Source organism: Neolamprologus brichardi, chromosome 9 (genome assembly GCF_056152115.1).
Source record: "Neolamprologus brichardi isolate AB-2024 chromosome 9, ASM5615211v1, whole genome shotgun sequence".
In the NCBI taxonomy this organism is placed as follows: Eukaryota; Metazoa; Chordata; class Actinopteri; order Cichliformes; family Cichlidae; genus Neolamprologus; species Neolamprologus brichardi.
This window is the reverse complement of record NC_142112.1, coordinates 17,874,100-17,946,188: the sequence shown is the minus strand read 5'-3', so window position 1 is coordinate 17,946,188 and position 72,089 is coordinate 17,874,100. Positions and strand designations below refer to the sequence as shown.

Sequence of the window (72,089 nt, the reverse complement as noted above, 5' to 3'; positions counted from 1 at the left end):
TTAGATTGAGAAAAGTTTATATAATTATTTATCCTTGTTGTACAAACAAGCCTGCATAACTTAATAAATATAGAATTTGAAAAATAACAAACCTAAAAAGAAATACTAGGTACGAGATGCATGAGGACCTATGATACGGTGATACTTTGGTAAACAACCATTTGACTAACGTGTGTCTCACCTGCTCTTGTTCCCTCTGTTCTGTCCTCATTCTCCATCTCCCTCTCTCCCCCTCTCTGTTCCTCTCTCTCTCTCTCTGTTCTTCTCTCCCCCTCTCTTTTCCTGTCTATCTCTCTCTCTGTTCCTCTCTCTCTCTCTCTGTTCCTCTCTCTCTCTCTCTGTTCCTCTCTCCCCCTCTCTGTTCCTGTCTCTCTCTCTCTCTGTTCCTCTCTCTCCCTCTCTGTTCCTGTCTCTCTCTCTCTGTTCCTCTCTCCCCCTCTCTGTTCCTGTCTCTCTCTCTCTCTCTCTGTTCCTCTCTCTCCCTCTCTGTTCCTGTCTCTCCCTCTCTGTTCCTCTCTCTCTCTCTCTGTTCCTGTCTCTCTCTCTCTTTTCCTCTCTTTTTCTGTTCCTCTCTCTCTCTCTCTGTTCCTCTCTCTCCCTCTCTGTTCCTCTCTCTCCCTCTCTGTTCCTGTCTCTCTTTCTCTGTTCCTCTCTCTCCCTCTCTGTTCCTCTCTCTCCCTCTCTGTTCCTGTCTCTCTCTCTCTGTTCCTCTCTCTCCCTCTCTGTTCCTCTCTCTCTCTCTCTGTTCCTGTCTCTCTCTCTCTGTTCCGCTCTCTCTCTCTCTGTTCCTCTCTTTTTCTGTTCCTCTCTCTCTCTCTCTGTTCCTCTCTCTCCCTCTCTGTTCCCCTCTCTCTCTCTCTCTGTTCCTGTCTCTCTCTCTCTGTTCCTCTCTTTTTCTGTTCCTCTCTCTCTCTCTCTGTTCCTCTCTCTCCCTCTCTGTTCCTCTCTCTCTCTCTCTGTTCCTCTCTGTTCCTCTCTCTCCCTCTCTGTTCCTGTCTCTCTTTCTCTGTTCCTCTCTCTCCCTCTCTGTTCCTCTCTCTCCCTCTCTGTTCCTGTCTCTCTTTCTCTGTTCCTCTCTCTCCCTCTCTGTTCCTCTCTCTCCCTCTCTGTTCCTGTCTCTCTCTCTCTGTTCCTCTCTCCCCCTCTCTGTTCCTCTCTCTCTCTCTCTGTTCTTCTCTCCCCCTCTCTTTTCCTGTCTATCTCTCTCTCTGTTCCTCTCTCTCTCTCTCTGTTCCTCTCTCTCCCTCTCTGTTCCTCTCTCTCCCTCTCTGTTCCTGTCTCTCTCTCTCTGTTCCTCTCTCTCCCTCTCTCTGTTCCTGTCTCTCTCTCTCTGTTCCTGTCTCTCTCTCTCTGTTCCTCTCTCTCTCTCTCTCTGTTCCTGTCTCTCTCTCTCTGTTCCTGTCTCTCTCTCTCTGTTCCTCTCTCTCCCTCTCTGTTCCTCTCTCTCCCTCTCTGTTCCTGTCTCTCTCTCTCTGTTCCTCTCTCTCTCTCTCTGTTCCTCTCTTTTCCTGTCTCTCTCTCTCTGTTCCTCTCTCCCCCTCTCTGTTCCTGTCTCTCTCTCTCTGTTCCTCTCTCTCCCTCTCTGTTCCTCTCTCTCTCTCTCTGTTCCTCTCTCCCCCTCTCTGTTCCTCTCTCTCTCTCTCTGTTCCTGTCTCTCTCTCTCTGTTCCTGTCTCTCTCTCTCTGTTCCTGTCTCTCTCTCTCTGTTCCTCTCTCTCTCTCTCTCTGTTCCTCTCTTTTCCTGTCTCTCTCTCTCTCTCTGTTCCTCTCTCTCCCTCTCTGTTCCTCTCTCTCTCTCTCTCTCTCTCTGTTCCTCTCTTTTCCTGTCTCTCTCTCTCTGTTCCTGTCTCTCTCCCTCTCTGTTCCTCTCTCTCCCTCTCTGTTCCTCTCTCTCCTTCTCTGTTCCTCTCTCTCTCTCTCTGTTCCTCTCTCTCTCTCTCTGTTCCTGTCTCTCTCTCCCTGTTCCTCTCTTTTCCTGTCTCTCTCTCTCTGTTCCTCTCTCTCCCTCTCTGTTCCTGTCTCTCTCTCTCTGTTCCTCTCTCTCTCTCTCTCTGTTCCTCTCTTTTCCTGTCTCTCTCTCTCTGTTCCTCTCTCCCCCTCTCTGTTCCTGTCTCTCTCTCTCTGTTCCTCTCTTTTCCTGTCTCTCTCTCTCTCTCTGTTCCTCTCTCTCCCTCTCTGTTCCTCTCTCCCCCTCTCTGTTCCTGTCTCTCTCTCTCTGTTCCTCTCTCCCTCTCTGTTCCTCTCTCTCTCTCTCTCTCTCTCTCTGTTCCTCTCTTTTCCTCTCTTTTCCTGTCTCTCTCTCTCTGTTCCTCTCTCCCCCTCTCTGTTCCTCTCTCTCTCTGTTCCTCTCTCCCCCTCTCTGTTCCTGTCTCTCTCTCTCTGTTCCTCTCTCTCCCTCTCTATTCCTCTCTCTCTCTCTCTCTGTTCCTCTCTCCCCCTCTCTGTTCCTCTCTCGCCCTCTCTGTTCCTCTCTCTCCCTCTCTGTTCCTCTCTCTCCCTCTGTGTTCCTCTCTCCCTCTCTCTCCCTCTCTGTTCCTCTCTCTCCCTCTCTGTTCCTCTCTCCCTCTCTCTCCCTCTCTGCTCCTCTCTCTCCCTCTTTGTGCTGACAATCAAGCCAAACACCACCAACATCAAATATACAGTTGAAACCAGATATTTACACACTCTTCAGATAAAAACACAAACACTTTTTTAATTGTAACATCAAATCAGACAATGTTTATTTTTTTTAGATTGATAAATATAAAAAAAATATTTGTTAACTTTAAAAGTAAAGAGAGAAACTATCTGTATTTCTTAATTGTAAATGGCACCAAATTGTATTCAAAACTGAGCCTCAATTCTTTTCCAGGTGTTTTGGTTGACATCTCTTGATTTTCCCATTTCAAAGAAACAGGCTCTGTGTTTTGCCTTATATGCACCCACAGGTGTGCCACCAGTTTACTCACATGGACTCTACTAACCAATCAGAAGCTTCTTCAGCTCAGAATGGAATCGTCTGGAGTTTTCTTATTAATTAACAATAAACTTAGTGTATATGTACTCCTAAATTTGATGAAAGTGATAAAAAATAGACAGCTCTGTCTCTCTTTATTCTGACATTTAACTAATTCAAAAGATATTTCAATATTTATTTATCCAAAACAAAACAAGTTTACTCTAAATTGATGTTGTACAGTAAAAAATAAATTCTTGTGTTTTCCATAAAGTGTATGTAAATATCTGGTTTAAACTGTGAATATACTGCTGTGTATTGAAATTCCTCCTATATACTGAACAACATACAAAGCATAATATATAAAATGAGTTTTTTCTTTGAAAGAAGCCCCTTATGTCCATTCTTGTATATCAGTACATTACTGAAACTGATTTATTTAGTCGTGGAGGGTAACAACTGAAAATATGAAATAAACACACATGTAAGCTAAGACTCTCTAAAGAAACAGCATTGTTGTTGTTCGGCTTTTCATTTCGCCATTTGTTGATTCACTTGAAAAGCAAGTAATGTAATATGAGTCAAGTGATCAGTTTGATATCAATCTTTCATGATTAACCATCATATTTACATTATTTGTACAGTACGAATGATTTGCTTTGGTACCTGGTCAAACTTCAGTTCTCCTCTGTCTGCCTGGCTGAGCTTCTCCAACAGCGCACTCGCAGGCAGCAGCTCCCCCCGCCCCCTCGCTCAGTGCTTAGTGCCTGAGCTAGGATCATACCAATATTAGGGGGGATTTACGAACAGTCGTAAATTCCCACAGTGTGCACTATGTGCTAGTTTTGTTTTATACAGTTGTCAGCCAGGCATCTAACTATGAAAAAATTACACTCCAAAAGACCCTGGGCTTCTGAAAAAACCACCCGGGCTTAAGCCCAGTAAGCCACCCCCACTGCTCTGCCACTGCTCGTCACACCAGAAAACATTTGTTCAATCTTCTGTTGTTCAACTTTGGTGAGTCTGTGTGAACTGTAGCTTCAGCTTCCTGTGTTTAGCTGACAGGAGTGGTACTTGGTGTGGTCTTCTGCTGCATCTTGTTGATGTGCATTCAAAGATGCTCTGCTGCACACCTCCGTTATAAAAAGTGGTTATTGTAGTTTCTGTTGCCTGTTGTAGTTTCAGAGAGCTTGGATCAGCTGGAGAAACTGTGTTCAACATGCACACACTTCTGAACCTGCACTGCTGCACTAAAATAAAGACAGTTACAATATCTACACAGTGCTAGTATATATAAGACAATGTGGGGATCTAAAGCTGACTTTGTGCTTCTAGCTCGAGACCAGCCTGTTTAATCAGAAGATGACTGACTTGGGTAATAATGAACAGTAGATGGCAGTAACACACCACTGATGCATCTAGCCTGCCAAACCCAAAGAAGAAGAACATGGCAGCAAGATTTCATAAAAATTCACTTTTCAACATTCCCATCAAATATTGTAGATCATGATTGTAAGAGGTCTGTCTGAACTTAATATACAGATTTCATGCTGTTGTTAACTGTGTGGTTTCTGATGGTTATGTTTAAGAGGTTTGTATTGAAAGTATTTTGTGATAGTTTATGGTGGGTCACGTGATTTGGGCAGTATTGATTGCTTATTTTAGGCACCTGTTCATGCAGTGTCAGTTGGAGCAGAGAGGATTGATGTGTGGCTTTGTATTTTGGGATTGCTGAGTTTTTGGTTCTTTTGTGTGCTTTGCTTGAGATTTATTTCCCTTAGTTTTCTTTTGTTGCCAAACATTTAAGTTCTTGGAGAGTCGCTATTTTGGAGAAGGCGTCACACAAGTATTCAGGTCCAGTCTCACCTTATGAGCAGCTTTTCATTTGTTTCTGAAGTTGCAGAAATTTGCCAACAAAAATCCATCTATGGAAGAATCTCTACATGGAGCATGTCATCAATGATGCAGAGGAATAAAGTCAGCAGATATGGATCCAGACACGGAGGTAGGCCCTGGCTGTTAAATGATTGCTGAAGTGAAGTTAGAAGCTTCATTTACTGGTGGATGTGCACAATAAGCTGCCCTGTTATTAATAGATGAGATTCTGCATACATGTTCAGTTTGGGGCTGTTTGTCTGCAGGAGGATTCTTTGATGCTGATTGCTGAGAGTTGAATGTGCGTTTGTAAAAAGAATATTTTAATAATTCACATCTGGGGTCTCATCTTTTTGTGTTACCTTTTATTTTTTTGAGCAGTCTATATTCACATGGGTTTTTAGGAGGGTTGTTTTTTTTTTTAAAGCCTACTTTTTTTTTTGTCAATTTCTTTCTTTCTCTCCACAGCACCTCACAAGGAAGGCACACACCCACATCAAGAGCTGCTCTATGGCCACAGACTCTGGTCAGGAGAAGAGATTTTCCAGTGCCTACTCTCCTGGGTTCAGTGGGTGAAGTGGAACAGATACATCCTAATGCAGTTTATGAACACATGACTGGTTATCATGTATTCAACTCTCACTGAGCCTGACATCAGTGTGGTTGTTGATGCTGCAAAACAGGATGGTTTAATCAGATGCTTCGAAGCCTCAGCAACAAACCACCTGCTCCAGCAGAGATACTTAAACTAGTTTTGTCTTTTTAGTCTGCGAAGCTGTAAAAATGGCAGACTGGAAGACTCGGATGGCTTTCATCAATCTGAATCTCTCAGAATCTCAACAGGTATGTACTCAGCATTGTTGCCCAGTGAGCAATGTTCAAGTGAAATCTGGTGGAAAATTTTAGGAATGCAGCCAAAATGCAGAGTGTTTGTATGATGCTATTCTGTATAAGAGTGAGCAATTTAGCCATTATTTAATTACTGTTTTGGTATCATTCAATGTTCTAAAGTGACTTGTGCCAAAACATAACAGTAAATATGCTGACCCATGTGGACCATATAGTTATAATCATTCCTTCTTTTCTCTCTCATCTTTTTTTTTTTTCTTTTCAGGTGAAGACTTGTTTTCAGAACTGAAGGAGGAAGTTTAGGAAAACCAGCACATGATGTAGAGAAATGTCAGCACTGTGGCTCGACAGGAGCAGGTCCTGCCTTACCTGAACACCTTTGTCAGTGATGGAGCTTCCTGGTTGAATCCAAACACTGGGTCAGTAAAAGAGGGTGGGGGAGTAAAGAAAGGCCACTTCCTCCCTTGTGTTGGTGTAGCTGAAGTTGTAGAAGTTAAATATTGCACAGTACTGTGTCAATATTTTCTCCTCTTGCCTTTGGTGCAGTTTATCCATCTAGATTATTTTGGTATGGACAACCCACTTTTGTAGTTTTCTCTGAGCTCTGTGTCTCTGAAAAGTAATTTTTCCATTCTAAAGAAATCCAGACTGTGTTACAGATCTACTGACCTTGTAGGAATTCTTTTCTTTCCTCTGAACTACATCTGCTAACGATATCAGTGTCCTGGAGGAAGCACGTAAAGGCTTTGAACAGGAAGCTTGACTTCATGACAGGCTTCATGCTTCTTTGTAGTTGGCAGGTGTAGACACTGCACCAGATTTCTGAGTTTTAACAAATTCATGCATTTCAATAATAATTGGGATTAGAAAAGGTGGCAGTTGAGAAACGGGCAGTGCTTCATTTAACAAAGTTAATATTTATAGCAGATCACTGGACTTTAAAATATTTATTAAAAACCCTGGACTAACCTCCAGCCTTAAAACACGTTTAGCATAAAAAGTTTAACAGGTGTAATTAAGACATGTGTGCACAAAGTCTTTCAAATACAGCCTCTGTCATGTCAAGAAACATGAACAGAACATTTAAAATGGCTGTCAGATAAAATCCACAGCAAACCTGATATGCTGCCAGTGCCAGCTAGCTTCCATGTTGGAAAAACACAATGATGTGGAAGTGCTTTAAATTTCTCTGGAAACCACCAGCATGTGGTTTCACAATCAGACCTCCACGCATCATATTTCTGCCATGTTGTTTTTGAGACCAGTATGGCAAAAATCCCCATCTTTGGCTCCAGAATGACCATTGACCAATAAATGGGGGCAGTAACAGCAGCTACAGCCATCTTTATGCTGTTAGCAAGGCTCTCCACTTTCTGTGTAAAAACTTGCACTGTGAAGTCCGGGGTTGTTTAAATTCAATGCAGCGCTGAAGACACTGGTGTTGCAATCATCATCTACATTATCTTTTACAATTATTGGAAGATGAAACAAAACACATTTTCTTTTCTTGATGTTATATACAAATCTTTGATGGTGTTCTCTGATTTTCCAGTCTGTTTTGGATAGACTAAAATGTATTTACAATAGCCAGAGTCGACTGAATTCAAATATTTCTAAAATCCAATGGATTAAATCTAAAGGGCCTAAAATTCACCCTGTTCCTTTATTTACTGAAAGAGATCAAATCTGAGACTCTGTTATGTTGAGCTACATAAAAGCAGAAATAGTAAAATTTAATACAAAAAAGCTGATATACATTACAATGTCTGTAATTAAAGGAGCATTAGCTCAACCCAAATCTTCACCTAAGTATGGAAGAAAATGGACAATACTTAATTAGTACAATAGACCCAAACTTCAAAATGAATTCAGCTTCATTCTAGTAACCTTGAAAAAAAATTCACCTGTTTGTAGGTCAGTGGACAGAAGTTTTTTATCTGGCTGTCTGAGAACAGCCCCCGGGTCCTTCCTTTGACCACCTTGGTCTTTCCTTCATTCTCACACGTAGTGCTTGTGGCAGTGTTGTTGTCATCCTGGTTTCTTGGGACAGCAAAACGCTGTTGTTCTTCTGAGACAGAGCTGGAAACAGCCTCAGAAGTATCAAAGGTTTTGTTGGTCATCTCCATTTGTAGAGCACTCTCTGCCCATGTAGGAGTTCTTCCAAGGGAAGACTCCCTTCAAGGCTGCTGCCAGAACTCCACAAGTCTGTGAGGACAGAAAGACGTACTGCTTTTGACTACATGTCAGTGTTGTTGTCATCCTGGTTTCTTGGGACAGCAAAATGCTGTTGTTCCTCTGAGACAGAGCTGGAAACGGCATCAGAAGTATCAAAGGTTTTGTTGGTCATCTCCATTTTTAGAGCACTCTCTGCCCATGTAGGAGTTCTTCCAAGGGAAGACTCCCTTCAAGGCTGCTGCCAGAACTCCACAAGTCTGTGAGGACAGAAAGACGTACTGCTTTTGACTACATGTCAATGTTTTTGACATTCTGGTTTCTTGGGACAGCAAAACCCTGTTCCTCCTTTGTGACAGAGCTGGAAACAGCTTCAGCAGTCTCAAAGATGTTGTTCCTCGTCTCCTTATTAAGAGCACTCTCCATCCATGTAGTGAGCTCTGCCATGGGGAGACTTCCTTCAAGGCTGCTGCCAGAACTCCACAAGTCTATATGGTCCACATGGCTCAGCTCATCTGTGGTGCCATGAGTGACTTTAGAAAAGCCAGTTATACCAGGGTAAACTGCTGAGTGGATTTTAAGGCTTAGAGTTGGTATAGGCAAGATTGCACAGGACTGAAAGAATCATTAATTTCCCCCCTCATCGATCTGCATTCATTTATTCATCATTTAGAAAACTGAAAAAAAGCATTTAGAAAGTCAAATAAATGAGCTCTACTAAAACTTTCCAGCTTATCTTTCTGAATATTCATCATTGTCTGCAATTTATCATTTTAACCACTGATGTCTGAAGAAAAGAAAGTGTAATCTCACAGATAATGACCTGTTTGTAGTATTGGGTGGCAGGTTCTCCATTTCGTTATACCAGTGATATCAAAGTGAGGCTGCAAGAGGTCGTTTACAAAATTGTAATCAGCTGTGTAAGATGGTAGCCTGGTATCACCTGCATATTAACTCACCTCCACATTTACTGTGGGAAATGGCCACTAATGTGTGAGTGGGTTTGTTTCGCAACTGCTGTGAGCCAGTGGCTGTGATTGGGCTGGGTTCACTGAAGGCAGGTGTATTTGATTGCACTCTAGTCTAGTCTACTTGTACTCCAGACTACAAGTACTGCTGTTAGTGATGGCCAAATGAAGCTTTCTGAAGTGTTGAAGCTTGTATTGGCCAAAAGTATGAAGAGCAGCTTGAATCTACAACTTGAAATGAACTGATTCATTATCATTGCCCAGTCACAGCTTCTGTTTAACATCATTTGATAATTCTGTCTGATATCAGGCTAACGTTGTGGTACTTTGAACCTGTATTTTTGTCTGTGACACAATGTTATGTCTGTTTCATTAATAAATTTGATGAATAAATTTGTTTAAACATGATTCATGGTGTGGTCTCTAGTGATGGGTAGATGAGGCCTCGTGAAGCGTTTCAGCACATTCCCCAAACTGTATCGCTCCATACTGACACCTGCTGGAAATATCATTGCAGGCAACTTACTCGAGACTCACAACAGACACTGATTCAATGACCTAGTCATACGTGTATACACTATAAGGTATTGTATTTTAAATGGAATCATTTTATATCTTTTATGTTTCAAATATTGTAGACATCTGGGGTGGCTGTAGCTCAGGTGGTAGAGCAGGTCATCTACTGATCGGAAGGTTGGTGGTTCAATTCCTGCTTCCCCTAGTCTGCATGCCAAATACCCTTGGGCAAGATACTAACCCCAAATTGCTCTCCGATGCATCCATCGGAGTATGAATGTGTGTGTGAATGTGTGAATGCACAAGTTGTGTAAAGCACTTTGAGTGCTCAGATGAGTAGAAAAGTGCTTTATAAGAACCAGTCTATTTATTTCTTTAAAATATTGTGAATGACATTAAGTGAAAATTAAAATGAAAGCATTGTGAATATAATATTACCCATTTAAATGTAATTGACTCAGAGTTTATTATAAGTTCATCCATTGTTTTTGCATTCAGTCTATTGCGGTTTTTTTTTTTTTTTTGGACACCATTTCCCCAGCTTTGGAAAACTCACAGCCACAGATGAAGCTGGGGTACACAAAAGCTGTAAAGCCAGGTGGAAAAGGTTCTGATAAGATGTCTTCCTATTCCCCCAGTATTCCCCAATACTAAGGGGTTGGCAGTCCTTTATAATAAAATTCAGGACTGCCTGGCCCAGAACATTCTTCCTAGATGCTCGATTTCAAAATAATAAAACACACAAAAAAAAAAGACTATGAAGCTGTTCAGTGTCAATATAGGCCTACCTGTGTTCATCTCCTCATTGTCATGTTTGGCTCTGTAATGCCTAAACACTGAGAAGGTGTTCTGATAGATTACAAAGACAGAAACTATTACCTTATTTCCAGATAAAAGATCAATGATCCCACACAGCAGAAACATTTCTTTTTCTTTCGGGCTCCATTTTGTTATGGAGAGGTGTTTTTTTTTTTTTTTTTTTTAATCTCTGCAGTAATTTTGTGGTTTTTTGGGGGCGACTCATTCCGTTGGCAGATGCGGATGCAGAACCTTTTAAACACAGCTTGGCGCGTTGGCAATGAGCGATACAGCGGCTGTATCGATCACGTGACTTTTTCTTAAAGCGACGCACGCACCGATACAGGCATCGCTAGGTGAGCTTGATACAAGCGTCAGCGTTGCTGGACCCATCACTAATTACATATAATGTATTTTTTTGGTCTGTTATGTTTACAAATGTCAAGTCACAAGTGAACAGAGACCACACCATGGCTGTGTCCCAATTTAGGGTCTGCACGCTTGAAGTACGCGCACTACGCGTACTATGTACGGTGGGTACGAGAAGTGCGGAAGTGAGAGGCTTGTGAAATGGGACGGTCTAGCCTTTGTCGCGCTGTTCAGGTTGCCTAGCAACCATGATACTAACCGCGAGAAACGTTACATACAGCTTTGACAGAAATGAAGGAGAAAAAATGTTTTGTTGGTCATTCATTTTTGTCATGACATCACTTTGATTAGTTGAGTATCCGAGGCTGAGACCACAAGACTGTAAAACATGATTCAAGGGCTTCATTTCTGTACCGAACACTTATTTCAAGAGTAGTTAGTAAACAACAATTAGCTAATGTTGTTCATGAGACTAAAATCATCTCACTGTGGTAATGTAAATATATGGCCAATATTATAGTTGTCAGATTATTGTGATCTCTCATTCATATACACACAGACACACACATATACACTTTACAACTAAGTTAACTGAAAGTACAAACATCACTAATGTCACACAACTTTGCCACATGTGGCCAACAGCATGTTCTTCGTTATTAAACATTCGCACATAAGTGGCGTCATATTCAGTACTTTTGACAGTTCACTCTTCGGCCGCTCCCTTCTGCCGTATTTTGCGGCAAAATTATCCACACCTACCGCCGCGCTATGAATTGTGGGATATATGGGACCACGCTTGATATTTGGGGAAATCGACGGCACATTTGGAGTATGCATTCAAAGTACACTTTGAATTGGGACAGCCGTCGTCGCGTGGCGGTGATGTAATCACACTTAAAATGCGTACTTCAAGCGTGCAGACCCTGAATTGGGACACAGCTCATGAATCATGTTTAAACAAGTTTATTCATCAAGTTTATTAATGAAACAGACATAACATTGTGTCACACAAAAAATACAGGTTCAAAGCACCACAACGTTAGCCTGATATCAGACAGAATTATCACATGATGTTAAACAGAAGCTGTGACTGGGCAATGATAATGAAGCAGTTCATTTCAAGTTGTAGATTCAAGCTGCTCTTCAACACTTCAGAAAGCTTCATTTGGCCATCACTAACAGCAGTACTTGTAGTCTGGAGTACAAGTAGACTAGACTAGAGTGCAATCAAATACACCTGCCTTCAGTGAACCCAGCCCAATCACAGCCACTGGCTCACAGCAGTTGCGAAACAAACCCACTCACACATTAGTGGCCATTTCCCACAGTAAATGTGGAGGTGAGTTAATATGCAGGTGATACCAGTCTACCATCTTACACAGCTGATTACAAATTTATAAACAACCTCTTGCAGCCTCACTTTGATATCACTGGTATAAAGAAATGGAGAACCTGCCGCCCAATACTACAAACAGGGGAGATTATACTAATTTTCGATAAATTGCAGACAACGATGAATATTCAGAAAGATAAGCTGGAAAGTTGTACTAGAGCTCATTTACTTTATTACTTTCTAAATACTTTTTTCAGTTTTCTAAATGATGAATCAATGAATGTGGATCAATGAGGGGAAAATGATTCTTTCAGTCCTGTGCAATCTTGCCTACACCAACTCTAAGCCTTAAAATCCACTCAGCAGTTTACCCTGGTATAATTGGCTTTTCTAAAGTGACTCATGGCAACACAGATGAGCTGAGCCACGTGGACCATATAGACTTGTGGAGTTCTGGCAGCGGCCTTGAAGGAAGTCTCCCCATGGCAGAGCTCACTGCATGGATGGAGAGTGCTCTTAATAAGGAGACCAGGAACAACATCTTTGAGACTGCTGAAGCTGTTTCCAGCTCTGTCATAGAGGAGGAACAGGGTTTTGCTGTCCCACAAAACCAGAATGTCAAAAACACCGACATGTAGTCAAAAGCAGTACGTCTTTCTGGCCTCACAGACTTGTGGAGTTCTGGCAGCAGCCTTGAAGGGAGTCTTCCCTTGGAAGAACTCCTACATGGGCAGAGAGTGCTCTACAAATGGAGATGACCAACAAAACCTTTGATACTTCTGAGGCTGTTTCCAGCTCTGTCTCAGAAGAACAACAGCGTTTTGCTGTCCCAAGAAACCAGGATGACAACAACACTGCCACAAGCACTACGTGTGAGAATGAAGGAAAGACCAAGGTGGTCAAAGGAAGGACCCGGGGGCTGTTCTCAGACAGCCAGATAAAAAACTTCTGTCCACTGACCTACAAACAGGTAAATTTTTTTCAAGGTTACTAGAATGAAGCTGAATTCATTTTGAAGTTTGGGTCTATTGTACTAATTAAGTATTGTCCATTTTCTTCCATACTTGGGTGAAGATTTGGGTTGAGCTAATGCTCCTTTAATTACAGACATTGTAATGTATATCAGCTTTTTTGTATTAAATTTTACTATTCCTGCTTTTATGTAGCTCAACATAACAGAGTCTCAGATTTGATCTCTTTCAGTAAATAAAAGTCAGGGTAAATTTTATGTCCTTTATTTTTAATCCATTGGATTTTAGAAATATTTGAATTCAGTCAACTCTGGCTATTGTAAATACATTTTAGTCAATCCAAAACACAAACTGGAAAATCAGAGATTTGTATATAACATTAAGCGATGAAAATGTGTTTTGTTTCTACACAGAAAGTGGAGAGCCTTGCTAACAGCATGTTAGCAAGGCTGTAGCTGCTGTTACTGCCCCTTTTATTTGTGAATTCTCATTCTGGAGCCTCAAGATGAGGATTTTTGCCATACTGGTCTCAAAAACAACATGGCAGAAATATGATGCATGGAGGTCTGATTGTGAAACCACATGCTGGTGGTTTCCAGAGAAATTTAAAGCACTTCCACATCATCTGTGTTTTTCCAACATGGAAGCTAGCTGGCACTGGCAGCATATCAGGTTTGCTGTGGATTTTAACTGACGGCCATTTTAAATGTTCTGTTCATCTTTCTTGACATGACAGAGGCTGTATTTGAAAGACTTTGTGCACACATGTCTTAATTACACCTGTTAAACTTTTTATGCTAAACGTGTTTTAAGGCTGGAGGTTAGTCCAGGGTTTTTAATAAATATTTTAAAGTCCAGTGATCTGCTATAAATATTAACTTTGTTAAATGAAGCACTGCCTGTTTCTCAACTGCCACCTTTTCTAATCCCAATTATTATTGAAATGCATGAATTTGTTAAAACTCAGAAATCTGGTGCAGTGTCTACACCTGCCAACTACAAAGAAGCATGAAGCCTGTCATGAAGTCAAGCTTCCTGTTCAAAGCCTTTACGTGCTTCCTCCAGGACACTGATATCGTTAGCAGATGTAGTTCAGAGGAAAGAAAAGAATTCCTACAAGGTCAGTACATCTGTAACACAGTCTGGATTTCTTTAGAATGGAAACGTTACTTTTCAGAGACACAGAGCTCAGAGAAAACTACAAAAGTGGGTTGTCCATACCAAAATAATCTAGATGGATAAACTGCACCAAAGGCAAGAGGAGAAAATATTGACACAGTACTGTGCAATATTTAACTTCTACAACTTCAGCTACACCAACACAAGGGAGGAAGTGGCCTTTCTTTACTTCCCCACCCTCTTTTACTGACCCAGTGTTTGGATTCAACCAGTAAGCTCCATCACTGACAAAGGTGTTCAGGTAAGGCAGGACCTGCTCCTGTCGAGCCACAGTGCTGAAATTTCTCTGCATCATGTGCTGGTTTTCCTAAACTTCCTCCTTCAGTTCTGAAAACAAGTCTTCACCTGAAAGAAAAAAAAAAGATGAGAGAGAAAAGAAGGAATGATTATAACTATATGGTCCACATGGGTCAGCATATTTACTGTTATGCTTTAGCACAAGTCACTTTAGAACATTGAATGATACCAAAACAGTAATCAAATAATGGCTAAATTGCTCACTCTTATACAGAATAGCATCATACAAACACTCTGCATTCCTAAAATTTTCCACCAGATTTCACTTCAACATTGCTCACTGGGCAACAATGCTGAGTACATACCTGTTGAGATTCTGAGAGATTCAGATTGATGAAAGCCATCTGAGTCTGCCAGTCTGCCATTTTTGCAGCTTCACAGACTAAAAGATAAAACTGGTTTAAGCATCTCTGCTGGAGCAGGTGGTTTGTTGCTGAGGCTTCGAAGCATCTGATTAAACCATCCTGTTTTGCAGCATCAACAACCACACTGATGTCAGGCTCAGTGAGAGTTGAAGACATAATAACCAGTCATGTGTTCATAAACTGCTTTAGGATGCATCTGTTCCACTTCACCCACTGAATTCAGGAGAGTAGGCACTGGAAAATCTCTTCTCCTGACCAGAGTCTGTGGCCATAGAGCAGCTTTTGATGTGGGTGTGTGCCTTCCTTGTGACGTGCTGTGGAGAGAAAGAAAGAAATTGACAAAAAAAAGTAGGCTTTAAGAAAACAACCCTCCTAAAAACCAATGTGAATATAGACTGCTCAAAAAAATAAAGGTAACACAAAAAGATCAGATCCCAGATGCTAATTATTAAAATATTCCTTTTAAATACCTCAACTCTCAGCAATCAGCATCAAAGAATCCTCCTGCAGACAAACAGCCCCAAACAGGCCATGCATACTAAATCTCATCTATTAACAACGGCAGCTTAATGTGCACATCCACCAATAAATGAAGCTTTTAACTTCACTTCAGCAATCATTTAACAGCCAGGGCCTACCTCCGTGTCTGGATCCATATCTGCTGACTTTATTCCTCTGCATCATTGATGACATGCTCCATGTAGAGATTCTTCCATAGATGGATTTTTGTTGGCAAATTTCTGCAACTTCAGAAACAAATGAAAAGCTGCTCATAAGGTGAGACTGGACCTGAATACTTGTGTGACGCCTTCCCCAAAAAAGCGAATCACCAAGAACTTAAATGTTTGGCAACAAAATAAAACTAAGGGAAATAAATCTCAAGCAAAGCACACAAAAGAACCAAAAACTCAGCAATCCCAAAAGAAAAAGGCACACATCAATGCTCTCTGCTCCAACTGACACTGCATAAACAGGTGCCTCAAATAAGCAATCAATACCGCCCAAATCACGTGACCCACCATAAACTATCACAAAATACTTTCAATACAAACCTCTTAAACATAACCATCAGAAACCACACAGTTAACAACAGCATGAAATCTGTATATTAAGTTCAGACAGGCCTCTTACAATCATGATCTACAATATTTGATGGGATTGTTAAAAAGTGAATATTTCTGAAATCTTGCTGCCATGTTCTTCTTCTTTGGGTTTGGCAGGCTAGATGCATCAGTGGGTTGTTACTGCCATCTACTGTTCATTATTACCCAAGTCAGTCTTCTGATTAAACAGGCTGGAGTCGAGCTAGAAGCACAAAGTCAGCCTCAGATCCCTACATTGTCTTATATAGACGAGCACTGTGTAGATATTGTAACTGTCTTTATTTTAGTGCAGCAGTGCAGGTTCAGAAGTGTGTGCATGTTGAACACAGTTTCTCCAGCTGACCCAAGCTCTCTGAAACTACAACAGGCAACAGAAACTACAATAACCACTTTTTATAACGGAGGTGTGCAGAAGAGCATTATTGAATGCACATCAACAAGATGCAGCAGAAGACCACACCAAGTACCACTCCTGTCAGCTAAACAAAGGAAGCTGAAGCTACAGTTCACACAGACTGAAGACTGAACAAATGTTTTCTGGTGTGACGAGTGTCCAAGATCTGAAGGCAAAAGAAGATCCAACCTGGTGCTACCAAAGTGTGACTAATAAGGTTGCCAGACCATGTTTTGAATAAAAGTTATTTTCTTGAAAATGTGACATCATCAGCAGGAATTCTGGCTGTGATTTCTATCATTAATAAACTGATGACAAATAACAGAATTAAAATAAAGTATCTGAAATAAAACTTATTGGGGTGATAATACATCACCAACTGTTGTGGATACTCCACATTATGAATATATCAGTCACCTATAAAACACACACCCATGTTTTGAACAACAAAAGAGTAATAAGGTTCCTAAATAAAACCACTTCAACAGAAAAACCAAATCCACTTTTTAGCCTTTTTATTAAATACTCTTAAATGTAAAGACTTGGTTGACCTCAGAACTCTACACATAATTTATAAAGCAAGAAACAAATCTTTGACCCAAAAGATTTAGAACTTGATCAGAACAAGACCTGAAAGGAATCCTTATGTTCAGCAAGCTGGTAGTAAGGACTAATGTAAAATATCAAGTCTTTTTGACGTTGATAAATTGATGTGCTTTAAAAAGTCATGAAAAATGACTTAAACCCCCAAATTCTTGCCCACCTCCACAAAACTCTTCACAAGCTGACTCAGGAGTATTGTCTTAAGTCACTCTAATGATGTTACTGGAGTTAAACACAGCTCTGGATTACAACATGTGTAATTATTTATTATTAAACAGAATTGTTTCTGATTCTGTCATTATCTGGAGAATTGATTGTACTTAATGAAATGTAATGTCAATAATTTAAGACGAGAACTCTAGAAGTTTTCTGTTTTTACTGACAGTCCACCTGTCTGTGATTCAGTTTCAGGGAGCGGTACACTCAGCACCTGGAGATGAACTTAATCAGAAATGGTTCAAATTATCAGGCCCACTATCCTCATGCTGTGGGCAATTTTGCACCTGGACCTCAATGGACGTAAACAACTCCGGGCTTCACAACACAAGTTTTGAAGGAGCAAGTGGAGAGCCTTACCAAAAGCTAATGTTCATTTAATCACAAATATTATTATAATTAGTTTTACTGTTCTTGTCTTCGTGTAACTCAAGTTAACAGAGTCTCAGATTTGATCTCTTTCAGTAAATTAAAGGAACCTGGTGAATTTAAGGCCCTTTATTTTTACCCACTGGATTTTAGAAATATCTGAACTCGGCAGACTCTGGCTATTGTAAATACATTTTAGTCAATCAAAAATACATCCTGGGAGATCAGAGAGAACACCATCAGTTTTAGATATAACATTAAAAGATGAATTCATGAAAATGTGTTTTGTTTAATTTTGTTGTATCTTCCAATACTTGTAAAAAATAATGTACATGAAGAACATTATCTGCCTTGTGTTTGAGAAACTGTGACTAAAATATTAGTTTCACCCATTCAAAACTGAACTTTCTACATGTCTCCAAACCTTCTGTCAGAGACTGAACATCCAAATGTTTTAGAGACTTTAGACCTCTATCTTTCCATGTTAACTTGAGATATAATCCTCTATATTCACAATCAAAGTATGAGACAGTCAATCTAAAGAATCTGGAGCTTTCAAATGGACCTCAAAGATTTTCCCAGGAATACCTCAAATAACAACCCTACCTCAGACTTCATTTTAAGAAACCTGAGATGATACAGTGGAAAGTTTCTGCCTCTGTGATTATCTTCCTAAGACCCTAAATGTTGGGTTTGCTTTTAATTGTTAACAAGTCTGATGCTGATTACTTGGTAGTAAAGCTCAAAAAACATTTTATTGTCACCTTTTCTACTCTCTGCTCTGTGACGAGTCTTGAAATGAAACATGCAATGTTATTAAATCTTCCCCTTACTGAATACCTGAAGTCAGCTCATTTAAAGTGTAGGATGCTGCTGATGGCCATGTATGTTTGTATCAGGGCTGTGTTGGGATCTGTCAGGGAATGTTACGATGGGGCATGGTGGCTGGAGGTTGCCAGGTTCTTGCAAACAATGCCACTGATGATCATGACAGGGAAGTGTACCAGCAAAGCCTGAGTGGAGCTGTCAGAACAGCGGAGCTGCAGGAATGAAAAGTCAAGTCAATAAATGAGCAGCACTGAGTCTAATAATCCCTGTAATGTTGTCTTTGAGAGTTTCTGAAAAGCATTATGCCATGAGGTGTTTTTAAATCTTCTGAATTTCAGCAAGAAAAATGAATATAGATGAATGAATAAATTGTTAACTGAGTGAACATTCAGCTATTGGATAAAACAATAATACACCAGATATGCCCGACAAATAATAATACTCTATATCTGAAACTATGACTGGCAGGAAGTCATTCATGCCTGCTGAAATACTTGGAGTTTATAACCTAAACATTACAGTAAATATTGGTGTTTTCAATTACAGTGGTGTAGGCAAGAATGCACAGGACTGAAAGAATCATTGACCCCTCATTGATCTTCATTCATTGATTCATCATTTAGAAAACTTTAAAAAAAAAAAAAGCACTTAGCAAGTAGCCAAGTAAACCAGCTCTACTAAAACCTTAAACTGGATGATGGAATTTATCATTTTAACCACTGATGTCTGAAGAAAAGAAAGTGCAATCTCACAGACAATGACCTGTTTGTAGTCTTGCCTGGCAGGTTTTCCATTTCTTTATACCAGCAATATCACAGTGAGGCTGCAAGAGGTCATTTATAAATTTGTAATCAGCTGTGTAAGATGGTAGACTGGTATCATCTGCATATTAACTCACCTCCACATATACTGTGGGAAATGGCCACTGATGTGTGAGTGGGTTTGTTTCACAACTGTTATGAGCCAGTGGCTGTGATTGGGTTGGTTTCATTGAAGGCAGGTGCATTTGAATGCACTCTAGGCTACGCCCACACGTACACAGGTATTTTTGAAAACTGAGATTTTCTGTTTTCGTTTAAAAAAACAAAACAAAACAAAACATCCAGTCCACACGTAAAAGCCAAAAACGAAGGAAAACGCTGCTAGGAACATGCCAAAGCAGCAGGTGGCGATATATTCCTAACAGTGTAGAAATGTTGGCCTATCAGAAGTCTGTAAGCCTGGGTGGGAAAGAGTAAACAAAGATGGCGCTTGTGTGGAGGGACAGTAACTGTGTGTGTATATGTAAGCATTAAGTTACATGGTTTATTGAAATAATCAAATTACAGCATTTACATTTATGTTAGACTACTTTTAATACTGCTTTAGCCCGCATACAATGAAAATTTAAAAAAATCTTGTTCATGACCTGTGTAGTATGTTAACACTATTGGAAGTAAAGATAACTTGAACTCCAAATTTGAAAACAACTTTCTTTCTTTTTTTTTTCTTTCTTTTTTTTAATAAAGCTCTGACTTGTATTATGAGTCTGTGGTCTGGGAGAGAGTCCTGTAACTCTGTCTGCAAAATACAGTATATAAATACCAGTGTTGGGCTATTAATTATATAGTTACTTCTTTGAAAAAGTAACTGAGTTTTGCAAACAACAAAGTTTTTTGCAGCTGTTTACCTAAAAATGCAGCCAAGGCGTTTTTTTAAATAAACATTTTAAACTATTTACAGAACAATCAGGTGTTACAAGTGTTACAAATGCACACTGTATGATCCACAAGTGCAAACTAAGAAAAAGTCTTCATCTTCAGTGAATGTTGTGTAACTTTTGAGGACTCACAAGCGTGCGCTTCAATCCAAACACAAAAACAAAACAATGTGACCACACGTAAAACTGTTTGACAAATTCCATAAAACATTCACGCTCCAGTGGATGCATCAGAAAGCAGCTTGGAATTAGTATCTTGGCCAAGGATATGTGGCTTACAGACTGGAGCAGCCAGGGATCAAACCACAAAGCTTCTGATCAGAAGGTGACTTGTGCTAAATCTTGAGCAACAACAACCACACTGGGATGAGCCAGTTTAGACATCCAAGATAAAATGTCACATTGAGTTAGGGATTGTTACATGGAAGACAAAAGAAATGTTCCTGTCTCATGTGTCTTTGTTATTCAGAGATTTCATGGCTTCATGGTGCAGATGAATGACTTTTTGCACCAACCTTGCCGCGTTTATCTGCAAAGCAACACAAGTTATTGTGAGGTTCATCAGTCAACCAGTAAAAGATCTAACCTTATTCAGTGGGAACAAGTATCGATCTATACTTCTCCTATGAAAAACCTTCTAAAGCTGTCTATAATTTTGCCTCCAAAGTTCATCAGCAAACAGTTTGAATGCCTGTAATTATCAGGCTGTACTGAAACCCATTAATTAAACCTGAAAACTGTGCTGTGACTCCAAACCCAAGTACCCTCCTGGGAAACTATGGCTAATGTCACACTTGGATCTGATGATAGAGAAGTGAGTCAGTGTAACATTTATTAAATCAGGCAAAACAACATGTATGCTGTGGCGGCCTGCAGAAAGCAAAACCTCTTAAAGAAATGGAGCTAATGGTAAGCTGAAGACATCTGATGTTTATGTTAATGAACAAAACACACTGAAACATTTTGTCCTAGTTTTTATTGTTTATTAAAATACTTTTAAATCTCTAGTTTTAGCTCACAAAGAGTGAGACTCAATTAGTTTTTTTCTTTCATGAGAAATAGTTTAAGCCATAAAAAAGGAATGATGACATTTAGGATATTAACCATCTAGTCCAGCAGGTGGCGGTAATGCACCTTAAAGCTTTAACCGCCAAAGAAAAACCCAAAAGAAGAAGAAGAAGCCACACAGTTCCCACTTGATTGCGTTTGTGTTTTAGTTTATTGTTCTGGCTCATCTAAAGAGAAGCACTAAGGTAACTTTGATGTGAGTTCAGTCAATCTTGAGTTTAGCTCCTGAGTGAAGTTTTCTGTTGCTCTCCTCAGTCTCTGTTGTCAGTCATTTGTGAACCCTGTGAAAGAAAAAGCCTCTACATCAAGTCAAGCTGCTATAAACTAATTTACAAGAAAATATCAACAAATGCTAATGAAACACAGAGAAGAAAACAGTGTTATTATTAGACGAAAGCTTTAAAATGAGCTAAGTGTAATCAGAGTTCCCATTATTTTTTTGGTTTGTTACTAAGCCCTAGTTAGCATCTCTGTGGCACCTGCACAGTTTTTGAATGCAGCTAGCCAACCAAGCTAGCTAGTGCCACCCTTCATCGATTTAAGGTAACTTAAATTCCAAAAATTCCAACATGTTGGCGTTAAAAGTGTTATAATAAAATACATTTATGAGAAATATAAAAATAAATGTATTCCAGGCTAAAGCACAGCTGCCTTTGTCTTATCAGCGCAAAGTTGTGCCGGTGTTCTGGGAATCCATCCTACCTGAAAAAACATCCTACCCAATGTTTCTGCAGACATGGGGCATGCGCACCACACCAACACCGAATTAACTTTTTTTTCTTTCACCCATCTGGAATACTTCTTAAGGTTATGGTTATGGTTAGGGCATGGGACAGCAACCTTTAACACCCAAAGAGCCACTTGGACCCGGGTTCCATGTAAAAGAAAACACTGGGAGCCGCAAAAACATTTTGAAATCTAAAATGAAGATAACACTGCATATATTGTTTTTTTTTACCTTTATGCTTTGTGTGAACAACTAAAGTAAGTAAGTAAAGTTTATTTATTAAGCGCTTTTAACAGACAGGCAGTCACAAAGCGCTGTACACAAAGATTAAAATAAACAATACAATCAATAGACATTATACACAATGTAAAAGATCAAATGTAAATAATGTAAAGAATATGAAATACGTAGATCAACAAAAGGCTTGTTTGAACAGAAAAGTTTTTAACTGCCTTTTAAAAGAATCCACAGAGCAACTAAGGTGTGTTGCCTATGAAATCCATGAAGTGCTACAGAGAAAATTACATTTTATTTATGTAATTAACACATTTTGAACTCTTAAAGAAATATAACAAAAGGAAAGACACCCAGCTGAACTAAAATGATCCAGCAAACAAAAACTGTTGTGAGCCGCCACCCTCATATCGCCTTTGGGCTTTTGGAGCCTTGACCTGACTTTTAAAAAATAGTTGGAAAAAAAGCACTGTGCTGCTAAAAAAAATAGATATTTGCAAAATTTTGCCTAAATATGTATTTTACCTGGTTAATGTGTGTGGCAGGGCGTGGTCTGCAGTGCCGCTGCATGGGAGTCGGACGCACCTGAGCGGCACCCGCAATCAAGTTGTGTTGTCAGGCTGTGAGCTGAAAAGCTACAGCCGACTGTATGCGTACAGCAACGTGTGTGAAAAGTGGTCAATAAAGAGATGCTGAAAAGCATGTTCATGCAAACATCCTCAGGTCTGCCGTGGTATGTTTACAATGGAACTTCTGCTCCTGAACCTCTGCGCACAGCGTCTGCAAATCGGGGCTGAACGAAGTCACTTTCATCTTTATGCAGGACTGTAAGCCGTCATCTGTGAGGCGTGAGCGGTGTTTGTTTTTAACATAGTTCACAGTGGAGAACAGCTGTTGACATAATGTGGATCCAAATATCCATAATTGGCCTACCTGGTGTTGAAAGTCTCGATAAATGCACGGCGTTTCAGCGGGTATACCGGCTTCCGCGAGTGTGACGCTTATTTTGAGCAATGAAAAATAATAAAATATAATTTTATTTTTATATTTCAATATCACAATAATCTTCCAATTTAGAACTACAAATTAAAAAAAGAACTAAACACAAATAAAATACACTTCAGCTAAATACTTCTAATTTATTTTCCCAAACCACCCGGAGCCATAGTACAAAGGACAAAAGAGCCGCATGCGGCTCCGGAGCCGCAGGTTGCCGACCCCTGGGTTAGGGTTATGGTTAGGGGTAGGGTTAGGTTTAGTAGTAAGTCACTGTCAAATTATAACACGGGTAGGACGTTTTGTCAGAGTAGGATGGTTTCTCAGAACACAGGGCATTTGATTGTAAAAACTGGCCTCATTCTGAGAGGCCTTTTATTAGAATATTTTCAAAGATTATTTGATAAATTCTGATCAGTATTCAGCGAGTGAGTCTGCTTAACTGTTAGCAAAGTAATAATGATAGGCCAGAGATACCAGAGATGCATTTTTAAAACAAATACAGCCTCGGCCCCTAAGAGGGGATCTGTGCTCTAATTTGATCACATTTAGAAGTACTGCTGATTTTTTCAAGCTCCATAATTTTTTGGAGGGTGAGATAATTTTCATGTTTGCAAACAAAACTGAAATGGAGGAACAAAGATAAAAAGAATAGAATACAATAGAATAGTTTTTTTTATTGCCATTGTACATATTGTCCTAGGTCCAACTGTGCTTGGAAAACAATATAAATAGTAAGACAGCTAGAATAAATGACAGAGAGGAGTAGTAAGGAGAGAAGAGGAGTAAATACACACACATATTAGAGGACAGGTTTCAGAATGCTTGAAAGTAGTGCAGTGGACTTGATCCATGTATAGAATCCAAGTGTGAGTGGACTGAGTGATGAGGGTTATTCAGATCATGGCTCAGATTTCTACACCCATTCAGACAGGATAATCTTGTACGGCACACCTGATCATTTCTCACGGCACACGTATGTGCCATGACACAGTGGTTTGGAAACACTCTACTAGTTTTTGCAGCTCCATTGATTGTTTTGTGTTTGTTTTTGGCCAGGGTATTCTTTAAACAGGAATTGCTCTCCTGGTACTGGTGTGCCATACTGCTAAATTTGGTATTGGTGCTCAAACCTTTTGTGTTTATAATAATAATGTAATAATACAATGCAGTAAACAGTAAACTTACCTGCTTATCCTGCACTAACCTGGAGAGGATTTGAGACAAAATGCACATAAAGAGTTGTGTGTTTGCTGATGTTTGTTGAGCTGATAGAAACGCTGCATTTGAAATTACCTGCCACATAAAACATATTACTCCATTTTTTCTTTATTGTCTTTGTATTGCTAGATGTTGAAATACCACAACTGCACCTTATCAGCACCTGCAGTCGTTCAGGTTCTGTGCCAGAAAACATAAACACTGGCCAAATTTAACCCCTGACTAAAGCACAGTTTTGCCTCTTTCATCTCTTATGATTAGTACATGATCATGATTGGATTTCACGTTTTACTGTTTAGGCTCAAATCAGTTTGATCTTGGATACCTGCAGTGATGAAATAACTCCTCTCAAATGCCTTAAACCAGAAGTAAGAAGCCTATTTTGAAAATGTAAGGAGTAGAAAATAGAGAGATTTTTTTTTTTAACGTAGAGAATAAAAGTTAAAAAACCGTCAGGTTACAATCAGACTCTGACATCATCCTTCACTGAACCAAGCTAGTAACTGTTACATTTGATTCATTATCATTGAATAAATTAGACAATTACAGAAATATATAATAAGAGTCAGCAACAGGAAATATAAAAAAGTATAGACCTGGTAAACATTTATTATTATTCTGAGTGTGTTAGCATTAATATTTGTGTTCAAGCAGGAGGGATGGGCATGATTTTAGAGTGTTTACAGTCATTAATTATCTTTAACACTAGGTTGGATGTAATGTGTTACTACTACTAGTAGGTGGGGATAAGAGACCTTTAAGGTGTTTGGTGCCACACTCCACCTTCAGGTTTAAAACTAGTGTTAATGGAGGGAGTTTGAAGCTTCAGTTTGTTCAATGACTGCACTCAGTGCCTCTGTTTGTATCTCTGTCACTGCAGGACCAACATGGACCGAGAAGTCAGCGCTCTCAGGAGGCCAACAAACCTCACAGAAGAAAGAGAGAGAGAAAATACACCTGTGACGAGTGTGGGAAGGATTTTACTTTGAAGTCTAAACTAAAACAACATCAGCTCATCCACACTGGAGAGAGACCGTTCAGCTGTGACTTGTGTGGAAAGTCGTTTTCCTGGAAGAAAGCCCTAAAAACACACCAAGTCATCCACAGTGGAGTTAAAGCGTACAGCTGTGATCAGTGCGGCAGAGCTTTTACTCAAAGTAGCAGCTTACAGAGACATCTAGTTACCCACTCTGGAAATAAGGCATACAGCTGTGACATCTGTGGAAAAACTTTCAGCCAGCTAGGGTACAGAAATATACACCTACGCATTCACTCCGGACAAGATGTGTACTGGTGTGATCAGTGTGGCAAATACTTTACAACAGACGCACACTTACAAAGCCACATGTTTACCCACACTGAGGAGAGACCTTATCAATGTGACCTGTGTGAGAAGACTTTTAAATCTCTGCGTTACCTGAGACAACACCAACAGGTCCACACCAGAAAGAGACTCTACAAGTGCAGTTACTGTAAGGTATGTATTTTTATTTTACTCTTGTAAGTTCAGCCTGACTGTTTGGAACAAGTCTGCTCATTAAATTGTGTTAGCATGTTAGCACTTCTACTGCACCGAAGAGTAGCTCTGAGCCATTATTCAGGTTTTAATTTCAGTTATCATTTTTGTTTACACGACCGTGGCTCAGGGGATTGGGAAACGCATCTGTAACCGGAAGGTCGCTGGTTCGATCCTCGTACTCTCTGTCCTGGTCGTTGTGTCCTTGGGCAAGGACACAACGACCTACCGCCTACTGGTGTTGGCCAGAGGGGCCGATGGCGCGATATGGCAGCCTCGCTTCTGTCAGTCTGCCCCAGGGCAGCTATGGCTACAACCGTAGCTTGCCTCCACCAGTGTGTGAATGCCAGAGTGAATGAATAGTGGCATTGTAAAGCGCTTTGGGTGCCTTGAAAAGCGCTATATAAATCCAATCCATTATTACACAATCATAAGAAAAACTAAAAGTGCTAAAAACTGATATGATGCTGTTATTGAATCTTCAGGCAGTTTCATGGTATATCATGGTGGTGTTATTATTTCTGCATTAATGGCCTTTGGTTTACAGCAGGTCATTCCTCTGTCAGGTGTAAATGGAATAATATAAAATGTAAAATAAGTACAAAACCAAACCATTCAGTAATCTTCTCATATGGTTAACAAAGTTGTATCGTTACGTAATGTTTTGTAGTATTGTAGCTGTAGTATCATTGCTTTCATATAGCTTTGTACTTTTAGTGTTAAAATACCCATTTAATGTTATAATTGCAGTGTCATTGGGGGTAATAGTGTTTTTCTTGTGTCCCAGTCAGCTTAGTGTTATAACTGCACAATTACAGTGTTATTAATGCAGTATTAAATTAGTATTATTGCAGCGTAACAGTAGTTTAGCACTATGTGGATACCCTAAAAACATTAGTGTGGTAGTACTTAAGTGTAAGTCAGATGTTACTGTAATATTAAATAAGTATTACTGTAGTATTATGGTGGTAGTATTGAAGTTATTGTAGCCCAGTAAACTGAGTGTGTTAATCGAAACAGTAAAATGTAATTGGACGTCTGCAGAGATGCTCTTTATTTCAGGTGACGTTCAGGATAAAAGTGTTGAAGGACTGACTTACGCTGTCTTTGTGTCTTTGTTTAGAAGCAGAGCGACACAGATGGATCCACTTCTCAACCCTGTCATCGCTGTGGCGGTGGGAAAGACTTTCGTTGTGACATCTGTGAAAAAACTTTCAGTCAGCAAGACGGCCTAAAAATACATCAACGTAGACACACTGGAGACAAACTGAAATACTGCAAAGAGTGTGGGAGAAGTTTCCCCACATCAGGTGACTTAAAACAACACGAACTCTTTCACAGTGGTGTCAAAAAGCACCTGTGTGATCAGTGTGGGTCATCCTTCACCACTGCAGGTCACCTTAAAAGACACAAGCGAGTCCACACAGGAGAGAAACCATACAAGTGCAGACACTGTGACAAAAGCTTCTCACGTTCAGGTAATCGTAACAAGCATGAACGTACACACATGGAAGGAAACTACAGCTGTGAGCAGTGTGACAAGAGCTTCAGTAATCTCAGTTCATACTCTGCACACAAACGATCCCACGTTACTAATAAACTGTTTCACTGTTACCAATGTGCCAAAACATTCACTTCATTATCTGCTCTGTGCAAACATCAGCGTGATCACGCAGGGCTGAAATTGTTCCCATCACAGGATGACAGTGAATCTGAAGAGAGAGAAACATCCTCTTCTGGTTTCAGAGTCCAACTTAAAATCCTGGAGATCAGGCTCCACAGAGTTCAGATAGACTCTGCTGTAAAGATCTGATGAGGCAGCTCTGAATGAAAATGTTCCCGTAGGTCCATTTAAATCTTTGTAAACTGTTCTTCTGTGGTGTTTGTGTTCAGTGGTTACCTTTTTTTCAGTGATTTCCTTCTTTTTTTCTCAAAAGTTCAATGAAAAATCAGTTTCCTGTTTCAAGTTTTTATTGAATTAATTTTGTTAAATAAAGTTAAATGAAGTTGTTAAATAATGTTAAATAAAGAAAAAGTTTAATGACAAAGATTTTGAGCCATGATGTCATTTCCTATATTTCAGAGTAAAGACTGAAGCCCTGAAAGTTATGAAAAATAAGATCTTTAAAATCTTTAATTTTTTTTTTTTATCAAACTTGCTGTAATAAAACTTCTGATTTTCTGTTTAAGCTGTCAGAAAGATTCATTTTGGAGAATAATCTTTTAAAGTTGTGGTTTCACTTGCTCAGAGTTTATCAGCGTTTCCTGATACAAGGCAGGATGGATCCATGCTTTTGTTGTTTAAGAAAAATTCTGGAGCTAAAATCTGAGTGTTGCAGAAATTGAGACCCATCAGACCAGGCAGCATTTTTCAATCTTCTATCGTCCACTTTAGTTCCAGAGTCATTTTCTATAAGGACGTCATTAAAAACCTGTGAGAGTGCTGTTTCAGTGGAATGTAAATGTTTAAAACCAGATTAAAAAACCTCCATAATACCATTAATATCAAAATTGTATTGAATTGGGTAAATACTATGTTCTGGGAGTTTTGAGATTTGTCTATAATTTGAGCAAGCTGAGGGTCAAGGCCAGTTCTTTGTAATAAAGGATGTACAATTGCATGTTTAAAACCACCAGGAACCACACTGGAAGTCATGCTGCTATTTGTAATGGCAAGGACTGAGGTTCCAATCGAGGGAAAAACCTCTTTAAAGAGCCATGCAGGGATAACATCCGCAGGAGAATCAGAGGGTTTCATTTGTCTAACCAGCTCATTAAGAACTGTGAATGAAACAGGCTCAAACGAATGTAAAACAGCTGAGCAGAGAATAAACACTGATGGGTCATATGTAGGAAGTACTATTGCTGACCTGAGAGACTCGACCTTGTTTACAAAGAAAGAAAGTAACTGATTACATGTGTCAGCAGAGACTTCAGGGTTGTTTAGAGTAGAGCTGATAGTGTTAAAAAGAACACGGGGATTATGACAATTTAACACAATAATCTGAGAAAAATATCTGTTTCTCTCATTTTCACTGTATTCTGATCAAATTTCCAAGATTCTTTTAACATTTCAAAATAAACCTGCAATCTGTCTTTCTTCCACTTTCATTCTGCTCTCCTACACTGACGCCTGACTGCTCGGGTGGATTCATTTAACCAGTGCTGAGGAACACATTTTGGGCGCCTTGTTTTTAATGGGTTCACAGTGTTTAGGGTCTGAGTACAGGTTTCCTGGAACTGCAAAAGCAGCTCATCTGGGGTGGACTCAATAAGTAATCTCAGGGTCTGTAAAGATCTTTATAAAAGTGGAGGAGAAGAGAGCAGCGGCGGGGTGGAGCGTGAGCTTTAAACTCATGCACAAGAGAAATGTCAAATAAAACAGGTTTGTGATGAGAGAACACTGAATCCCACATTTCCAAATATAAAACAGATAAACCATATGATAACACCAGGTCAAGAGTGTGCTCCTGCTGATGTGTAGGGCCTTCTACAGACTGTACAAGGTCAAAACACTGAATAAGATTTAAAAACTCCTGAGCAAGCAGTCCATCAGGGCAACAGACTTGAATATTAAACTCACCAACTATTATAATCATATCCTGTTTCAGCACAATTTCAGCCAAAAACATGAAAAGTCATTTAAAAATCTTTGTTAAAGTTAGGCGCTGATAGATTACTGCACACACAACCGGTTGAGAGCGTCAAAGGTCAAATATGAGAAGTTCAAAGCTGGAGGGGAAACCAGTACATGGAGTTGTTTGTAGTGAAAGTGTTTTTCTTAAAAACAGCCAATATTCCTCTTCCTCTACCTGATCTCCTTGGAGCATTTAGAAATGAGCAGTCAGAGGGTAACAGTTCAGAAATAAAGCTAGGCTCACCCACTCTCATCTGTCTCAGTCACAAACAGGAGATCCAATCCACTGGAAGAAAAAAAATTGTTTATAATGAACGTTTTATTTGCTAAAACCTCACATTTATCAGAGCCGTCCTTATTGGAGCTGGAGCCTGGGTAGAAGTTGTGTGTGTAGCCCACGTTAATGCGTACAAATTCAAAAGGTTTATTCCACGACTCCCAAGATGCAAAAAACAGTGGCGAGCAGGGTTATGGACACCTCAGCTCACAACAGGAACCAGACAGGAGAAAACATGATCCAGGAGACGCCTTTGGATGCGACAGAACGGACCGTAACCATCTGGAGCGGCCATTGAAGAAAAGGTAAGGCAGCTTTAAGCTTCATGTTTGTGTTTATGCCTGTGTCTTTCAGAGGAGGCTGGAGGCACTGAAAGGCTTTTTTATCAGTTCCTGTTGAATCAAAGAAGAACCATAAAGGCTGCTGGACTGCATGATGGCCTTACCCCCGAGAAGCCTTCCTGTTAAAGGAGGAACCAGTTAGAAGCTATTTTCAAAGTAGCTGAGCTGATTTCATCTCAAGTAAGTGAGGAACTGTTTGTTCATTTGTTCTGCCACTTAAAGCACATTTAAGGACGTATTTTGTCTCGTGTGTCTAGTTGAATTTATTCTGGTGACTCTCAAGAAGATTTGCAATGATGGACATGTTTTTCCTGTTCATCCAGCTATTTAGTAATTTCAATATCTGAAATTATAAACATAATAAAAATATAAAAACCACCTGCTGTTTATATTTTAATGACGTAAAACCAAATGTCTGTCATCATATTAGATAGGTATTCCTCACATGTCAGCCATATGCTGTACAGTAAAGTCATACTGACACAGGAGAGGGATAACTATGGCTATAACACCATTACACGACACGTTCAAGCTGCACGATGCTTTTTTATTGTCTTCAAACCAGCAGACAAACCCCAGATAATTGGTTTTCATCTTGTCCTGGGAGACCTACCCCTTCCCCCCAAGTTAACTGCAGTCAAAGCTAACTAGTGGGGGTGTTTACACACTCACAACCAGTGGGATAAAAACAGCAACCAAGAAACTGGCAGCCTGCAGGACCACTGATGTGCTAGAAGAGCTAGAAGCTCTGGTCATGGAGAAACTAAGAGGGGACAGGAAGTTAAATGACTACAAAGATCAAATCATAAAAGCCACCAGTACCCACACTGGAGTTCCCTGACACAAGAGCTCAATGACCATTAATGTGTACGTACTCATCATTGAAAGAGTGGCCACTGACCTGTACGTGTTTCTGTAAACGTTTGTTGTACTGAAAACGTTACGTCCAGATGAACAGAATTGACTTTTTTGGATTTCCTTACCTGGTTGATCTTCTCAGCTCAGTCATTGAAACTAGCTGCTATTTACAATATCTGTGATATTGAACATTAGCTGTTGTAAGGCTCTCCACCTTGGCTGATGTGTGAAGGAGAAAGCACACACCCACCTGTGATGAGAAACCAAACACAAGATTTCATTACACTTTTTAACAAAAAAATTTGTTTGAGACTCAATAAAAATGACACATGGAGAAAGTATTTCATATTAGCAAAGTCCTCGTTTGTGTTTGGCAGGCTAGATGCAATAGTGGTGTGTTACTGCCATCTACTGTTCATTATTTCCCAAGTCAGTCTTCTTCTGATTAAACAGGCTGGACTCTAGCTAGAAGCACAAAGTCAGCCTCAGATCTCTACATTGTGTTATATAGACGAGCACTGTGTAGATATTGTAACTGTGTCTTTGTTTTAGTGCAGCAGTCCAGGTTCAGACGTGTGTGCATGTTGAACAGTTTCTCCAGCTGATCCAAGCTCTCTGACCAACTTTCTTCATTGATGGAAATACTTCTTGCACTCAGGATGTTTCTGACTGTATTGGTGCTGCCACAGTCACATTTGACATCTGGGTGTTTTCCTGTGAGAGCCAGCCCACTCACGAATCCACGGCAGCCAGGTCTCAGTCTGATAAATATAAGTGAGTCTCTTCTGGCATCTCTTTTGCCAAAAAACTACATTCAAAGATCTTGAGAGAATATTTAGGGCCTTAAGATTCTCTGAAGGAGAATGATAGACTGCCTTGAATTGAAAGAAGACAACAGAAACTACAATAACTACTTTTACAACTGAGGTGTGCAGGAGAGAATCTTTGAATGCACATCAGCAAGATGCAGCAGAAGACCACACCAAGTACCACTCCTGTCAGCTAATGCAGGAACTGAAGCTACAGGTCACAAAAACTTAGGAAGTTGGACCACAGAAGATTGGAGAAATGTTTTCTGGTGTGATGAGTTTCCATTTCTGATGTGGCATTTGAAAGGTCAGAACGGACTGTGTCCCATCTTCTGATGAATGCTTCAAGAAGGAAAAGTCATGTCACAAAGCTTTGAGCATCTGGAGCTGGTTTCTTCAACATCACAATGACTTCACTGCACTCAGATACAACAGTGCAGCTTTAGGATGTGGTGTAACAGAAGTTTCACATGATTGATGTGCAGCCAACTAATTTGCAGCAACTGTGCCATGTTGTCATGTCAACAAGGACCAAAATGTCTGAGGAGTGTTTTCAGCTTGTTGTTGAATCATGATGACTCAAAGAAGATCTGAAGGCAAAAGAAGATCCAACCTGGTGCTACCAAAGTGTGACTAATAAAGTTGCCATGTTCTGTATAACATTTCTTAAAAATGTGACATCATCAGCAGAAAGTTTGGCTCTAATTTCTTCAGAGGTGTAATCAAACACATCAAGTTTGTTTGTAACATTTGGATGATAAACTCAATGTATTTGAGCAGGCATGAATGGCTTCCTGCCTGTCATAGTTTCAGATATACAGAGTTAGATTGGGTTGGCACCTCTGGTGTATTATCATCATCTAATAGCTGAATGTACAATATCAATCCACGATCATTCAGTTAATGGTTTATTCATTAATCTGTATTCACTTTGAATTTCTATTTTGTTCTTCTTCAAGAGATTTAAAAAGAAATCTATTAAAAAAATCTCTAAAAAATACTATATAGAGGATTGTAGCTCAAATTAACATGCTGTCTAAAATGCTGTTTCTCAGGTCTGAAAGAAAGTACAGTTAGAAAGCAGCCATACAAATGAGCTTTACCAAATCCTTTCAGCTCACACTTCATAAAATATGAAACACTTAATGCACTTAATACACTTAAATCAATTAAATAAACACATCTTTACTCATGTGTTTGAAATACACGATGGACTATATAATGTGAACAATTCTCATTTTGCAAAGAAAACGAAACCTGTTGAGTTGCTGACTGAGAGCTGCAGCTGGTGTAAATCATGATTTTATGGATATTTCTCACTGGTGAGTTGAGAACAGTTTAGCTTGTTCTGCTTTCATGTCAACTAGATCTGTGTTAGATGATTTTGATTTAACTTCCTGCTCTGGTTGTTTCAGACAAGCAACCAGTTTGATCTTTGCACCGATGTTTAATTTACTTTCTATTATCAGAAGATTTGTGCACATACTTTATAATTTCAAATGTATCAGAGCAAATACAGCTGCTCTTTAAATATATTTTTGCATACGTTCTGTATTATTTCAGTGAGTATTGAAACCTGATGTTCAAAATGTTTTAAAATAAGCCAAATCATACCAATATTACACACAAATAATGAATTACACCTCTAATTTAGATATTTTTGATCATGTGGAGAACATTTGGAGTTTATAAGATAGCAAATGGTAGTTTCACCTTCTTTGAAATGCACCTCTACATTGTAAAAGTCTCTGACACTAAATCACCCACATAAGTCAATAACAACAAAAGCAAGGCTAACGATCCACATCGACGCTCGTCATACACCTAAACATAACTACTCATTAAAAGCAAACTATACAGAAGACCATCACTGAGAGCACAACATGCCAGAATTTGAAGCATATGGGCTAGAAGCAGCAGAAGACCACACTGGCTACAACAGCTGTCAGTTAAGAACAGCAAACTGAGGAAACAGACTCACAGATATTAGACAATAAGAGATTGGAGAAATGTTTCCTGGTTTGATGAGTCTCCATTTCTGCTGTGACATTCTGGGTCAGAGGCTAAACACAAGATTTTATGACTTGCAAAGTGCAACATGCATGCACTTTTTAACATCCTATCAAATATTGTAGATTATAATGTTAGACACTCAATGAAAGCAAAACAAAATATGCAGCCAGTATTTAATCCTAGAAATGTTGTCATATGTTGAAAGAAAATAAATGGCACTGACTGAAACATTTCCAAAATATATAAAGTTGACGTTATCAGTCTCCTGCATGAGCCTTGATGTACTGCACCAACTGAGGAAAAAAGCAAAAACAGACGTACATTACATGTTAATTCTTTCTTTCTTTTTTTTTTTTACTTTAACTGAGATTCACTGACTCTTGTCAAAACAGCCTATGTTTTATATTTAAATGGCAAGAAAATAAAATCTACAAGAAATAAACCTGTAAAACAGGATAAAACATGTATGTATGTCTTTCATGTTGAAAAACTGCAGATGAGTTGGAAGTCTTTTAAATCTTTGTGAAAACCACCAGCATGTGGTTTGGCAAGACCAAGGTGGAAGAAATCCTCATCTGAAGCTTTGCTGAACATAAGGATTTCTCTCAGGTCATCATGATTTGGTCTTTATCCTGATCAAGTTCTAAATGTTGTGGGCCAAAGATTTGTTTGTTTCTTTATAAATTATGTGTAGAGTTCTGAGGTCAACCAAGTCTTTAAATTTAAGAGTATTTAATAAAAAGTGGATTTGGTGGTTCTGTTGACGTGGTTTTATTTATGATCCCTATTACACTTTGTGTGTGTTTTACGGGTTATCGATATATTCATAATGACCATGATGGTTTGTGATTTATTATCACCGGAAGAAGTTTGTTCTTTCAGATAATTTATTTTAATTCTATGTTATTTATCATCAGACTCCTGAATAGTGTGAGTTTTGTTTGCTCAGATTCAGTGTTAATCGATTATAGAAAAAGTCTTCAATTTCTTAAATTAATTTTCTAGTTCATTCAGAAGTTGTTCCAAGTTACTTCCACAATAACTTTGTGTCATCTGCAAACAATATGACTTCTGTGTCTTTGAAATTACTTAGCTGAATGTACAATATCAATCCACATTCACTCAGTTAATGATTTATTCATTAATCTGTATTCAGGAGATTGAAAAACACCTTTTGTCATAATGCTTTTCAGAAACTCTCAAAGACAACATTACCTGGATTATTAGACTCAGTGCTGCTCATTTATTGACTTGATTTTTCATTCCTGCAGCTCCTCTGTTCTGACAGCTCCACTCAGGCTCTGCTGAACACCACCGTGCTCCTGCTGCAAGGCGCCTGGTTGCTGGTACGCTTCCCAGTCATGATCATGGTGGCACTGTGAGCAAGAACCTGGCAACCTCCAGCCACCATGCCCCATCGTAACATTCCTTGACAGATCCCAACACAGCCCTGATACAAACATACATGGCCATCAGCAGCATCCTACACTTTAAATGAGCTGACTTCAGGTGTTCAGTAAGGGGAAGATTTAATAACATTGCATGTTTCATTTCAAGACTATGTAGTCACAGAGCAGAGAGTAGAAAAGGTGACAATAAAATGTTTTTGGAGCTTTACTACCAAGTAATCAGCATCAGACTTGTTAACAACTAAAAGAAAACCCAACATTTAGAGTCTTAGGAAGATAATCACAGAGGCAAAAACTTTCCACTGTATCGTCTCAGGTTTCTTAAAATGAAGTCTGAGGTAGGGTTGTTATTTGAGGTATTCCTGGGAAAATCTTTTTGTCCACTTGAAATCTCCAGATTCTTTAGATTATCTGTCTCATACGTTGATTGTGAATATAGAAGATTGTAGCTCAAGTTAACATGGAAAGATAGAGGTCTAAAGTCTCTAAAACATTTGGATGTTCAGTCTCTGACAGAAGGTTTGGAGACATGTAGAAAGTTCAGTTTGAATGGGTGAAACTAATATTTTATTCACAGTTTCTCACACAAAAGGAAGAGAATTTTCTTCATGTACAATATTTTTTACAACAAATACAACAAAATGAAACAAAACATATTTTGATGAATTCATCTCTTAATCTTATATACAGAATTTCTGATGGTGTTTTCTCTGATATCCCAGTATGTATTTTGGCTATTTTGACTATTTACAGTAGCTGGAGCATACTGAATTCTAATATTTCTAAAATCCATTGGATATTGAATACCCCCCTCCCCCTTTACTGAAAGCGATCAAATCTGAGACTCTTCATGTTGAGCTACATGAAGACAATAAAAATAATAATAATAAAAAAGTCCAGGGTTGTTTATATTCCATTCAGTGCTGAACTGGTGTTCAAATCAAATTGTATTAGTCAAATACACAGTCATACAAAGTACAACATGCAGTGAAATCCCTGTGTCCTGGGGCTGCGGATGTAGCCGCACCAGGAAGAAACCAAAAAGACAAAAAGACAGTGAAAATACGTACATCAGGGACAAGAGGAAAAAAAGGTAACAGGTATTTAGGGGAGAGACGATGTTTGGGTTTGGTGCCTCCAATTTCACAGACAGTCTAAATGTCTGTCACTCGTCACCAGGTCTGTTAATTTTTTGTTGAAGAGACGTGAGCTTCTCCAAGATCGTATCCATCTTGTGTTCAATGAGAACAGTGTGAGTTCTCACAGCTCTTCCCATTGCATCGATCATAGTGGCCATTTTTGCTGGGTTTTGAACAGCTGTGTCGTATTCGTGATGCCCGTTGCCTGGTGGAATTGACCAGCCAAACATCTGAGGGGAGTCGGGGAGGGTCCATTGAGGTCCAGCCGCAGAATTGCCCACAGCATGAGAATAGTGGGCCTGATTATTTGCACCCATTCTCATTGAATTTACCTGGTGCTGGGTGTACCGCTCCCTGAACGGGGGCTGTCTCTCTCCCTGAAACTGAAGGGGACAGTCAGTAAAACGAGAATAGTTGTTTTAAATTACTGGCATTACACTTTTTTAAATACAGTCAATTCCCCAGATAATGACAGAATCATAAACAATTCTGTTTAATAATAGGAGATACTTACATGAAGTGGGACATCCTGATTCACATACTGAGAATGTGAACTCCTCCTAAACTTTCTCCGTTTGTTTTGGAACCAGGTTTTTACCTATAGATAGAAGAAAACAGAAAACATTGAATGAGTACAATGGACCCAAAATTCAATTTCTTATGTTGTAGTAAATTGAAAAACACTCACCTGTTTGTTGGTCAGTCCTGTCATCTCTGCCAACTCTTTCATCTCTCCTGACTCATAGTAATGTTTCACATTAAACTGATGGACAAGAATATCCAACTGTCTCTCTGTGAACACCACCCGGGCCTTTCCTTTAGGTTTCTCTGGAGCAGTGCTGGGATGGTGCAGAGTGGCAGTGATGTTGCCATCCTGGCTTCTTGGGACACCAAAATCTTGTTTCTGCTCTGAGACCGCAGGAAAAAAAGTTTTTAATAAGGTAAATTGCTGATCCTGAAACACAACAGTTTCCCCAAAAAGTTGGATATTTTTACATTATTCAGAACCAATAGTGACTTCTGCCATTAGGATTTACAACACAGAGTGAAAGGGTATTTTTGCAAGTTGTCTTAGAGGTTAGCCAACTCTGTTCATGTAGCTCACCAGGCAACAATGCTGAGTACATACCTGGAGAAAAGTGCATCCCATAATCTTCCATCTTTGAAATCTCAGTGATTAAAACAGGAAAGCTAGAATAAGTATCTCTGATGAAAGAGCTCCAAACCAGGCAGGAAGGTGCTGTGTATCCTAAGGCTGATTTAACAGCAATTCTGGGCTTTTAAAGAGGTTTGTGGGTGTGGGCAGGAATGTGGGGGGTTGAGCTTCCTCCTTTGTCAGCCACTTTACCCTACCAAGTTTCTACCAACTGGCATCATTTACATTTGTTTAAAATGCTGTTTCTGAGGTCTGAAAACAGAAAGTACAGTTAGAAAGCAGCCATACAAATGAGCTTCACCAAATCCTTTCAGCTCACACTTTATAAAATCTCAAAACTGCAATGCCTAAAATTACTATTTTACTTTCAATTAAACCTCCTACCCATTACTTTAGTGTCCGTTTTAACTGCTCTTAAATTAGCAAAAAAAATAAATAAAAAAAATTCAACACCAAATTCAGTTCGGTGGGTCGTTCAATGGGTCGTTCAGTGCGTTGTTCAGTAGGTTGTTCAGTGAGTTGTTCAGTGGGTCTTTCATTTGGTCGTTCTTTGGGTTGTTCAGTCAGTGGGTGAGTAATAGCAAGATTAAGTGGAAAGTGTCTATAGATCATTTTTGCAAATGCATCCTCACACTAATTTGATCTCCAGGCGTTCAGTTGCACCTTTGTGTAAACCCCCAAAACAGCTTTTTAAGGTCAAAACAAGTTTTTCAAACTCTGACAAACCATTAAAAAAATCTGACACTGAATATCACGATGACCAATGACCACTCGTTTTGTCTTCATTAACTTTATTAAATGAAACAGTTTAAAAGTGGCAACTGAAATTACATCAATTGAACTCAGCATCTTTGAAAATGTTTTCAAATAAGCAAAATTATACCAATATTACATACAACTAATGACTTACACAATTAAGATCTTTGTGATCATGTGGAGAACATTTGGAGTTTATAAGGTAGCACATTTCACCTTTGAAATGCACCTCTACATTGTAAAAGTCTCTGACACTAAAACACCCACATAAGTCAATGTAAACAATACCAAGGCTAACGATCCACAACAACGCTCGTCATAAACCCACAGACACATGCATCTGGCCTCTGGCTCATTCAGAATTAAAGAGACGCACCCAGTTCAGCCAGTGACCACTAAACATACGCTAATGTGTCTTTTAGAGTTCCTGTATCACACCCTGCTACCTCTGATTAATTATCAGGTCAATGCAGACAGATGGCACCAGGGCCATGAGAAATAAATAAAGGTTTCTGTGTTAACATGTCTTGATTTGAAGTAATTTCAAAGACACAGAAGTCATATTGTTTGCAGATGACACAAAGTTATTGTGGAAGTAACTTGGAACAACTTCTGAATGAACTAGAAAATGAATTTAACTGAATTCTCGGTTATTTCTATAATCATTTAACACTGAGTCTGAGCAAAACAAAACTCATACTATTCAGGAGTCTGATAAATAACAAAGAATTTAAAAAGTAATTATGTTGAGGTTCATTAAAAACAACTCGTTAAATGTACATATGTTTTGAAATCTCATGTTGTTATCTGGCTGTGCCATTACCATGGTGACGTAGACGCCATGGCAGGAAATACTTGGTGGACGCCTCTCCTTATATGTGCACTTTAAAAAAAAAAAAAAAAAAGTTGCAGCTCGATGCTCCTGTTAAAATAGAGGAAGTTTTTGGCTCAATCAAGTGTATGCGAGCGGTAAGGCCCCAGGCTCAGACAGATTTCCCGCTGAGTTGTTAAAAAAATTTAAAGACAAGCTAGCCCCTCTTCTTCTTGATCTATATAATGAATCTCTGAGAAAAGGCTGGCTGTCCCCCACTTTAACGAAAGCATCTATTTCAGTTTTACTGAAGAAAGGCAAAGAGCCTACGGCTCGTGAGTCCTACAGGCCCCTGTCTCTCCTAAATATAGATTTTAAGATTTTGGCAAAACTACTTGCAATTCGGCTCGGGGCCGTTCTCCCACAGATTATCTCAAAGGAACAGAATGCACACGTACGGTGCTAAGCACAATTTTTTCTGCTCATTGTCCCACGTCTCCTGAGGTGATCATTTCTCTAGATGCAGAAAAGGCCTTTGATGGGGTTGAATGGGATTTAACTTTTTGCTGTACTGAATAGGTTTGGGTTTGGAGAAAGTTTTGTGTCTTGGACCAAACTTCTTTATACATCCCCTCAGGCTTCTGTCATCACCAACTCAGTTCAATCTGAGTATTTCCCACTATTCTGTGGCACTCGACAGGGATGTCCTCTTTCTCCCCTTCTCTTTTCTTTAGCCATAGAACCTCTTTCTGTTGCTCGGAAATCCCTCTCTTCCTTTCATGGAATTATCCGTGCAGGTGTTGAACTTAAGGTATCCCTGTACGCAGATGACCTTCTTTTGTATGTAGTTGACCTCATATGTAGTCTTCCTCCAATTTTATCTGTCTTGGAAAAATTCAGCTCTTTTTCTGGCTATAAAATTAATTTACTCAAGAGTGAATGTTACCCTGTAAACTCTTTAGCGTTAACACTTGAGCAGTCTGACATTCCTTTTAAGCTCAGCCCCTCGGGGTTTAGGTACTTTGGAATTAACATTACACGAACTTTGCCTTTACTGTTTTCTGAGAATTGTGCCCCCCTGGTCTCACAATTTGCATTAGATTTCCAGAGGTAGAATTCACTCCCACTGTCACTAATTAGCAGGATTAATATTATCAAAATGAATGTGCTACCCAGATTTCTCTTTTTATGTCAGTGTATCCCCCTTTTTCTGCCCAAACAGCTTTTAAGTCCCTGGACCAGATGGTTTCTTCTTTTTTGTGGAATGGAAGAGCCCCTAGACTGAGGCTCTCTTTATTACAACAGTTTACCTCTAATGAGGGTCTTTCCCTACCAATTTTTTTAATGTACTACTGGTCTTCACATATTCATAAGCTGACCTACTGGCTAAATTCACCTGACCTGATTTGGTGTAAACTTGAAATGGTTTCAGTTCAGGTCGCATTTTAAATTCTTATCCCCGTCTACCCCCTCTAATTTGTAGTCTTGTAATTGTTTAACTAACAATCTTGTCAACACTTTAAAGCACTTTAAAATACCCAGCACAGGAACAAAGTGCTGTACAGAAAATGAGTTAAAAACAATAGAATAACAGAAAACAGCCCTATATTAAAACAAAAACAAGATAAAACAGCATCGAATCAGCTATAAACAACTATTTTCTTAAATTTTTTTATTTTAACAAAGTCCTTTATTTGGAGCACATTTCTACAAGAAAGATAAGTTACCGCATTTAGACCATACGATGCACTGGATTTTTAAGGCACATTATGTGATTGGCATGGGTCTGTGACCTGGGGATCATGTGTTATTTTTGAGTTCAATGAATATCATGAGTTTTATTCGTCTTTCTTTTTTTTTTCTTTTTTTACAGTTTTTATTCATTATCAAGAAAAGCATAAAACATAACAAGCAAACAAAAAAGAAAGAAAGAAAAAAAAAGAAAAGAAAAAAAACCCCAAAGGGAATATATTAAAGTCATTATATACCTGTACAAATACACATATGGGGTAAAGAGGAGAGAGGGGAAAAAAAACCTCCAAAAAAACAAAAAAAACCCCCACACACAAAAAAAACACATTTTCACTCAATTACCCACAGATTTAGAAAAAGAAAAAGATAAACTCCAAGAATTAATTGTTGTCCTTTACGCTTACTCCCTTTTTAACTGAGAACATCTTAATCACAACCACCCCCCCTCAACAGTTGGGACAAATCATTTGGCAAATAAGAAAGCAAAGGGGACCAAACATTGAGAACGAGATGCTTATTTCCTCCTAAAATAGCAGCAGTTCTTTCGTGAGGAATAACTTTAAATAATTCTGTGTACCACAAAGTCACAGAGGGAGGTTTATCCTTAACCCAATTAATGAGAATACATTTCCTAGCTACCAGCAATAGTTTGTCACATAATTTGCACTGCAAGTGATTCAATGTTACTTCTTTTGAGGGTAGGCCAAGAAGAAAATACCCGGGGTCCCTTTGAATCAGATTGTTAAAAATATTACTTAGTTCTTGGGATATGAAGCTCCAAAATCTTTTGATTAATTTACATTCCCAAAAGTAATGAAAAAAGTACCAGTTTCTTTTTGACATTTACTACAAAAATGGGAAATATGAGGTGCAATCTTATGCAAGACATTAGGAGCTATATAAAGGCGATGTATGATTTTTGTATTGGGTTTCTCGCAAGCGGTTGCAAGTAAAAGTGGAACTACCTATGTTAATGGCTCCTTTCCACTCCTCTTCGGTATATTGATTATTAAGATCTCTCTCCCATTTATGAATAGCACTCAATCTGTTGCTACTGAGTGTATATAGGAGAGAATAAAAAGCTGAGATAAAATGAGTTCTGTCTTTTTGCTTAATAAGATATGTCTCAATATCATCATACAAAACTATTTCTGAAGACTGTGGAATTTTAGAATGAACAAAGTTACGAACCTGGAGAAAGACAAAAAAGTGGTCTCTAGGAATATTAAAATTTGACTGCAATTGCTCAAAGTTCATCAGTGTGTTGTTTTGATACAAATTGCCAATTACCCTTAATCCCTTTTTGTGCCACTTATCGAACATATTGCGAGACATTCCTGGAACAAAATCTTTGTTTCTCAGTAAAGGAGTCAAGAATGAAGTGCAATCTTCTCTACCCAACCTGTTATGCATTTCCCTCCAGACCCTTATTGTATTATAAATGATTGGGTTATTCTTAATCCCCATTTGTAATATTGTTTTTTTTGTCACAGACAGCAAAGCTCCAAAGGGAATAAGGTAAAGTGGACCAAGAGTCTAGGTGAGAGTGAGAATTTAGATAAGCATGTAGCCACTCCCATAAGACACGGCTATGACATGCCCAATTATAAAAAAATAAATTTGGTAAGCCTAAGCCTCCCCTATCTGTAGGCAGTTGTAGAGTTCCAGTCCTTAATCTAGGTTTCTTGCCACGCCAGATAAATTTTAAAAAAGCTTTTTCTTTGTCGCAAGAAACTTTCTGGGTGATCAGTAAAGGTAGCATTTGTAGGGGATATAATAAACGCGGGAGAATACTCATTTTGATTAAGTTCACACGCCCCATAAGAGAAAGCGACAATTTTTGCCATCTATCTAAATCTCTTTTTATTTTTATTATAACTGGTGATACGTTCAGTTTCCATAAATCTTTAAGAACTGGTGGAATGTTTAGCCCAAGGTATGTAAAGCCACTGGGGGACCATTGAAAGGGATTAGAAATATCTGGCAAAGAATTAATCTGATCACCCAGCGGCAGAACCTCTGATTTCTCAAAATTAATTCTGTAACCAGAGAATTAGCTGAACTCATGTATAGTAGACATAATGGCTGGTGTTGATTGTTCTGGTTTTGATAAGAACAGCAGAATATCGTCAGCATACAATGCTATCTTATGTCTTGTTCCACCCACTGTTATACCATGCACATCTTGGTGCTGGCGAATGGCCTCAGCTAGAGGTTCAAGTGCTAATGCGAAGAGGAGAGGGAACAGGGGACAGCCTTGCCTCGTACCTCTTTGCAGTGAAAACGCTGATGATTGTACACCATTAGTTATGACACAAGCTTCTGGAAGTTTGTAGATAGTTTTAATCCATGCAATAAAACCCTCACCTAAGCCAAATCTCTCTAATACATTAAATAGATATGTCCACTCGATTCTGTCAAATGCCTTTTCAGCATCTAAAGATATAACATAGGCTTTATGATTTGTCTGATTCGAGTATTGTATAATATTTAATAGTCGTCTAATATTTGTAGATGAGAAACGATTTTGGATAAAGCCTGTTTGATCAGGGTTTATAAGCAGTGGGAGAATGCCCTCAAGCCTCCTTACTAATAGCTTGGAGAGTAATTTAGCATCGACATTGATGAGGCTGATCGGTCTGTATGATTCACACCTATCTGGGGATTTATTTTTCTTTAAAATTAACAAAGTATTAGCCTGTCTGAGTGTTGAGGGCAGGTGTTCATTCTTAAAAGAGTCTAAAAACATATCAGTCAATGGTCCTGCAAGAAGGTGACTTAGTTTTTTTTTATGAAACTCTGGGCAGAAACCATCAGGCCCTAGTGCTTTTCCTCCTTTAAGGGAGTTAATAGCAAGTCGCACTTCCTCCTCTGTCACAGGGTTATTTAACTCTTTCCTGTGACTTTCTGATAACGATACAACAGGCACCTTCTCTAGAAATTCCCGCATCTTCCCATCTGTATTACTACACTCTGATGAGTATAAGTGTATATAGAACTGCTTCATAATTCGATTGATATCTGTTGTTTTATAATGCTTGACATGTTTATTATCAAACAGTGATGGTATAACGTTTGTATCGGTCCTGCCTTTTGCTATTTTTGCTAAGAGACGACCAGGTTTGTTCCATGATTCATATAATTTATGCTTAGCAAAGAAAATTGCTGCCTTTGCTCTTTTAGTCAGTAATTGGTTTAAAGCTGAGCGGGCTGCTTCTAAATTCTTAAGTATAGTTTTGGACCTGGAGATTTTAAACTGCACTTCTAGTTTTTGTATTATGTGCTCTAAATCGAGTTTTTCTTTCATTGACGCCTTTTTCTGCGCTGTGGTGTATGAGATAATACTACCCCTAAGATAGGCTTTAGCAGTTTCCCACAATAAAGATGGGCTTACATCTTCCGTTTTATTAGTGGTCATAAAAACATTCTACTGTTTAGTGATATACTCAATAAATACGGGGTTACTCAATAAATAAGAATTCATCCTCCAGGAATATGGCTCAAAATAAGGTGGGTGAATATTTATACTTACTACTGAATGATCAGATAATGGACAAGAACTTATTGAGCAGCCTTCCATCCTATCCATCACCATCCTGGATTACAGGAGCAAATCTATTCTTTAAGAAACTCTGATGGGGGCAAGAAAAAAAAGTGAAATCCCTATCTGTGGGGTGAGCTACTTGCCAGGAGTCAAAAATTTCTAGAGCAGAACAAAACTCTATCAGTCTAATGCTTTTTGGCGACAATTCACCCCCTGGTGGAGATTTAACAACCCTAGGATCAGGAACACAATTAAAATCACCTCCCAAAACCAAATATGGGGAAGCTATGGCTGAAACATGGGTTAAGAGATCGGGGGAAAAAGAGACATCTTCTGAATTTGGACCATAAACACATCCTATAAAAATAGATTGTCTAAATAAGAAACCAGATATAAGAATGTAGCATCCTTCCTTATCTTTTATGACTTTTTCTATGGTTAAAGGCAGATTACGATGGATAAGGATGGCTACTCCTCTGCTTTTTGTATTATATGATGAGTAAAAAACTTGGCCAACCCAACTTCTTTTTAGTTTTGAGTGATCCAAATCATTTAAATGAGTTTCTGAAAGTAAGGCAATTTTTGTTTTTTTCCTTTTTCAAGAATGAAAGAGGTTTTTGTCTTTTAACAACATTATTCAGCCCTTTAACATTTAAAGAACTTATTTTAAGGTCAGTCATATCAGCTCAACCTTTTTTGTTATAGTTTCTTTTCCCCCTCTATTATAACATGATGTGTGGGAAACCATTTCTCGGAGTGCGCTACTGCAAATAAGCAAACAGATGTTTCCATAAAAGGGAATGCGGGTAATTTTAGATACATTATATAGACACAAACATGAAAAAATAAATAAATAAATAAACAACAGAAACAATAGCCACGCATATTAATAATAAAAAAAGGAGAAAGACAACCCCTAAAACCCCCCTTCCCTCCACCCAAAAAACGATCCTGCGATCCATCAAAAAAGAAAACTTGGTCTCGTGAAACCGAGCAAGAGTCACTGACAGAGAGGCAAAAAGAAAAGAAAAAAGAAACAAAAATTCCCCTCCAAACTCCCGCATGCCACCGAGAGAACCAGCCAACCTCATTTATATTTCTAAGTTGAACATGTTTTACTTAATAAAGTCCGTAAGAAAAGACAAATAAGAAGGGACGGGACAATTGACTCGTTCCTTAATAAGTGTACAACTTCCAGTTCCAATACACCTTAGCATGGGCTGGGTATCCTTAAATTAAGAGTATGTCTAATATTTAAGTGTTGTAATAGAACTAATCATATTCAATCAATTGCTGTCGGTGTTCAATTTAACTCAAATTGTCCAAAAAAAGCAAGAGTATCTTCAGATTTACAGAAGGAGTAATTTTTCCCTCCGTGGGAAAACTTTAGTATAGCAGGATAGCGTATATAAAAGCGCATTTTTTTCTGGATACTCCTGTTGCCAAATCTTGTCGAATATGAATGATCTGTCCATCATAAGTCAGGGGGCCATTATCTTTAGCTGCAGTGAGGATCCTAATCTTGTCTACCGGATTATGCACCTTAATAATCATTGCACGAGGGTGATTAGGTCTTGATAATCCAATGGACCGATGGGCTCTGTCGATTTTGATTTTCCCCTGTTTAGTTTGAATACTCAGCAAAGTTGGTAGCCAGCCTTCGAGGAATTTCACTGGTTCACGACCTTCAGTGCCTTCCTTTAAGTTCAGAATTACAATGTTGTCTCTTTGGCTCCGGCCCTCCAAGTCTAGACATTTTTCCATAAGAATATTCACTTCGTCTTTCTTAATCATTTATGGTTGTGGTGTGATCTTCTCCTGGTTCCTTGTTTCCCCGTGTGTGTTGCTGTGTCAGTTGTGCTGCCCCACCAGGCCTGGAGAGTCCCTGCCTTGGAGCCAGCTACACCTGTGATAATCACTCACCTGTTGCTGATCTGCTAATAAAAAGAGCTCTGCTTAAGAGGGCAGTGGAGCAGCAGTTGGCGTGGGATTGTTAGACTAGAAGTATGGTTAGTGTTCAGCTTGTATTTCCTATAGTTGTGCAATTTATTATTTTTAAACAATCGTATGAATTTTTGTATTGATGTACTTTTGTTAATTTCATACGTACAGGTGTTCCACACACTAACTCTTGTGATTGTAATGCTGTGATATTTTACATTAGTCTTTACCATTGGCTTGGCTCATCTACTCCTGCTGAGTTTGCTACAGTAATAGTTAATGTTTTATTTTTAGAAGGGTGTCCAGTTTTTACAATTTCTTTAGGTAAGCCAGGACCAACATTAAGAAAAAAAGTCATTAAAACCATTTGCAAATTGTTTTATGTCACTGATCAGTGTATTTTGTGTTTGAAAGTTATTGGGATATTCCAATCTTTTAGTTCCTTTATTTACAATATCATTTAGTACTGTCCACACTTTTCATATTTTTTTTATCTAAAAGTTTACTGAAATAATTTATTTTACTCATTCTCATAATTATTATAAATTTATCTTATACCTTTTATAAGTTTGTTCAGCATCTATTGTTCTTCTTGTACAACAGATTATTTTTCTTACATGCGTTTGTTAGCCATGTTTTCAGTTTTCTTTGCTATATTCACCAGGGGATAGCGTTTATTGTAAAGAGTTAATATTATAGATAAGAAGTTTACATATGCCACGTCAACATCTTGAACATAGATCTTTCTCTAGTCTTGGTTGTTACACTGTTCTTTAAGGTAGCCGATTTCTTAAGCCTAAATTATAGTATTTACACAATTTTCATTTCATTTACTCCCTGCTGCTTTCCACCTCGTCTCCCTCTTTTGTCTCTTTCTTCCTGCAAGTCTCTCCATTCCCTCAATCTGGTCCACATCTCATCACTCACTATACTTTTTCTACTCCCTCTCTATCACTTCCTCCGTTCCCTTTATCTCTCACTCACAAACGCATGCATCCATACATGCAAGAAAACATAATTTATTAGCTCACCTGGATAAGAACCATGCAAAAAAAAAACCTGAAAAAGGTTTTTGTCTGGAAACCCACCATCAAAGTACCCATTGTTTCTAATGTCTGCAAATAAGAATAACCAGAACTCCAGACACTGGCTGCGAAGAAAATGCCACCAGTATTCAATTCTTTCATTGGAAGTACTTCCTCCCTCCAGGTAACTCTCAAAGGTGTCGTAAAGAGCCATGGGCACAAGGAAACACTGAAAGCCTATAACATGGCCATTTTCAGTTCCAAGATCACCTCTTGCAACTCTACACCGCTGCACCACTTCTACGTAACACTCCCCGATCACTTTCAGATTACCAGTTGTTGTGTATGCATTAAGACAGATTATTTTTCTCGACAAACCATCAACACTCTCATTGATTCAGATGCCATATGGTTTCAGTTTGCCGTAGGAGTATATGTGCCAGATGAAGTTCAGCCCTTTTGAAAAATAGTTTGCCTTCGCCTGAGACGTCTTGTGTGCCTCAATGCCACCCCTCAGGGATCCAGCTCATTCAACACCAAGCGCACATCCTCTTTCCTCACGCGTAGTCAATGTTCTCTGCATTTAGCATATATCCATCAGTACGCGTGAAGCTACCAGAGTACTGCAACTGGTTGTCAATGAATTCAAACAAGACTTCCAGGTCAGAGTACGCTTTTGTGACGAGTGTGTCCCCTAAGAACCTGCGCTAAGAACTCTCTTCACATGTCTCTCACTTTTGTAAAACTTGTGTGTACTGCCAAGCACTGTTTTAATATATTTATATATTAAAACAGTGCTTGGCAGTACACACAAGTTTTATAAAAGTGATAGTCCAATCTCAAAATTAAAATCTACTTACTTTTTAGCCTTTTTATTAAATACTCTTAAATTTAAAGACTTTGTTGACCTCAGAACTCTACACTTAATTTATAAAGCAACAAAAAAATCTTTGGCCCACAACATTTAAAACTTGATCAGGATAAAGACCAAATCGTGATGACCTGAGAGAAATCCTTATGTTCAGCAAAGCTTCAGATGAGGATGTCTTCCATCTTGGTCTTGCCAAACCACATGCTGATGGTTTTCACAAAGATTTAAAAGACTTCAATACCATCTACAGTTTTTCAACATGGAAGCTACATGCATGTTTTATCCTGTTTAACTGTTTAATTTCTTGTAGATTTTATCTTCTTGCCATTTAAATATAAAACAGAGGCTGCTTTGATAAGACTCAGAGAATCTCAGTTAAAATAAAACAATAAGAAAAACATTAACATGTAATGTACATCTTTTTTTCCCTTCTTTTCCCCAGAGTTGGTGGGGCAGATGAAGGCTCGAGTAGGAGACTGATAACGTCAACTTTTTAAATATATTGTAAATGTTGCAGTCAGTGCCATCCATTTTCTTCCAACAAATGACGACTTTGCTATGATTAAATAGTGTCTGCATTTTTGTTTTGCTTTCATTGAGTCTCTAAAATCATAATTTACAATATTTGATAGGATGTTAAAAAGTGAAAGTCATGAAATCTTGTGTTTAGCCTCTGACCCAGAATGTCACAGCAGAAATGGAGACTCATCAAACCAGGAAACATTTCTCCAATCTCTTATTGTCTAATATTTGTGAGTCTGTTTCCTCAATTTGCTGTTCTTAGCTGACAGCTGTTGTAGCCAGTGTGGTCTTCTGCTGCTTCTAGCCCATGTGCTTCAAATTCTGACACGTTGTGCTCTCAGTGATGGTCTTCTGTATAGTTTGCTTTTAATGAGTAGTTATTTTTAGTCTCTGCTACTTTCCTATCAGCATGAAGCCGTCTGGTCTTTTTGCTCTGACCTCTGACATCAAGAAGCTTGTTTCATCCAGAGAAGTGCTGCTCACTGGATGTATTGCTGAGTTTTACATTCTTTTGTGCAGTTTGCATTAAGTTTATTTAATTTTTTCTCTTTGATTCACCACTCACGCTTTCAAGTTGTTTTCTATCTCGGTGAATCACTGAGATTTAAAGAAGTTTCCACACAAGCCCTGATCAAGTCCTAAATGTTGTGGGTCAAAGATTTGTTTGTTGCTTTATAGATTACGTGTGGAGTTCTGAGGTCAACCAAGTCTTTAAATTTAAGAGTATTTAATTAAAAGGCAGAAAAGTGGGTTTGGTGGTTCTGTTGAAGTGGTTTTATTTATGATCTTAAGTCTGTTATTTATCATCAGTTTATCAATGATATAATTTGTACATCTCCCAAATAGTATGAGTTTTGTTTTGTTCATGTCCAGTGTTAGTTCATTATAGAAAAACCAAGCCCTAAATTGATTTTCTAGTTCATTCAGAAGTTGTTCCAAGTTACTTACACAATAACTTTGTGTCATCTGCAAACAATATGACTTCTGTGCCTTTAAAATTACTTCAAATTAAGACATGTTAACACAAACACCTTTACCCTCATTTATCTCTCATGGCCCTGGTGCCATCTGTCTGCATTGACTTGATAATTAATCAGAGGTAGCAGGGTGTGATACAGGAACTCTAAAAGACACATTAGCGTATGTTTAGTGGTCACTGACTGAACTGGGTGCGTCTCTAATTCTGAATGAGCCAGAGGGGGCCAGATGCATGTGTCTGTGGGTTTATGACGAGCGTTGTTGTGGATCGTTAGCCTTGGTATTGTTTACATTGACTTATGTGGGTGATTTAGTGTCAGAGACTTTTACAATGTAGAGGTGCATTTCAAAGGTGAAAGCTACCACGTGCTACCTTATAAACTCCAAATGTTCTCCACATGATCAAAAAAATCTAAATTAGAGGTGTAATTCATTATTTGTGTGTAATATTGGTATGATTTGGCTTATTTTAAAACATTTTAAACATCAGGTTTCAATACTCACTGAAATAATACAGAACGTATGCAAAAATATATTTAAAGAGCAGCTGTATTTGCTCTGATACATTTGAAATTATAAACTATGTGCACAAATCTTCTGATAATAGAAAGTAAATTAAACATCTGTGCAAAGATCAAACTGGTTGCTTGTCTGAAACAACCAGAGCAGGAAGTTAAATCAAAATCATCTAACACAGATCTAGCTGACATGAAAGCAGAACAAGCTAAACTGTTCTCAACTCGCCAGTGAGAAATATCCATAAAATCATGATTTACACCAGCTGCAGCTCTCAGTCAGCAACTCAACAGGTTTCGTTTTCTTTACAAAATGAGAATTTTTCACATTATATAGTCCATCATGTATTTCAAACACATGAGTAAAGATGTGTTTATTTCATTGATTTAAGTGTATTAAGTGCATTAAGCGTTTCATATTTTATAAAGTGTGAGCTGAAAGGATTTGGTAAAGCTCATTTGTATGGCTGCTTTCTAACTGTACTTTCTTTTTTCAGACCTGAGAAACAGCATTTTAAAGAAATGTAAATGATGCCAGTTGGTAGAAACAGCCTGACTGGTTGTAAAGAGACTCACAAAAGATGAAGCTCAACACCCCACATTCCTGCCCACACCCACAAACGTCCTTAAAAGCCCAGGAGAATTGCTCTTAAGTCTTAATTCACCTTCCTGCTTGGTTTGGAGCTCTTTCATCAGAGATACTTTCTCCAGCTTTCCTGTTTCAATCACTGGGATTTCAAAGATGGAAGATTATGGGATGCACTTTTCTCCAGGTATGTACTCAGCATTGTTGCGTAGTGAGCTAATATGAATAGAGTTGGCTAACCTCTAAGACAACTTGCAAAAATACTCTTTTACTCTGTGTTGTGAGTCCTGATGGCAGAAGTCACCATTTCTCCCTCCACAGCTGAACAGAGTCCACTTTAAATCCTTTTTGGTTTTAAAGAATGTACAAATATCCGACTTCTTTTTTTTCTACTTTGTGGGAAACTTTTGTGTTTAAGATTCATTGTGTTGATGCTCAGTCATCAGGTAAGTAAATCCCTGAAGGTTGATTCAGTTCACCTGGATGTAATGTTTTCAATGGGAGAAATGTTTTGTGACGTCTTCAGTCTGAGACCTTTTGGGATTTAAGACTCATCAATTTAACCTTTGTTTATTTTTTCTGTTAGAAAGTCAGTCGTGCAAAAACATATCAGCAACTGACCCGTGTGGACCATATAGACTGGTTCTTACTTGTCCTCTTGTCTCTTTACCCTCACAGACTCGTGGAGTTCAGGCAGCGGCCCTGAAGGGAGTCTTTCCTTGGAAGAACTCTCTACATGGGCAGAGACTGCTCTAAAAATGGAGATTAACAAAAAGACTATTGATACCTCTGAGGCTGTTTCCATCTCAGTCTCAGAGCAGAAACAAGATTTTGCTGTCCCAAGAAGCCAGGATGGCAACACTACTGCCACTCTGGACCATCCCAGCACTGCTCCAGAGAAACCTAAAGGAAAGGCCCGGGTGGTGTTCAAAGAGAGACAGTTGGATATTCTTGTCCATCACTTTAATGTGAAACATTACCATGAGCCAGGGGAGATGAAACAGCTGGCAGAGATGACAGGACTGACCTACAAACAGGTGAGTGTTTTTCAATTTACTACAACATAAGTATAAAAGTATAAAGTATCATAAATTGAATTTTGGGTCCATTGTACTCATTCAATGTTTTCTGTTTTCTTCTATCTATAGGTAAAAACCTGGTTCCAAAACAAACGGAGTAAGTTTAGGAGGAGTTCACATTCTCAGTATGTGAATCAGGATGTCCCACTTCATGTAAGTATCTCCTATTATTAAACAGAATTGTTTATGATTCTGTCATTATCTGGGGAATTGACTGTATTTAAAAAAGTGTAATGCCAATAATTTAAAACAACTATTCTCGTTTTACTGACAGTCCCCTTGTCCCCTTCAGTTTCAGGGAGAGAGACAGCCCCCGTTCAGGGAGCAGTACACCCAGCACCAGGTAAATTCAATGAGAATGGGTGCAAATAATCAGGCCCACTATTCTCATGCTGTGGGCAATTCTGCGGCTGGACCTCAATGGACCCTCCCCGACTCCCCTCAGATGTTTGGCTGGTCAATTCCACCAGGCAACGGGCATCACGAATACGACACAGCTGTTCAAAACCCAGCAAAAATGGCCACTATGATCGATGCAATGGGGCTGTGAGTACTCAGACTGTTCTCATTGAGCACAAGATGGATACGATCTTGGAGAAGCTCACGGCTCTTCAACAAGAAATTGACAGACCTGGTGACGAGTGACAGACATTTAGACTGTCTGTGAAATTGGAGGCACCAAACCCAAACATCGTCTCTCCCCTGCATACCTGGTACCTTTTTTTCCTCTTGTCCCTGATGTACGTATTTTCACTGTCTTTTTGGTTTCTTCCTGGTGCGGCTACATCCGCAGCCCCAGGACACAGGGATTTCACTGCATGTTGTACTTTGTATGACTGTGTATTTGACCAATAAAATTTGATTTGAACACCAGTTCAGCACTGAATGGAATATAAACAACCCTGGACTTTTTTATTATTATTATTTTTATTGTCTTCATGTAGCTCAACATGAAGAGTCTCAGATTTGATCGCTTTCAGTAAAGGGGGAGGGGGGTATTCAATATCCAATGGATTTTAGAAATATTAGAATTCAGTAGGCTCCAGCTACTGTAAATAGTCAAAATAGCCAAAATACATACTGGGATATCAGAGAAAACACCATCAGAAATTCTGTATATAAGATTAAGAGATGAATTCATCAAAATGTGTTTTGTTTCATTTTGTTGTATTTGTTGTAAAAAATATTGTACATGAAGAAAATTCTCTTCCTTTTGTGTGAGAAACTGTGAATAAAATATTAGTTTCACCCATTCAAACTGAACTTTCTACATGTCTCCAAACCTTCTGTCAGAGACTGAACATCCAAATGTTTTAGAGACTTTAGACCTCTATCTTTCCATGTTAACTTGAGCTACAATATTCTATATTCACAATCAACGTATGAGACAGATAATCTAAAGAATCTGGAGATTTCAAATGGACAAAAAGATTTTCCCAGGAATACCTGAAATAACAACCCTACCTCAAACTTCATTTTAAGAAACCTGAGACGATACAGTGGAAAGTTTTTGCCTGTGTGATTATCTTCCTAAGACTCTAAATGTTGGGTTTTCTTTTAATTGTTAACAAGTCTGATGCTGATTACTTGGTAGTAAAGCTCCAAAAACATTTTATTGTCACCTTTTCTACTCTCTGCTCTGTGACTACAGAGTCTTGAAATGAAACATGCAATGTTATTAAATCTTTCCCTTACTGAACACCTGAAGTCAGCTCATTTAAAGTGTAGGATGCTGCTGATGGCCATGTACGTTTGTATCAGGGCTGTGTTGGGATCTGTCAAGGAATGTTACGATGGGGCATGGTGGCTGGAGGTTGCCAGGTTCTTGCTCACAGTGCCATCATGATCATGACTGGGAAGCGTACCAGCAACCAGGCGCCTTGCAGCAGGAGCACGGTGGTGTTCAGCAGAGCCTGAGTGGAGCTGTCAGAACAGAGGAGCTGCAGGAATGAAAAATCAAGTCAATAAATGAGCAGCACTTAGTCTAATAATCCATATAATGTTGTCTTTGAGAGTTTCTGCAAAGCATTATGACAAAAGGTGTTTTTCAATCTCCTGAATACAGATTAATGAATAAATCATTAACTGAGTGAATGTGGATTGATATTGTACATTCAGCTAAGTAATTTCAAAGACACAGAAGTCATATTGTTTGCAGATGACACAAAGTTATTGTGGAAGTAACTTGGAACAACTTCTGAATGAACTAGAAAATCAATTTAAGAAATTGAAGACTTTTTCTATAATCGATTAACACTGAATCTGAGCAAACAAAACTCATACTATTCAGGAGTCTGATGATAAATAACATAGAATTAAAATAAATTATCTGAAAGAACAAACTTCTTCCGTTGATAATAAATCACAAACCATCATGGTCATTATGAATATATCGATAACTCGTAAAACACACAAAAAGTGTATTAGGGATCATAAATAAAACCACGTCAACAGAACCACCAAATCCACTTTTTATTAAATACTCTTAAATTTAAAGACTTGGTTGACCTCAGAACTCTACACATAATTTATAAAGCAACAAACAAATCTTTGGCCCACAACATTTTGAACTTGATCAGGATAAAGACCAAATCAGGAAGACCTGAGAGAAATCCTTATGTTCAGCAAAGATGAGGATTTCTTCCATCTTGGTCTTGCCAAACCACATGCTGGTGGTTTTCACAAAGATTTAAAAGACTTCCACCTCATCTGCAGTTTTCAACATGGAAGCTACATGCATGTTTTATCCTGTTTTACAGGTTGTTTTTGCTTGTAAATTTTTATCTTATTGCCATTGAAATATTAAACAGAGGCTGTTTTGATGAGACTCACTGAGCCTCTGCATTATTTAAAGTTTAAAAAAATATAAAAGAATTAACATATAATCCACGCTTTTTTGCTCTTTATTGTTTTTTGTTCATTTTCCCAAAGTTGGTGTGCGTAGATTAAGGCAAGTAGGAGGGTGATGAAGTCTTCTTTTTATATATATTGTAAATGTTTCAGTCAATACCATCCATTTTCTTCCAATAAACGACAAATTTGATCCCAGCACTGCTCCAGAGAAACCTAAAGGAAAGGCCCGGGTGGTGTTCACAGAGACACAGTTGAATATTCTTGTCCATCACTTTAATGTGAAACATTACTATGACCCAAGCGAGATGAAACAGCTGACAGAGATGACAGGACTGACCTACAGACAGGTGAGTGTTTTTCAATTTACTACAACATAAGAAATTGAATTTTGGGTCCATTGTACTCATGAAATGTTTTCTGTTTTCTTCCATTTTCGGTAAAAACTTGGTTTCAAAACAGACGGAGTAAGTTTAGGAGGAGGTCACATCCTCAGCATGTGAATCAGTGCGTCCCACTTCATGTAAGTATCTCCTATTATTGAAAAGCCCTGAAATGAAAGGAACGGGGTGAATTTCTGGCCGTTTTATTGTAATAATTGGATCTTAGAAATATTTGAATTCAGTCAACTCTGGCTATTGTGAATATTTTAGTCTATCCAAAATACATCCTGGGAAATCAGAGAGAACTCCATCAGAAGTTTTGTATAGTTGCATAACATGTAGGGAACGCCTTATGTTGTCCACTGTTTGCCTTTGTTAGATGAAACCACACTGATCCAGGTCTATTATGTCAGGTAAATATTTTTCAAGTCTCCGTGCCAAAATTGCTGTAAATAGTTTATAATCCAGATTTAATACACTAATCGGTCAATAACTGCTACATTCCGTGTTATGGAACAAATAAACAGAGATGGCGTGCGGGCAGTGTTGGTGGGACTGGATGCCGAGACAGCCTTTGATTCAGTCAGATGTCTTTTTCTTTATAGGGTATTGAAGGGGCAATGCTTCCATGTTTACAATACTATTATTATGTATCTCAGGTCATACCCCTGTTGCAATGGTGTAACCCTGATTTGAAAGCAAAGTGGAAATCCATAGAATTGAATGCAACCTCTAAATTTCAACTACCAGCCGGATAAAAACAAAACAAAAACTGGCAGACCATTTACAAGCTAAAGGAACAGGGATAAGCCACACTCTAAAAATATGGAATAAGGTGATTAAAATATTTGATAGTTAACAAATACTAAAAGAATTTAGATGGTGTGCTCATGATACAGATTTGAAACCAAATGAAAGTGATAAAAGATTTCAGTCTTGGATAGAGTGGACTAACAACATTCCATTCCTTCACACATAAAAGGACACTGCAGAGCTTTCACTCTTTATAAATAAGAAATGGCTTAAGACAAGTAGATTTCTTCAGATTTTTTCAAATGCGGAATTATTTTAACAAACATTGCAATATCCCAAACTCGGTTGAGTCAGAAATTTTTAAGATGGTTAAATTAGCATATGCTGGTACTCTGAGACTATACATCAAACTATATAATTTGCTACTTCAGGCAAGGAAGGATACTACTCAAAACATTCGATTAAATGGGAATTGGAATCAGGGATCGGTATAACAAACGAGAACTGGGACAGTATTTGTAACTTTCATTGGTACAAGTTCATTATCTTGGAGAGACCACTTCTGGAAGAATGTTATTCGATTTTTTTCAAAACCCTGACCAAACCAGATATAAAAACGGGACAGGAGAATGCTGGAGAAGAAGTGGATCAGAAGAGGCACATCATTACCATATCTTTTGGGACTGCCCTAACTTAAAAAAATACTGGCTGGGAAATCATAAAACTCTGTGTGAGATTTTTAAGATAAAAATTTGATATTAATTTTGTAAATTTGTACTTGGGCCTGGTTGCTGGCTCCGGCCAGGGAGGGGACACAAAGCTCTTACAAGCGCTATTAGCGGACAGCAAAAAATCAATAACCAGAAAGTGGCTAAATCCAACTCCGCCAACACTTGAGGATTGGTTTAATGTGGTTTTTGAAACATTTAGTATGGAAAAATTAAAAAAGACAAATTCTATAAAATATGGAATAAATGAATTAGCTTTGTGTGCCCCGTCCGCCCTGAATTTAGGTAAGACCAACCCTGAATTGGTGTATCTCCCATGTATTGTACAATGTCAGGTTGACCCTCTACTTCATAATATGTATTGGATGTACTTTATGTAAATAAGTTAAACATGCTGCGTTATGTATACACTGTCAAGCCACCGAGTTCACTTTTCGTTACCTGAAGGTAAAACAAAAGGAATAAGAAAGTCGTTCTCTATTATTATTATTATTATTATTATTATTATTATTATTATTATTATTGTTATTATTATTATTATTATTATTATATTTTTGGACTAAATAAAATCAGTGCACTATTGTAATAAGTCTATTGTAATTGTCTTTTTTTCAATAAAAATTTAATAATGATAAAAGAAGTTTTGTATAAAACATTAAGACATTAATTGATGAAAATGTTTTTCTTTATTTTGTTGTATCATCCAGTATTTGTAAATAATGTACACAAAGGTTGTCCATGAAACCCCTCAAACAACAACCCTACCTCAAACTTACTTAATTTTTAGAAACATAAGAGATAAGATGCATTGGGAATTTTTTGCCTCTGTGAAATACAAAGTGAATAAAGATTAATGAATAACTCATTACCTGATTGACCGTGGATTGATATTGTACATTCAGCTATTAGCTATTGATGATGATGATAATACACCAGACGTGCCCAACCCAATCTAACACTATATATCTGAAACTATAATGTAATGTGTAATGTGTATGTGTTAGTCCCCGTAGGGAAATTACTCCTATGTATTTAACCCATTCACCCAGTGAAACAGTGGACAGCCACCAATGCAGCGTCCGGGGAGCAGTGTGTAGGGACGGTACCTTGCTCAGGGGTACCTCAGGGTAGCCGTTCAGTGGAGTCAAACCCCTGACCTTCTGATCATGGGGCAACCACTCTACCTACTGAGCTATCCCTGCCCTAATCAACCCTAATCAACAGGCAGGAAGCCATTCATGCCTGCTCAAATACGTTGAGTTTATCATCTAAATGTTACAAACAAACTTGGTAGGTTCAACTACAGTGCTGTCAACCTCTTAAGACATTACAGCCAAAATTTCTGCTGTTGATGTCTGTTACGACCCAAGATCATGCAGGTATTATGTGTTATGTTTGACCCCTCCCACCAGTGGATGTCTGTGGGATTTTTTTTGTTATTATTAATTTCATTAAATGAAACTATCTGATAGGGGCAACTGAAATCAAACCAATGCATTTTTAAAGTGTTTTAAGTGTATGTGTGCTTTTGGAAAACATTTAAAGCTGCAGTACAGAATCTTTGAAACAAGCTTAAAACATTTTTAGACACATAGCACTCTTCTCTTTACAGCTCCTCACGTACGTACTGTGGCAGTCATACAGACAACTGGACAGTCCAAATGTTGGCCTACCTGTTACTGGCTGAGGTTTTAGTAGAGTTGTGGCTGAACCACATAAAAATATATTATTAATTTTAATCTCCCCAATCAATTATAATGTTATGTTGGAATGTTGTTAAAGAGGCTCAAAAATGTTTCAAACCAGCTTGTTTTGCAGATTCTGTATAGCAGCTTTAATATAGGGAGAACACAACTTCCTGATTGTGTGAGTAAAATCAGTTTTTTTCTCTTTGTCAGTTTAACAGTTTCTGTTGTGCCTGTCACTGTTCCCTGTCTGTTTTCTTACCTGGTTCTTCCTGATCTTGTACTTTCTCCTCACGTTCCCCTCTTTCCTCTCTCCCTCTTTGGACTGACAATCATACACAAATAGATTGTATTCAATTAGTTGATAAATTACATTAATATGAAAAAATACTATTAAGATCACTAACAAAAAGTCCTCTCTCAGTGTACTTTCAACCAAAAGGCAAATAACCAAACCACATGAACATCTAATAAAAGATATAAATATTGAAACACTGATCCAACATTATTCTTGATTGACGGATCATTTGATTTTACACTTTTACCTGAATGTGGCTCCTTTTAAAAAAAACAAACAACTTCCTTATATCCATTATGAACCTGGCTGTCTGTCTGTACAAAAAAAATGGTAAATGGCCTGTATTTGTATAGCGCTTTACTAGTCCCTAAGGACCCCAAACCGCTTTACACATCCAGTCATCCACCCATTCACACACTGGTGCTGACAAACTACATTGTAGCCACAGCCACCCTGGGGCGTGGCCCCAAAACACAGACGCACACACGACAGGAGTTATAAGGTTAATGGGCATTCGGTCAGTTAGCTAGTTAGTATCGATTTAAAACAGGGTGGTAACAACAGTAGGCTACGGAATATTTTAAGTTTTAGGTTTTAAATAGGCTATATGAATTTCAATGGGAGCAACAGGACGGTCAAATGTTGCTGATTTTACTGCAGTGTAGGACGAATTGTAGGGTAGCAAACATCACCGGAAAACAAGTTTTTTTTTTTTACACCCAGGTTACCTGGTGTAATGCTTTTCAGCTAAAAAGAAACATGGTCTGACTCCTACCTAACTGAAGGTTAAATGCAGCTAATATGTCCTGTTTTAAGACAGGCACTTACACCTCCGCTTCCCTGCGTCTCAGCCAGCATCGCTCTGGCAGCAACGGCGCTACAGCCAGAGCAGGGGAGAGTGGAGCTGGAACAAACCATTTTGGGAGGGGGGGAGGGGGGTATCTATACTTTTGTTGTTAAAATGTTATGTCTCAACCAAGTACTGTATGCTTTTTATATTTTTAGCAGTGTGTCACACAAACAGCAAATATTGTCAAAAAAGTAAGAAGTCTTTGGGGGTGCTTTGATTCATTTTGGGGGTGCTTCAGCACCCCCAAAAATGGGCTAAAATCGCCCCTGGTATTAATAATGTTTCACATTGTTTGAATAAACAAATACATTTATTAATATATGAGGTTCCATTCAGTTCAAGAAATTAAATTTTAGTGTGGCTGCAACTTACTCCTTAAGTTAAAAATTATGCTGTATATTGTAGTTTATATGTTATACTACTTTCACAGTGAATCGTATTTTACAGTAATACACTCTGAATGAGAATTTAAGTAATTACTCTTAGATCTACAGTAGAAAACAACAGAAATCCGGATGGTGTAATAGTATAATCTCAGTAACATCACCAATTGTTACATTTGCTGTATTTTACAGCTGTTTCCATGAGTACGGTGAGTTACCGTAAAAATAATGTAATCTCATGGAATTTTCCCACAATTACATGCAAATTACAGTAGTAAACTGCTAACATCCTTTAGAGTTTTTTTTACTGTTGATTTTGCAGTACTAAGCTATGGAAATTACTGCAAAGGCTAACAGTGTGGTTCAAGTGAAAAAGTGCAGGTTCAAAAATGTACTCATTTTTGAACCTGCACTTTACTGTAGTAAGTAAAAAGCAGCTCTTTGTTTCTACTAGCGATTTTTGAGCAAAGTTACCTAGCAGATGGGAATACGAATAAAATTTTAGTCTAAATTTTCATTCTAATATAGGTATTCAGCTTGAATTAGGTAAGCAGAACATGAGCAAAGAAAAAGAAGGATTAAAAAGAGAAAGAAAAAAAAGCTCTGTTTTCTTTTGCCTACATTGTAGAAAGTTGACTTTTCCTCTAAACAGGAAAATGAGTCCAGAAACGGTTAAAATTGGATTGAGCATGTGTGGGAACCCTAAAACTGTCTGTAATGGCTGAGTGTAGGGAAAAGAATCACAACTCACAAAAACTTTCTATTGAGAACTCCAGTAGATTTTTGACAGGCTGTGATCAGCTGATCTGGGCTACTGCTGCTCTGTGTAGATGTACACAGCTGAATTAAAAAATAAAAAAAACGTTTGCTCCGAGGCTGCACTTGCGTTAAGTTTGGACTTTTGTTTCCAGCTGTTCTCCGCATCACTTCACCTACGGGACAGGACAATCGTTTCACCGACCCAGCGGCTGCAATAGACTTTATCAAAAAAGACTTACTACGGCCGTGAGAGGTACAGCCGAGTGAGAAGAGATAAGTTGGACTTCATATGTGCGATTGTTTGAACTCAAGGGACATAATTTTACGTCGGTGTTGGGGAGAAGTCAAGTAATTAATTGGGCCATACTCAAAAAAGGCCGGAAGGTATAATGATTTTGATTTAATTTATTATGAATACTCTGCCTTCCTCCTTTGTTCCGATTTTTCGATATGTTCGAGATATTGCTGTTATTCTGGGGCATTTGATTAGAATAAACACGGGGAAAGTGGAAAATATAAGTTTTGGAGTTTTGTTTAGTTATTAAATGTTATATATTTGCCCAGGTGAGGGGCTGTTTGAGGGTTAACAGTATGTTTAGTCACTGTGCTATCCTAGCCTGGAGGGTTGCGATCTCAGGGATAATAGTAGATCAGCATGGGGTTTTGAGGCTCGTTTTATTTATTTATTCCCCCCCCCCCCCCCCCCTTTTCTTTCTTTCTTCTCTTTCTCCCCCCCCCCTTTTTTTTGGGGGGGGGGGGGGGGGGTTCCAGAGGTTGGGACATATTTTTTTCTGCACCTGCATTTTGGTACCTGAATGGCAAGCTCGCAAAGTCATCTGCCTCTTCGTTTTATAAGCTGGAATGTTAAAGGTATAAATAATCCGGTTAAACAAGGGTTTTTACTCATTTAAAATCATTGAGATCCGACGTTGTATATCTGCAGGAAACACACCTCCGATCAAGTGAACAAATTAAACTAAAAAAAACATGGATAAGCCAAATATTTAGCTCAAAATTTGAGGATAGATCACGGGGTGTGGCTATTCTAATTAGGAAGGGGATTCCATTTATTCCACTATCAACTGTGGCGGATACCAGAGGTAGATATATTATTATACAGGGTAGGTTGTATGGGAAACAAGTAAGTTTTGCAAATGTATATGGACCAAACTGGGACGACCCAAATTTTTATTGTACCTTTTTAAAGCACCTGCCAGATTTAACAGAGTTTGATTCTGGGTGGTGACTTTAACTGCGTGCTTAATCCTCAACTTGACAGATCTAATCCTAAACCTGATAGCAAAATTTCAAAAGCGGGTAATGTTCTAAAATCCTTTATGCAATCTTATGCTTTTTTTGACCCCTGGAGGAACAAAAATCCAACATCTAAACAATTCTCTTTTTTTTCACCAGTGCACCGGTCATACTCACGGATAGATTTTTTTGTTGTAGATAATAGAATTCTTCCCAAGGTTTTAGATTGCCAATACAATTCTATTGTTATTTCAGACCATAGTCCAGTACAATTAGATGTAAATTTTTATGAACGCTCAAGTCAAAAAATGGCCTGGCGACTTGATCCTTTACTCCAAACTAAAGACTCATTTAAAAAAATGGTCTCTGAGCAAATACAGTTTTTCTTAGAGACAAATCAAACCCAAGGGATGACCGTTGTATGGGAGGCATTAAAGGCCTATCTTAGAGGCCAGATAATTTCATATGTTTCATTTCAAAAAAAGAAAAACTTACAACAAATGAACAACCTAGCCAACAGTATAAAAGAGATTGATGGCTTATATGCAGAAAATCCAACACCAGACCTCTATAAGAGAAAATTATTACTAAATTCAGAATACAAAATTCTGTCCATTCAGCAAACAGAACGTTTATGTTTCAAATCAAGGCAAAAGTTCTATGAACATGGGGAAAGAGCCGGAAAACTTTTGGCACTTCAAATTAAGCAATCCATATCAGCTAACACGATTTCTGAAATCTGTAAAACCTCTGGAGAAAAGACGTCCGATCCGAAAACCATTAATGACCAGTTTAAAATGTTCTATTCCAATCTTTATACTTCAGATCCGGTTGATGAAAAAAAGGTTGCTGAAATGCTTGATAGATTACCAATTCCACAAATATCTGTAAATGACAGAACAGAAATTGATAGAGAGATAACCATTAGTGAAATTGTCAAAGTAATTAAATCAATGCAAAGTAACAAGGCACCGGGACCTGATGGTTTCCCTATTGAACTATATAAAATGTTTATAGACAAACTAGCTCCAATACTCAAAGATGTATACCAGGAAATATTCTTTCAAGAGAAATTACCAGATACTATGAAACAAGCCATAATTTCTGTGCTGTACAAAAAGGGTAAGGATCCCTCACAATGCAGCTCCTACAGACCGGTGAGCCTCTTAAATTGCGATTACAAAATTCTCACAAAAATCTTAGCTAATAGAATTGATCTTATACTGCCAAAAATTATTAATCCTGATCAAACCGGCTTTATACCAGGGCGACAGTCATTTTATAATATGCGCCGCCTATTTAATATTTTATATGCATCAGAACCAAAAGAAAAATCAGAAATAATAATTTCTCTTGATGCAGAAAAGGCCTTCGACCGTATAGAATGGCCATATCTTCATGCGGTCCTAAATAAATTTGAATTTGGCCCATTGTTTCGAAAATGGATTAAAATACTGTATTCCTCTCCAGTTGCAGCAGTGAGGACAAATAATGTAACCTCTGACATTTTTCAGCTTGGCAGAGGCTGCAGGCAAGGCTGTAGTTTATCCCCCTATCTTCTCAACTTAGTAATTAAACCCTTAGCTATCGCTCTTAGGGAGGACAGTCAGGTTGCCGGAATCTCTAGGGACGGGACAGTGCACAAAGTATCATTGTATGCAGATGATTTATTGCTTTATATATCTAATCCAACGGCATCAATCCCTAAATTGTTTAAGATATTAGACCACTTCGGATGCATATCTGGATACAAATTGAACTATTCAAAAAGCCTACTGTTCCCTATTAATAACATAGAGCAAGATTTCTCTGCCTTCCCTTTTAAATTAGAAAAAGAAACGTTTAAATATTTGGGAATAAATATAACCCGCACAATGAACGAGTTGCGGATTTATAATTTTGACACTTTGTTAGAACAAACATTGCAAGATTTTAAAAAATGGGCAACACTTCCAATCTCATTGGCAGGCAGAATAAATATAGTTAAAATGGCAGTCTTACCAAAATTTCTCTATGTTTTCCAAATGGTTCCTGTTTTTATAACCAAATCAAGTTTCAAAGATTTAGACAGATTAATAGCAACAATTATTTGGAAAAATTCAAATCCCAGAATAGAAAAAACATATTTGGAAGTACCAAAAGAGGCTGGTGGGCTAGGGTTGCCAAATTTTATCTTTTACTACTGGGCGGCTAATATTTCCAAATTATTGCACTGGAAATATGTTTATGAGAACAGCGAGGGTGAGGCTTGGGTAAAAATGGAACTGATGTCTAATCCACTTCCCCTCCTAACCTCATCCCTAGCTTTAAATCAAAAACAGAAAATAACAAATCCAGTTGTAAGAACATCTATTAAAATATGGCTTCAATTCAGAAGGCACTTCTGTTTGCAACAAGTTAGTAATTTTTTCCCTGTTGCCCTCTACTGCATGACTTTTTAATTTTTTGGGAAAAAAATATTTCTCCCTATTTTGGGGGAGCTTTAGGGTCCCTAATAATATATCAATCATAAAATTTGACACCCTGCCCCCCCCCAAACAGATATGGGTTTGTTGCTTCAAGGCAACACTGTGCGACAAGGGTAGTAAAATTCCAAGTTATTCTATAATAAGTTGTATTAGTACAACAAGGATGAACAAATAAATAAACAACAAATAAACAATGCAAACATTTCACAGAACAATAAAACACCAAAATACATCCAACATTTGACCGTAACCCCATGCACGCATGCACGTGCGCGCGCGCGCGCACACGCACGCACACACACACACACACACACACACGTTGTGTTTCCATCACTTTTGGGGACATTACATTAACTTACATTCATTTCCTGGAGACTTATCCTGACTCTACCCATCACAAGTCCCTGCCTGAACCTTACCCTAACCCTGACTCAAGCCTTCACCCTAAAATTAAATGATTTACCTTGCAATTTGTCCCCATAAAGTAGGCGAGACCTCACAATGGGAGTGTGTAAACAAATTTGTGTCCCCACAACAATAAGTAATACACTTCCACACACACACAGCAAAATTGGTATGGCACGGATCTGGCCCACACAATGTGCTTACACATGGCCCATATACCGCAAAGAATGACGGCCCTTTGGTGCCCCAGACCTGGTTTGCCAGAGGTGGCCCACACATGGGCCAGCACAAGGCCAGTTTCAGACACACTGGTGGTCCTGTGCTGGCCCATGTGTGGATTACCTCTGGCAAACCTGATCTGGGCCACCAAAGGGCCGTCATTCATTGCAGTATGTGGGCCATCTGTAGGCGATGTGCAGCCACGGGCCAGTTGTAGACACACTGCTGGCCCTGTGCTGGCCCAGAACGGTTTCAGCTCTGGCCCCAGATGTCAGCCTAATGTGTACCTTAATCAAGCCATGCAATAACAACATGTGCCAGAACATGCAAAACAGTACAAAAGTAACATGCCGAAACTCTCTTCAGACAGTGAATGGACTGATTTTTATATAGCGCTTTTCTACTCTCCCAAATTGCTCTATACAACATGCCACATTCACCCACTTTTGCTTAACTGAGTGCTTCCTAACTACATTCATACACATTCACACTCTTGACATGCAGACTAGAGGAGCCAGGGATCGAACCACTAACCTTCCGATCAGTTTGTAACCTGCTCTACCACCTGAGATATGGTACGCCATCGCATAAACAGTGGCGTCATTGCCATACCTGGCACACATCTGGTTGGCATACACTCTGTCAAAACACCAGTCAGTCAGAAGTGCCAGCTTGATGCCAGATCTGGGCCAGACCTGTTTTCTGTAGGCCTGGGCCACATAAACCAAGCCACAATCAAGCCAGATATGGCATGCCATCACATAGACAGTGCCATCTATGCGATGGCCTGATGACATACGTCTTATCATGCCAGAAGTCGGCCAGCAGTGCCGACTTGATACCAGATCCTGGCCAGACCTGCTTGCTATGTGGGCACTAACACACACACAGACACAGTTACTTTACCAACTGACCCCTGAGCTCCTAAGTATCCCCCAAACCTCATTCAGGAATCCACTACTCTACTTCAATGTCACTCCCTGGAAGCTCACTGTCCTCACTTTCTGAGGACAGAAAGTGCACATTCCCTTGGTTTCCTTCCATAAAAGGTATTTACATCCATGTCCTGTAATTATGAGTAGATTGTAAAGTAAAAAACATTGACTATGATCATATAAATGCAGACAAACACATCTCTACACTCATATGCAAATGCATTATAATGCCTGAAAAATTTTGGGCTAACTGCGCAGTGTTGCCTTGAGGCAACGAATGAAAATTAACAGTTTTACTGTATAAATAAATTTACAAAAGTAGAACAAACAATCAAATATGCTTCTTAACATATTCATGCACATACAAGTATTTTTTAATATACATTTATTTCACTATAAACATGTAAAATAGTGATCTTTATCTTGCCTCCTAATGGAGATGTCCCTCATGCAGTGCAGCTTGCAGAAAGGGGTCCTCCCCCACCAAAATGAAAGTCACACCACCTTCAACTCATCATTTTATTGGAAAGAGATGTGCCTGGTAGCATTATTTGAAAAAAAAAGTTTTTTTTTTTTTGAAGGGCCAGTGTAATGCATGAAAATGTGGTTTGTTGCCTCAGGGCAACGCTATGCTGTAGAGGGTTAAAATATGCCAAATTATACCAATATTACTAATAAATAATGACTTAATTTAGATCTTTTTGATCACGTGGAGAACATTACTGAGTTTATAAGGTAGCAAATGGTAGTTTCACCTTCTTTGAAATGCACTTCTACATTGTAAAAGTCTCTGACACTAAAACACCCACATAAGTCAATGTAAACAATAGCAAGACTGACGATCCACACCAACGCTCGTCATAAACCCCACAGACACATGCATCTGGCCCTTTCTGGCTCATTCAGAATCAGAGACGCACCCAGTTCAGCCAGTGACCAAGTACTTTCAAACACACAGAAGTCATATTGTTTGCAGATGACACAAAGTTTAACTAGAAACAGAGAATGAATTTAAGAAATTGATGACTTTTTCTATAATTGATGAACACTGAATCTGAGCAAACAAAACTCATATTGTTCAGGAGTCTGATGATAAATAACATAAAAGTAAAATAAATTATCTGAAAAAAAAAACGTATTCCAGTGATAATGCATCACAAACTATCGTGGTCATCCCACATTACAAATATATCGATTACCTATAAAACACACACCCATTTTGTGCAACAAAGAGTAATAAGGAATTGAGGATCATAAATAAAACCACTTCAACAGAACCACCAAATCCACTTTTTAGCCTTTTTATTAAATACTCTTACATTTAAAGACTTGGTTGACCTCAGAACTCTACACATAATTTATAAAGCAACAAACAAATATTTGTCCCACAACATTTAGAACTTGATCAGGATAAAGACCAAATCATGATGACCTGAGAGAAATCCTTATGTTCAGCAAAGCTTCAGATGAGGATTTCTTCCACTTTGGTCTTGCCAAACCACATGCTGGTGGTTTTCAGAAAGATTTAAAAGACTTCCAACTCATCTGCAGTTTTTCAGCATGAAAGACATACATACATACATGTTTAATCCTGTTTTACAGGTTTATTTCTTGTAGATTTTATTTTCTTGCCATTTAAATATAAAACATAGGCTGTTTTGACAAGACTCAGTGAATCTCAGTTAAAGTAAAAAACAGAAAGAAAGAATTAACATGTAATGTACGTCTGTTTTTGCTTTTTTTTCCTCAGAGTTGGTGCAGTACATCAAGGCTCATGAAGGAGACTGATAACGTCAACTTTATATATGTTGGAAATGTTTCAGTCAGTGCCATTTATTTTCTTTCAACATATGACAACATTTCTAGGATTAAATACTGGCTGCATATTTTGTTTTGCTTTCATTGAGTGTCTAACATTATAATCTACAATATTTGATAGGATGTTAAAAAGTGCATGCATGTTGCACTTTGCAAGTCATAAAATCTTGTGTTTAGCCTCTGACCCAGAATGTCACAGCAGAAATGGAGACTCATCAAACCAGGAAACATTTCTCCAATCTCTTATTGTCTAATATTTGTGAGTCTGTTTCCTCAGTTTGCTGTTCTTAGCTGACAGCTGTTGTAGCCAGTGTGGTCTTCTGCTGCTTCTAGCCCATATGCTTCAAATTCTGACATGTTGTGCTCTCAGTGATGGTCTTCTGTATAGTTTGCTTTTAATGAGTAGTTATGTTTAGTCTCTGCTGCTTTCCTATCAACATGAAGCCGTCTGGTCTTTTTGCTCGGACCTCTGACATCAAGAAGCTTGTTTCATCCAGAGAAGTGCTGCTCACTGGATGTATCGCTGAGTTTTACATTCTTTTGTGCAGTTTGCATTAAGTTTATTTAATTTTTTCTCTTTGATTCACCACTCACTCTTTCAAATTGTTTTCTATCTCGGTGAATCACTGAGATTTAAAGAAGGTTCCACACAAGCCTTGATCAAGTCCTAAATGTTGTGGGTCAAAGATTTGTTTGTTGCTTTATAAATTACGTGTAGAGTTCTGAGGTCAACCAAGTCTTTAAATTTAAGAGTATTTAATAAAAAGGCAGAAAAGTGGGTTTGGTGGTTCTGTTGAAGTGGTTTTATTTATGATCTTAAGTCTGTTATTTATCATCAGTTTATCAATGATATAATTTGTACAACTCCCAAATAGTATGAGTTTTGTTTTGCTCATGTCCAGTGTTAGTTCATTATAGAAAAACCAAGCCCTAAATTTATTTTCTAGTTCATTCAGAAGTTATTCCAAGTTACTTCCACAATAACTTTGTGTCATCTGCAAACAATATGACTTCTGTGCCTTTAAAATTACTTCAAATCAAGACATGTTAACACAAACACCTTTACCCTCATTTATCTCTCATGGCCCTGGTGCCATCTGTCTGCATTGACTTGATAATTAATCAGAGGTAGCAGGGTGTGATACAGGAACTCTAAAAGACACATTAGCGTATGTTTAGTGGTCACTGGCTGAACTGGGTGCGTCTCTAATTCTGAATGAGCCAGAGGGGGCCAGATGCATGTGTCTGTGGGTTTATGACGAGCGTTGATGTGGATCGTTAGCCTTGCTTTTGTTGACATTGACTTATGTGGGTGTTTTAGTGTCAGAGACTTTTACAATGTAGAGGTGCATTTCAAAGAAGGTGAAACTACCATTTGCTATCTTATAAAATCCAAATGTTCTCCACATGATCAAAAATATCTAAATTAGAGGTGTAATTCATTATTTGTGTGTAATATTGGTATGATTTGGCTTATTTTAAAACATTTTGAACATCAGGTTTCAATACTCACTGAAATAATACAGAACGTATGCAAAAATATATTTAAAGAGCAGCTGTATTTGCTCTGATACATTTGAAATTATAAACTATGTGCACAAATCTTCTGATAATAGAAAGTAAATTAAACATCTGTGCAAAGATCAAACTGGTTGCTTGTCTGAAACAACCAGAGCAGGAAGTTAAATCAAAATCATCTAACACAGATCTAGTTGACATGAAAGCAGAACAAGCTAAACTGTTCTCAACTCACCAGTGAGTAATATCCATAAAATCATGATTTACACCAGCTGCAGCTCTCAGTCAGCAACTCAACAGGTTTTGTTTTCTTTACAAAATGAAAATTTTTCACATTATATATTCCATCATGTATTTCAAACACATGAGTAAAGATGTGTTTATTTAATTGATTTAAGTGTATTAAGTGCATTAAGTGTTTCATATTTTATAAAGTGTGAGCTGCCCACACCCACAAACGTCCTTAAAAGCCCAGGAGAATTGCTCTTAAGTCTTAATTCACCTTCCTGCTTGGTTTGGAGCTCTTTCATCAGAGATACTTTCTCCAGCTTTCCTGTTTCAATCACTGGGATTTCAAAGATGGAAGATTATGGGATGCACTTTTCTCCAGGTATGTACTCAGCATTGTTGCTTGGTGAGCTAATATGAATAGAGTTGGCTAACCTCTAAGACAACTTGCAAAAATACTCTTTTACTCTGTGTTGTGAGTCCTGATGGCAGAAGTCACCATTTCTCCCTCCACAGCTGAACAGAGTCCACTTTAAATCCTTTTTGGTTTTAAAGAATGTACAAATATCCGACTTCTTTGTTTTCTACTTTGTGGGAAACTTTTGTGTTTAAGATTCATCTTCTTGATGCTCAGTCATCAGGTAAGTAAATCCCTGAAGGTTGATTCAGTTCACCTGGATGTAATGTTTTCAATGGGAGAAATGTTTTGTGACTTCTCCAGTCTGAGACCTTTTGGGATTTAAGACTCATCAATTTAACCTTTGTTTATTTTTTCTGTTAGAAAGTCAGTCGTGCAAAAACATATCAGCAACTGACCCGTGTGGACCATAAAGACTGGTTCTTATTTGTCCTCTTGTCTCTTTACCCTCACAGACTCGTGGAGTTCAGGCAGCGGCCCTGAAGGGAGTCTTTCCTTAGAAGAACTCTCTACATGGGCAGAGACTGCTCTAAAAATGGAGATTAACAAAAAGACTACTGATACCTCTGAGGCTGTTTCCATCTCAGTCTCAGAGCAGAAACAAGATTTTGCTGTCCCAAGAAGCCAGGATGGAAACATCACTGCCACTCTGCACCATCCCAGCACTGCTCCAGAGAAACCTAAAGGAAAGGCCCGGGTGGTGTTCACAGAGAGACAGTTGGATATTCTTGTCCATCGGTTTAATGTGAAACATTACCATGAGCCAGGAGAGATGAAACAGCTGGCAGAGATGACAGGTCTGACCTACAAACAGGTGAGTGTTTTTCAGTTTACTACAACATAAGAAATTGAATTTTGGGTCCATTGTACTCATTCAATGTTTTCTGTTTTCTTCTATCTATAGGTAAAAACCTGGTTCCAAAACAAACGGAGTAAGTTTAGGAGGAGTTCACATTCTCAGTATGTGAATCAGGATGTCCCACTTCATGTAAGTATCTCCTATTATTAAACAGAATTGTTTATGATTCTGTCATTATCTGGGGAATTGACTGTATTTAAAAAAGTGTAATGCCAATAATTTAAAACAACTATTCTCGTTTTACTGACAGTCCCCTTGTCGCCGTCAGTTTCAGGGAGAGAGACAGCCCCCGTTCAGGGAGCAGTACACCCAGCACCAGGTAAATTCAATGAGAATGGGTGCAAATAATCAGGCCCACTATTCTCATGCTGTGGGCAATTCTGCGGCTGGACCTCAATGGACCCTCCCCGACTCCCCTCAGATGTTTGGCTGGTCAATTCCACCAGGCAACGGGCATCACAAATGCGACACAGCTGTTCAAAACCCAGCAAAAATGGCCAATATGATCGATGCAATGGGGCTGTGAGTACTCAGACTGTTCTCATTGAACACAAGATGGATACGATCTTGGAGAAGCTCACGGCTCTTCAAGAAGAAATAAACAGACCTGGTGACGAGTGACAGACATTTAGACTGTCTGTGAAATTGGAGGCACCAAACCCACCAAAGGCACCAAAATTTGATTTGAACACCAGTTCAGCACTGAATGGAATATAAACAACCCTGGACTTTTTTATTATTATTATTTTTATTGTGTCATGTAGCTCAACATAGAGTCTCAGATTTGTTCGCTTTCATTAAAGGGGGAGGGGGGTATTCAATATCCAATGGATTTTAGAAATATTAGAATTCAGTAGGCTCCAGCTACTGTAAATAGTCAAAATAGCCAAAATACATACTGGGATATCAGAGAAAACACCATCAGAATATAAGATTAAGAGATGAATTCATCAAAATGTGTTTTGTTTCATTTTGTCGTATTTGTTGTAAAAAATATTGTACATGAAGAAAATTCTCTTCCTTGTGTTTGAGAAACTGTGAATAAAATATTAGTTTCACCCATTCAAACTGAACTTTCTACATGTCTCCAAACCTTCTGTGAGAGACTGAACATCCAAATGTTTTAGAGACTTTAGACCTCTATCTTTCCATGTTAACTTGAGCTACAATCCTCTATATTCACAATCAAAGTATGAGACAGTCAAGCTAAAGAATCTGGAGCTTTCAAATGGACCTCAAAGATTTTCCCAGGAATACCTCAAATAACAACCCTACCTCAGACTTTGAATACTTAGTTTTAAGAAACCTGAGATGATACAGTGGAAAGTTTCTGTCTCTGTGATTATCTTCCTTAGACTCTAAATGTTGGGTTTGCTTTTAATTGTTAACAAGTCTGATGCTGGTTACTTGGTAGTAAAGCTCCAAAAACATTTTATTGTCACCTTTTCTACTCTCTGCTCTGTGACTACAGAGTCTTGAAATGAAACGTGCAATGTTATTAAATCTTCCCCTTACTGAACACCTGAAGTCAGCTCAATTAAAGTGTAGGATGCTGCTGATGGCCATGTATGTTTGTATCAGGGCTGTGTTGGGATCTGTCAGGGAATGTTACGATGGGGCATGGTGGCTGGAGGTTGCCAGGTTCTTGACTGGGAA

The 72,089-nt window shown here is 38.5% G+C and overlaps 2 protein-coding genes across 2 annotated transcripts; one reads left to right on the top strand and one right to left on the bottom strand.

Annotated features, from left to right (window-relative positions):
• Positions 1-36,112: 36,112 nt before the first annotated feature.
• On the bottom strand, positions 36,113-37,234 carry LOC148101419 (homeobox protein NANOG-like). The gene is made up of 4 exons (XM_087845613.1): positions 37,216-37,234; positions 36,775-36,995; positions 36,601-36,684; positions 36,113-36,469 (listed from the first exon to the last, which is right to left on the bottom strand). The coding sequence occupies exons 1-4, from the start codon at positions 37,229-37,231 to the stop codon at positions 36,113-36,115; spliced, it is 678 nt and encodes a 225-aa protein (XP_087701739.1). The 5' UTR covers positions 37,232-37,234.
• A 32,273-nt stretch (positions 37,235-69,507) lies between these two features.
• On the top strand, positions 69,508-71,197 carry LOC148101418 (homeobox protein NANOG-like). Its single transcript, XM_087845505.1, has 5 exons — positions 69,508-69,538; positions 70,030-70,388; positions 70,479-70,562; positions 70,702-70,912; positions 71,130-71,197. The coding sequence occupies exons 1-5, from the start codon at positions 69,508-69,510 to the stop codon at positions 71,195-71,197; spliced, it is 753 nt and encodes a 250-aa protein (XP_087701631.1).
• Positions 71,198-72,089: the final 892 nt, after the last annotated feature.

Coding starts and splice junctions, on each gene's coding strand:
- LOC148101419 (XM_087845613.1), bottom strand. Junction 36,685..36,774: donor CAGGACTGACCAACAAACAG/GTGAGTGTTTTT, acceptor TTCTATCTATAG/GTAAAAACCTGGTTCCAAAA. Junction 36,470..36,600: donor ATCAGGATGTCCCACTTCAT/GTAAGTATCTCC, acceptor TGTCCCCTTCAG/TTTCAGGGAGAGAGACAGCC.
- LOC148101418 (XM_087845505.1), top strand. CDS start 69,508: ATGGAAGATTATGGGATGCACTTTTCTCCAG. Junction 70,563..70,701: donor ATCAGGATGTCCCACTTCAT/GTAAGTATCTCC, acceptor TGTCGCCGTCAG/TTTCAGGGAGAGAGACAGCC. Junction 70,913..71,129: donor CAAATGCGACACAGCTGTTC/AAAACCCAGCAA, acceptor TTGAACACCAGT/TCAGCACTGAATGGAATATA.